This window comes from Onychostruthus taczanowskii, unplaced genomic scaffold (genome assembly GCF_017590055.1).
Source record: "Onychostruthus taczanowskii isolate IOZ18803 unplaced genomic scaffold, ASM1759005v1 scaffold269, whole genome shotgun sequence".
Classification (NCBI taxonomy): domain Eukaryota; kingdom Metazoa; phylum Chordata; class Aves; order Passeriformes; family Passeridae; genus Onychostruthus; species Onychostruthus taczanowskii.
The window spans coordinates 1-71265 of NW_024500006.1; the positions used below are offsets into that span (position 1 = coordinate 1).

General features: G+C 45.3%; 4 protein-coding genes across 4 annotated transcripts in view; all 4 read right to left on the reverse strand.

The window, feature by feature from the left end:
- Positions 1-2617: 2617 nt before the first annotated feature.
- Positions 2618-11118, reverse strand: LOC121337408 (protocadherin beta-15-like). Its single transcript, XM_041407496.1, has 2 exons — positions 8553-11118; positions 2618-4670 (listed from the first exon to the last, which is right to left on the reverse strand). Exons 1-2 carry the CDS (start codon positions 10991-10993, stop codon positions 2633-2635), a joined length of 4479 nt encoding a protein of 1492 aa, XP_041263430.1. The 5' UTR covers positions 10994-11118; the 3' UTR covers positions 2618-2632.
- A 771-nt stretch (positions 11119-11889) lies between these two features.
- LOC121337407 (protocadherin beta-16-like) lies at positions 11890-14346 on the reverse strand. Its single transcript, XM_041407494.1, has one exon. It carries the CDS (start codon positions 14344-14346, stop codon positions 11890-11892), a length of 2457 nt encoding a protein of 818 aa, XP_041263428.1.
- A 1828-nt stretch (positions 14347-16174) lies between these two features.
- On the reverse strand, positions 16175-20454 carry LOC121337406 (protocadherin beta-15-like). Its single transcript, XM_041407493.1, has 2 exons — positions 18019-20454; positions 16175-16294 (listed from the first exon to the last, which is right to left on the reverse strand). The coding sequence occupies exons 1-2, from the start codon at positions 20452-20454 to the stop codon at positions 16175-16177; spliced, it is 2556 nt and encodes an 851-aa protein (XP_041263427.1).
- Positions 20455-59852: 39398 nt separating this feature from the next.
- The window catches only part of LOC121337410 (protocadherin alpha-C2-like), a 100513-nt gene continuing 89100 nt past the window's right edge, over positions 59853-71265 (reverse strand). Inside the window, exon 8 of the mRNA XM_041407498.1 lies at positions 59853-61780. Coding sequence (XP_041263432.1) covers positions 61470-61780 — 311 coding nt within the window. The 3' untranslated portion in view covers positions 59853-61469. The remainder of the gene's footprint in view (positions 61781-71265) is intronic.

The following is a 71265-nucleotide window of genomic DNA, read 5'->3' on the forward strand; positions in this document are numbered from 1 at the left end:
ATCAATCACAAATGCTGAGTCACTCTGGTGAGCTGCTTCATTGAGTTGATAGGAAATTTCCCCATTAACTCCTGCATCCGGATCAGTTGCTAGCACAGTCAGAACCACAGAGCCTTCTGGCATGTTCTCCAGAATCTTTGCATTATAACGCTCTTGCGTGAATACTGGAGCATTGTCATTTGCATCTAGAATGATAACAGAGATCTCGATGGTCCCGCTTCTAGGCGGAGAGCCCCCATCCACAGCAATAACACTGAAACCCATCTCTGCCTGCTTCTCCCTGTCTAGTGGCTTTTCCAAAACAAGTTCAAGATATTTGTCATCGTCAGTCCGACTCCCATAGGAGACACTGAAATACTCGTTCTCAGGAGAGATGCTGTATGCCTGAACTGTGTTGCTGCCAATATCGAGGTCCCGAGCAACCTCCAAAGGGAAACGAGAGCCAGGCTCGCTCGTTTCCAAACAGCACAGAGATAGGACGATGGTTACAGCACGGCCATGCTGATGAACACTGTTCCGGATACATCTCCACGCTCAGGCACTGAACCCACACAACACTGTTTCTGTCAAGCGACACTGAGAAATAACACGCAGAATTTTGGAAAGTCTTGACAGGGCTTTCCCACAAAGAACGTCTCTTCAAAGCTTTCTGTCTCCACTAAATCAGTCAAGTGTTCTCTTTATTTCAGTCTAACACATTTTTTCAGTTTCTAATCCCAGATTTACAGGAATTTACAACATAAAAGCATATCACTTCAGAACCTCACAGCATGAGGGAGGCTTTTCGTGTACTTCATGCATCCAAGACATCATTCAAACAACCAGTTATTCCAGATGGGCTGGCAGTCCTTCTCTAGAGGAACAGGCTCAGCACAGTGCTCAGTACATTTTAGAGGAGAAAAGGTAAAAATGGGAATGCAAATGCTCTAACACAAACACAGAAAATCATGCTGGGACAGATTTCTAGTCTCATCAAGTAGTCTTGGGATTCAGGGAAAGCAATGAAAAGACCACTCTGAGCGTCGTTTTTTTTTTTTTTTAAAGTTCTTCTTAGTAAGTGCCTGAATGAGAGTTGCAGGACTCCAGGTGGTTCTTCAAAATGCAGTTTATTGTATTGAAGATGTTTCAGCAGTCCAGGTTCGTGGCCAGTGGAAGCTCTGCCTACAGCTGTTGCCTCCAGCTCCAGACAAGCCCAAAGACCCTTTAATTTTGGTTCCAATGCGTTATATACTTTTCTTTGCTGAGCATCTTAATACATAAGAATCAATCTATATCTTAACTTTTATCTACAACCTATCATAACTACTATAATTACCATATTCCTGTTACTAATATCCAACCACTAAAAGTTACAGTTTAAGCTAGAAGTTGTTCTTCAGTTTTATTGCAGTGGAAATTTCTGAGACCTTTTTTCCACTTGCAATGTCTACAAGTCTGTTTGCCTGTGCTATCTTTCTGCTTGGTAAAAACATCTTCTGTTTGAAGTGGGTTTATGCTTTGCTCTAAGCCATAAAAACCCACTTCTAACTAACATACCCTTTGCCTTTTTGTTATCCTGAAATACTGGCTCAGCAATTCTTTACTTCTATATCAAAACTTGCTTTCATTTCTACTCATTCTCCAGAGTCTACATTCCAAAACCTTTCTGCCAAGCATAAATATCTGTGAGACTTTCTTGTCAAACTTTCATCCTTCCCAACACTTCTTGACTCCACCTTCCCATAATAGTGTTTCAGTATTTGTGGATTTTTCCTTCAATGCATTCAATCACAATGAACATGTTTGTAGAGCTCAGTTCAGTTACAGTCTACCCTAACACTGCTTGTGCTGCTGTATTTCCAAGGCAATGCTGAGGTGACAGAACACCCAAGTCCTTCTTGTAAGCCAAAGGAAGGTTTTGTTGTGCATTTTCTTGCTGCTTTAAGAAAGACGAGACTGCTGTTGTCAAAGGGCCCAAATCCCTCCTTCCCTGCTGAGCTGGAGCTGCCTGTGCTCCAATGGCCGGGTGGGAGCAACTCCCTGCTTCACCAGGCAGCACTGCTGAAGCATCTGCAGATATGGAGTGTCTGAATGAACAAGTATATCTTGTCTGTCACAGCGACAGGAAAGCAAAGCACAGAGAGAGCACATCTCAGGCAGAGACATCCAGAATCCAGGGAAGAAAGGGTCTAGCGCCACGTGACATAGCATCTCAGTACTCACAACATCCTTGCTTTCCTGATGCGCAAAAAGGGCTTTTTGCCTTTTATTTGCTTTTTTGCAGTGGGGATATGATTTGTCTGGCCAATTGTGCCATTGTTTAAAGGTCAGAATAAAAACATCCTACAACTTTTCAAAGAGCAAGACAAAGAGGAACATAGCTGTGAATGCTAACAAAATACATAAAACCTGTCAGAAATGGCAGTAACAGAGCTGAAACAAATCACTAAATAAGTGAGAGAACCTTGGATCCTTTTACCCCCATCATTGTTCTTTAGAGGGGATAGCTGTGTTCATTCTGAAGAGAATATGAAAAAAGATGGATTAACAAAGTGCAACCACTGATTAATTCTGGAGGAAACATTGCCACATGTATCAGCCTAGATCCCCTCCTCCCAAGAGCCATGAAGCCTCTGACTCCACAAAACCCAGGCTAGTTAAAGGAAAGAGCGTTGAACTGTCCCGCAGAGAGAGCCCCAGCATTGCCTGGGGCCATGTCCTCAGTGCTCACAGGGACACTGGGGAAATCCTGTTCCTCATCCGGGCCCTGGCCCACGGCGCAGTGCTGAGGGGGCAGGCTGGGCAGGATGGGCTTGAGGAATTTGAACTCGCTGTTGCCCGAGCCCGTGGTCAGGCTGATCTCGTAGCAATAGGCGCGGGGCAGGGTCCCTGCAGCGGCTGCATCGGCCAGGCCGCTCTGCAAGGTGTCGGCAGCATAAAGCACAGGGCCAGCCTTCAGCTCCTTCCTCCTGCACGCCTTGCGAGCGACCAAGACTGCGGTGGAGATGAGGAAGAGCAGTGAGACAAAGACCAAGGAAATGATCAAGTAGGTGGTCAGGGAGCCGCCCTGATCCTCGGTGGCCGGGCTGCTGTGCGGCAGGCGCACGTCTGAGAAGTCCTTGAGCAGCAGAGCGCTCAGAGCTGCCGTGGCTGACAGCGGGGGCTTGCCGTTGTCTCTGACCAGGACAACGAGCTTCTGCTTCACGCTGTCTCTCTCTGTCACCGGCCTCCTCAGACGCACCTCCCCGCTTTGGAGGCCCACGGAAAACAGCCCTGGGTCGCTGGCCCTCAGCAGGTGGTACGAGAGCCAGGAGTTCTGCCCCGAGTCGGCATCGACGGCCACCACTTTGCTGATGAGGTAGCCCGCCTCGGCCGACACGGGCACCAGCTCACTGGAGGCCGGGCTGCCGTCCTGGGCTGGGTAGAGCACGAGCGGGGCGTTGTCGTTCTCGTCCAGCACGACCAGGCGCACGCTGACGTTGGCTCTCAGGGGAGGAGAGCCCGCGTCAGAGGCACTGACCGTCACCTCGGTCTGCCTCAAGTGCTCGTAGTCCAGGGGCCGCAGCACAAACACGTGTCCCTTCTCCGAGTCCACAGAGATGCAGGAGCACCAGGCCCGCCCTGCCCCTTGCTCTGGGGCCAGGGAATAGGTCACCTTGGCATTGAGCCCCACGTCAGCGTCTGCAGCGCTCACGGCTCCCACAAACACCGTGGGCACGCTGTTCTCACGCACGTACATGCTGTAGGAGGTCTGGTTGAAGACGGGCGCGTTGTCATTGACATCCGAGATGTCCACGGTGAAGGTCTGCGTGCTGGTGAGAGGAGGCGAGCCCGCATCTGCTGCCGTGACACTGAGGATGTACTGAGGCGTCTCCTCGCGGTCCAGCGCGCTCACTGTCACCAGCTCATAGTAATTCTTATAGGCTGGCCGCAGGGAGAAGGAGAGCTGATCCTCCAGGGCACAGGAGATCTTCCCGTTGGCACCAGAATCCCGGTCCCTGACCGTAAACAGGGCAACCACCGTGCCGGGCACTGTGTTCTCAGGGAGGGGACTGCTGAAGGAACTGACCACCAGCTCTGGGGCGTTGTCATTCACATCCACCACCTCCACTAACACCTTACACATTGCTGACAGGCCTCCTCCATCTGTGGCTCTCACACGGAGTTCGTGAGTGTCACCTGCCTCAAAGTCCAGAGGTTTTGTGAGTTTAATTTCACCAGCTATGGGATCAATCACAAATGCTGACTCACTGTGACCAACCACTTCAATGAGTTGATATGAGATGTCCCCATTAACTCCTGCATCCGGATCAGTTGCCAACACAGTCAGAACCACAGAGCCTTCTGGCATGTTCTCCAGAACCTTTGCAATATAACGCTCTTGTGTGAATAAGGGAGCATTGTCATTCACATCTAGAATGATAACAGAGATCTCGATGGTCCCACTTCTAGGAGGAAAGCCCCCATCCACAGCAATGACACTGAAACCCATCTCTGCCTGATCCTCTCTGTCTAGTGGCTTTTCCAAAACAAGTTCTACATATTTGTCATCCTCAGTACGACTCCCATAGGAGACACTGAAATACTCATTTTCGGGAGCAATTTTGTACTTCTGTACTGTATTGCTGCCAATATCGAGATCCTGAGCACCTTCCAAAGGGAAACGAGAGCCGGGGTCGCTTGTTTCCGGGATTCAACCCACCGAGACACCGGGGCCGGGAACGGAGCGCCGCGGTAACCAGGGCAGCATAAAGACGAGGCTCCGCCCCGATGGGCAGAGCCTCATCCCTCAGCTGGGGAAATCACAGAGGGATAGGGCGGTGGTGACAGCACGGGCATGTCAATGAACACTCTAGCGGCCGCATCTCCACACTATGGAGCTGTACCCACACAACATTGCTTTTGTCAAGGGACACAGTGCGAAAGTAACTCGGGCAGTTTTGAAAGGTCTTGACGAAGGTTTCCCAGAAAGAACGTCTCTTCAAAGAATTCTGTGTCCACTAAAGCAGTCAAGTGTTCTCTTTATTTCAGTCTAACACAATTTTTCAGTTTCTAATCCCACAGTTATACCAATTTACACTGTTGAACTGTATCAGTTCGGCACATCACAGTGCGAGGGAGGTTTTCTGAATATTTCATGCATCACTGACATCACTCGAACAACCAGTTATTCTAGATGGGGTGGCAGTCCTTCTCTAGAGGAACAGGCTCAGCACAGTGCTCAGTCCATTTCAGAGAAGAAAGAGCAAACATGGGAACGAAAATGCTCTGACACAAACAGAGAAAATCATGTGGGGACAGCTTTCCAATCCCTTCATAAACTTTGTATTCAGGATCAAAGCTGGAAAGACCACACTTAATGTCTTTTTTTTTTTTTTTTTAAGTTCCTCTTGACTCTACCTTCCAATAAATGTCTTGTAGAATTTATGGATTTTTCCTTCAATGCAGCTAAAGACAATGATCATGTTTGTACTGCTCCATTCAATTACAGTCTACCCTAACACTGTTTGTGCTGCTGCATTTCCGAGGCAATCCTGAGGTGACAGAACACCCAAACCCTTCTTATAAGCAAAAGGAAGATTTTTTTTTGAGCATTTAGTTGCTCTACTGTAAGCTAGATAAGGAAGATGAGACTGCTCTTTTGAAAGGGTCCAAATCACCTCCTTCCCTGGTGAGCTGGCACTGTCTGTGCCGCTGTGGCTGGGTGGGAGCAACTCCCAGCTCCACCAGGCAGCACTACTGAGGCATCTGCAGATATTCAATGTCTGCATGTACAAACATAGTGACAAGAAAGCAAAGCACACAGAGTTCACATCTCAGACAGAGGCATCCAGAATCCCAGGAAGAAAGGAACTAGTGCTCACATGATATTGTGACTCAGCTGTCATGGCATCCTTGCTTTCCTGAAGGGCAAAAAGTGCTTTTTCCTTATCAGTGAGTATATACTTTGTGCGGCAGCCAGGCATGGTTTTAATCCTCTGGATAAAATGTTCCTCAGTCTTTTCAGACACCAAGAGAAACAGGGGCATAGCTGAGTGAGTGAGCGCAAACCATGTAGTTAAACCTCATTAGAAATTGCAGTAACAAAATGGAAACCCATGACAAACTAAATCAGAGAACCTTGGCTTCTTTGACTTGTTTCACTGTTTTTGGAGTGGCAGATATTCATTAGAAATAGAATTAGGAGAAAATTGGTTACACTAATTGAAAATAAAAATTTTTTCTGGAGGAATCATTGCCACATGCTGCAGACTGGATCGCCTACATGCATGGGCCATGAAACCTGTGACTCGGCAGACCCCAGCTAGTTAAAGGAGAGAGCGTTGAACTGTCCTGCAGAGAGAGCCCCAGCATTGCCTGGGGCCATGTCCTCGGTGCTGACAGGGACACTGGGGAAATCCTGTTCCTCATCCGGGCCCTGGCCCAGCCCAAAGACAACGTGGAGTCCAGGAGGACAGAGCCCCATGCCTCAGCAGAAGAAACATAGCAGAGACTGGCAGATGGTTACAGCAGGGGCATGCCTATTAACACTCTCCCGGCTGCATCTCCACGTTCAGGGACTCTACCCACCCAACACTGCTTCAGACAAGGGACACAGCGCGAAAGCAACTCGCAGAATTTTGAAAAGCCTTGACGACGCTTTCCCAGAAGTAATGTCTCTACAAAAATTCTGTCTCCACTAAAGCAGTCAAGTGTTCTCTTTATTTCAGTCTAACACAATTTTTCAGTTTCTAATCCCACAGTTATACCGATATACAATGTTAAACTGTATCACTTCAGCACATCACAGTGCAGGGAGGCTTTCTGATTATTTCATGCATCACAGATATCATTCAAACAACCAGTTATTCTAGATGGGGTGGCAGTCCTTCTCTAGAGGGACAGGCTCAGCACAGTACTCAGTCCATTGCAGTGGAGAAAGAGCAAACATGGGAATTCAAATGCTTTGACACAAACACAGAAAATCATGCAGGGACAGCTTTCTAGTCCCATTAAGAAGCCTTGGGATTCAGGAGCAACAATGAAAAGACCAATCTCATTGATTATTTTCAAGTTCTAATGTCTCTAAAAAAATTCTGTCTCCACTAAAGAAGTCAAGTGTTCTATTTATTTCAGTCTAAGACAATTTTTCAGTTTCTAATCCCACAGTTATACCGATATACAATGTTAAACTGTATCACTTCAGCACGTCACAGTGCAGGGAGTCTTTCTGATTATTTCATGCATCACAGATATCATTCAAACAACCAGTTATTCTAGATGGGGTGGCAGTCCTTCTCTAGAGGGACAGGCTCAGCACAGTACTCAGTCCATTGCAGTGGAGAAAGAGCAAACATGGGAATTCAAATGCTTTGACACAAACACAGAAAATCATGCAGGGACAGCTTTCTAGTCCCATTAAGAAGCCTTGGGATTCAGGAGCAACAATGAAAAGACCAATCTCATTGATTATTTTCAAGTTCTTCTTTACTCTTCCTCTCAATAATTAGCTTTTAGTATTTATGGAGTTTTCCTTCAATGCATTCAACAACAATTAACATGTTTCTACAACTCTGTTCAGGTGCAGTCTACCCTAACACTGTGTGTTGAGTAGGATGATGAGACTGCTGTTGCCAAAAGATCCAAACACCTCCTTCCCTGCTGAGCTGGCATGGCCTGTGCTGCAATGGCTGGGTGGGAGCAGCCCCCTGCTTCACCAGGCCATAATTCTGAAGCATCTGCAGATATTCACTGTCTGCACACAGAGCTCACATCTCTAAAAGGGACATCCAGATCCCAGGGAAGTAAAGCCCCAGTGCACACATAATACAGTGACTCAATAGCCACAACTTCCTTACTTTCCTGAAGCTCAAAAAGGGCCTTTTCGCATTTCAGTGAGGATATTATTTGTATGGCCAACAGTGACATTGTTCTAAACCTCAGAATAAAAAGATCCTCTGTCTTGACAGATAGCAGGAGAAAGCAGAAAATAGCGGAGACTGCAAAATGGCCATAGCAGAGCAGAAACCCATAACAAACTTAGTGAGATAACCTTGGCATCTTTTATTTCCCTAATAGCTTTAGGAGTGGTAGATGTTAATTCTGAATAGAATATGCAGGAAATGGGTAAAACAAATCACACATGCAGATATACTCTGGATGAATCACTACCACAAGTATCAGCCTGGATCCCCTCCTTCCATGTCTATTGAAACCTCTGACTCCACAAAACCCAGGCTAGTTAAAGGAAAGAGCGTTGAACTGTCCCGCAGAGAGAGCCCCAGCATTGCCTGGGGCCATGTCCTCAGTGCTCACAGGGACACTGGGGAAATCCTGTTCCTCATCCGGGCCCTGGCCCACGGCGCAGTGCTGAGGGGGCAGGCTGGGCAGGATGGGCTTTGAGACAACCTTGGCATCTTTTATTTCTCTAATAGATTTAGGAGTGGTAGATGTTAATTCTGAATAGAATATGCAGGAAATGGGTTAAACCAATCACACATACAGATATACTCTGGATGAATCACTATCACAAGTATCAGCCTGGATCCCCTCCTTCCATGAGTATTGAAACCTCTGTCTGTGCAGACCCCAGCTAGTTAAAGGAAAGAGCGTTGAACTGTCCCGCAGAGAGAGCCCCAGCATTGCCTGGGGCCATGTCCTCGGTGCTGACAGGGACACTGGGGAAATCCTGTTCCTCATCCGGGCCCTGGCCCACGGCGCAGTGCTGAGGGGGCAGGCTGGGCAGGATGGGCTTGAGGAATTTGAACTCGCTGTTGCCCGAGCCCGTGGTCAGGCTGATCTCGTAGCAATAGGCGCGGGGCAGGGTCCCTGCAGCGGCTGCATCGGCCAGGCCGCTCTGCAAGGTGTCGGCAGCATAAAGCACAGGGCCAGCCTTCAGCTCCTTCCTCCTGCACGCCTTGCGAGCGACCAAGACTGCGGTGGAGATGAGGAAGAGCAGTGAGACAAAGACCAGGGAAATGATCAAGTAGGTGGTCAGGGAGCCGCCCTGATCCTCGGTGGCCGGGCTGCTGTGCGGCAGGCGCACGTCTGAGAAGTCCTTGAGCAGCAGAGCGCTCAGAGCTGCCGTGGCTGACAGCGGGGGCTTGCCGTTGTCTCTGACCAGGACAACGAGCTTCTGCTTCACGCTGTCTCTCTCTGTCACCGGCCTCCTCAGACGCACCTCCCCGCTTTGGAGGCCCACGGAAAACAGCCCTGGGTCGCTGGCCCTCAGCAGGTGGTACGAGAGCCAGGAGTTCTGCCCCGAGTCGGCATCGACGGCCACCACTTTGCTGATGAGGTAGCCCGCCTCGGCCGACACGGGCACCAGCTCACTGGAGGCCGGGCTGCCGTCCTGGGCTGGGTAGAGCACGAGCGGGGCGTTGTCGTTCTCGTCCAGCACGACCAGGCGCACGCTGACGTTGGCTCTCAGGGGAGGAGAGCCCGCGTCAGAGGCACTGACCGTCACCTCGGTCTGCCTCAAGTGCTCGTAGTCCAGGGGCCGCAGCACAAACACGTGTCCCTTCTCCGAGTCCACAGAGATGCAGGAGCACCAGGCCCGCCCTGCCCCTTGCTCTGGGGCCAGGGAATAGGTCACCTTGGCATTGAGCCCCACGTCAGCGTCTGCAGCGCTCACGGCTCCCACAAACACCGTGGGCACGCTGTTCTCACGCACGTACATGCTGTAGGAGGTCTGGTTGAAGACGGGCGCGTTGTCATTGACATCCGAGATGTCCACGGTGAAGGTCTGCGTGCTGGTGAGAGGAGGCGAGCCCGCATCTGCTGCCGTGACACTGAGGATGTACTGAGGCGTCTCCTCGCGGTCCAGCGCGCTCACTGTCACCAGCTCATAGTAATTCTTATAGGCTGGCCGCAGGGAGAAGGAGAGCTGATCCTCCAGGGCACAGGAGATCTTCCCGTTGGCACCAGAATCCCGGTCCCTGACCGTAAACAGGGCAACCACCGTGCCGGGCACTGTGTTCTCCGGGAGGGGACTGCTGAAGGAACTGACCACCAGCTCTGGGGCGTTGTCATTCACATCCACCACCTCCACCAACACTTTGCAGATTGCTGACAGGCCCCCTCCATCTGTGGCCCTCACCAGGAGTTCATGATGCTCTGCTGCCTCGAAGTCCAGAGGCTTTGTGAGTTTAATTTCACCCGTTTTGGGATCAATCACAAACGCTGAGTCACTCTGACCTAGTGCTTGGATGAGTTGATAGGAAATGTCCCCATTAACTCCTGCATCCTTATCACTTGCTAGCACAGTCAGTACCACAGAGCCTTCTGGCATGTTCTCCAGAATCTGTCCTTTGTACTCTTCCTGTGTGAATATAGGGGCATTGTCATTTACATCTAGAATGACAACATGGATTTCGGTGGCCCCACTCCTGGGAGGAGAGCCTCCATCTACAGCAATGAGAGTTAAATCCATCTCTGCCTGCTTCTCCCTGTCTAGTGGCTTTTCTAAAACAGATTCAAGATACTTCTTGCCAGTAATCCCAGTCCCATAGGAGACACTAAAGTACTCGTTCTCGGGAGAGATGCTGTACGCCTGAACTGTGTTGCTGCCAATATCGAGATCCTGAGCCTCCTCCAACGGGAAATGTGATCCCGATTCGCTTGTTTCAGGGATCTTAAAAGTGAGTCGATCCTCGGGGAAGACGGGAGAATGGTCATTGATGTCCTCGAGAGCCACCTCGACCCGAAAGAACTGCAGGGGGCTGGAGAGCAGCAGCTCGAAGGGGAGCATGCAGGTGGCGGACTGGCCGCACAGCTCCTCCCGGTCCAGCCTCCCCGCCACGACGAGGCGGCCGGAGGCGCGCTCGAAGCGAAAATGCTGCCGGCCGTCCTCCGAGACCAGGCGGGCGCGGCGAGCCGAGAGCTGCGCCGGCGTCAGCCCCGCATCCTCCGCCAGCTTGCCCACCAGGGAGCCGCTTTCCGCCTCCTCGGCTACGGAGTAGCGGATGGGCTCGGCGCGAGCGAGCGGCAGCGACAGGAAAGCAGAGAGACAAAGCACTTGCCTTGCGAGCGCCATGGCGCGGCGGCGGCGGCCGGTGTGGGTCTGCCGGCGGGTGTCCCGGGCGATTCCCCGCCGAAAGCGGCGAAGTGCGGGGCGGGCGCCTTCCCTCGCTCGCTCTCTGCGATTGCGGCCGGCGCTCCGTAACGCAGCCGGGGTGTCCCGGCAGCGGGTGACACGGGGCAGCGCTCGCTGCCGCAGCCGCTGCCACCTCCGCCCGGCTGCGCTGGGCTGCTCTAAGCTGAAAGGACCTGAGCTGGGCTGAGCTGAGCTGGGCTGGGCTGGGCTGGGCTGGGCTGGGCCGGGCCGGGCCGGGCCGAGCTCGCTCGGGCTCTGCCGCTCCGGGCTCGGCCGCCTCCGCTGCCGCAGCCGCTCGGCGCCGCCTTGGCCGAGGGCACCACCCAGCGGTGCGCGCTGGCACTGCAGCCGCCGCCGCCCGCAGCCCGCGCTGCCGCTCGCCCCGGCCCGCGGAGCCGCGCTCACGAGCTGGGCCTCCTGCGGTAGGACACATCCTCTGGGAAGGGAAATGCTAGGGACTCGTTTTGGGGGAGTCTTGGTACCAGAGCATCACCGGCAGTTCCTCCGCGTCCGTCCTCGCCCCTTGCTGTCCCGAGCCTGCGGCTTGGTGCGCGGTCGTCTAGCGACAGGCGAGTATGCACCCTCCGAGAAACGCCGTGGCAAGAGCGGCACAAGGATTTTCTAGGGAAGCATGAATCGGATGCTGAACTCGGAGGGACTGAGCTGCCTTCCACGGCAGGAGAAACTGGCCTGGAGTCTAAGCAGGGAGAGTACGCCTATAACAGCAGCGAACGGCACTACAACTAGTGGGGAATCTCAGGATGAAGTTGGGGAAGGGAATCGCATTCCAGCACGGCTCAGGCAGGGACGCGCACGCCTACTGGCCAGCCTTGCGGCTAAAACGGAGGAGTGGCTGTTCTCCCCGCCTGGGCTTCCCGGTCGCAGGCAGGCTGCGAGTGTCGTAGCGGCTCCTCGTCCTTGTCCAGCCCCGCCTCAGCATTGCTATGAAGGCTGGGCAGGATGGGTCTTAGGAACCGGAATTCGCTCCTCCCCGAGCCGCTGGTCATACACATTTCGTAGCGGTAAGCCGGCGACAGAGTGCCCGTGCTGCCCACGCCCAAGCCGTCGCTGGCGAAATCTCCGTCCGCGTAGCATCTGGGAGAGGGAGGAGGAAGCTCTGCCCGGACGCGAGCTTTGCAGAGGGTGTTCGCCGTTAAGACGAGGACGGACAAGAGGAAAAGGGATGAAACGCAGCACAAGGAGGCAATGAGGTAAGTGGTGAGCATTTCCTCCTCGGCCATCTGCGGCTGCTGTCCGCTCGCAGGATCGTGGCCAAGCTGGTGGAAGGCATCGGAGAAATCGTCCACCAGTGCCACGGCAAGGGTGGCAGTGGCAGAGCGCGGCGGCCGCCCGCGGTCCCGCACCAGCACGATGAGCCTCTGCCGGGCCGCGTCCCTCTCTGTCACGGCCCGCGCCGTGCGCACCTCGCCGCTGTGCAGCCCCACGCGGAACAGCCCCGGCTCCGTGGCCTTGGCCAGCTCGTAGGACAGCCACGCGTTCTGCCCCGCGTCCGCGTCCACCGCCACCACCTTGGCCACCAGGTAGCCGGAGGGTGCCCAGCGCGGCACCAGCTCTCCGGCCGCGCTGCTGTCGGGGGCCGGGTGCAGCAGCACGGGCGCGTTATCGTTCTCGTCCCGCACGACGATGCGCAGCACGGCCTGGGCGCTGAGCGGCGGGGAGCCGCCGTCGGCTGCGCGCACTGTCACCTCCAAGGCAGGGACCTTCTCGTAGTCCAGTGGGCGCAAACTCCGGACAGTTCCACTCTCCGCGTCCACTGACACGAATGATGCCGCGGTGAGGGTGCCTGTCAGTGGCGGCACTAGCGAGTATCTGACACGGGCGTTCTCTCCCGCGTCAGGGTCCGTGGCACTGAGGCGGCCCAGGCTCCTCCCCGCGGGCTCATTTTCGCTCATCACCATGGTGTAAATGGCCTGTGTGAAGGTGGGTGCGTTGTCGTTCACATCAAAGAGCCGCACGAGCAGGTTCTTGGATGCCGAGAGGACGGGGGAGCCCTCGTCTCGAGCTCGCACTGTCACGTTGTATTCCTCCACCTGCTCCCGGTCCAGCATCTCTGATGTCACCAGCGCGTACGCGTCGGCTGCCAGCAGAGTGATCCTGAAGGGCTGCTCTCCCATCAGCTCGCAGGTCGTCCTGCCATTGTCCCCCGAGTCCCGGTCCCTGACGTTGAAGAGGGCCACCACGGTATCCGGCGGGGCGGCTTCTGAGAGGGTGCTGGTGAGCGAGGTGACGATCACCTCGGGGGCATTGTCGTTCACATCCTTCACCTGCACCTCCACCTTGCAATGCGTGGACAGGCCCCCTCCATCTAAGGCCTGAACGTCTATCTCGTAGGTTTTTGTTTCTTCATAATCCAAAGCCTTTTTAAGTCGAATCTGACCTGTCTTTGGGTTTATTTTAAATGTCTCGAAATTTTCCTCTGAATTTTGAACGATGGAATACACTATTTCCCCATTCGTTCCTGCGTCTGAATCGCTAGCAGACACTACGGCCACTATGGTGTCCTGTGAGCTATTTTCCATTACGGAGACTTTATACAGACTTCGAGTAAATACTGGGCTGTTGTCGTTTATATCCAGGACTATTATGAGGATTAAAGCTGTGCCAGACCGCGGTGGAGTCCCACCATCCACACCCGTGATGCTGAAAGCAACTTCTGCCTGCCGCTCCCGATCCAGAGCTCGATCCAACACCAGCTCTGCGTACTTCCTGCCGTCACTCCGCCGCCGGGTGTAGACAAAGAAATACTCGTTCGAGCTGATACTATAATGCTGAAGACTATTGTTCCCTACGTCTGGATCATGAGCGCTTTCCAACAAAAAACGAGTCCCCGGCACTGTCGACTCCGAGATCTTTAAAACAATCTCTTTGTTTAAGAACACAGGAGCATGATCATTTATATCGGTGAGTCTTACCTCAGCTCGGAAGGACTGCAGTGGGCTCTCCAGCAGCACCTGAAAGCGCACCAAGCAGGGCTCGCTCTGTCCACACAGCTCTTCCCGGTCCATTTGCTCTCTCACCACCAAATCCCCGGTGTGCTGGTTCAGCTGTAAATACTGCTTTTCTCCTTCAGGAACGACTCGAGCCTGACGAGCCAATAATTCCTCACCGGTTAGTCCCAAATCCTTAGCGATATTCGCCACAAAAGAGCCTCTCTCCGCCTCTTCGGGCACAGAGTACCGAGCGGTTTCTGCTCCCATCCCCGAGAGGCAGAGGACAAGGATCAGAGCGCCTGCTCGCCCCGGGAGCGGTTCCACGCTCTTCCTCGGTTTCATTCCCTTCCAGAGACCCGATCTCCTCTCCTGTAAGCTGGATGGAGCTGCCGATACAGCCTGCCGACCCCCGAGCGGAGCAGCCCGAAATGGTGCAGTCCCCCCCGCCCGCCCGCCCGAATCGCGGGTTCGGCGGAACTGGGAGCTGCGCGGAGCTCCCGCGGTCAGCAGCGGCACCAGGCGGCCGATCTGCAGAAGGATTCCAAGATTTCCCACCACAAAGCCTGGAAAGCAGAGATTAACGGCTCGTTTTCTCTCTTCCTAGGTCAAAGCATAGATATTTAAATGTCCATACAACCGTATTTGAAGTATGGCCACTGCTTGAATGATCAAAGCCTCTGTTTGCCTTCTACTTCAAAATTAAGTTTATTTAGAGCTGGGTTGTTCCTTTTGTTTTGGTTCCCCATCCCTTGCCCCCAGTGTGAACGCTTTGAATAAATTACTCTCCGGTTGTTCAGCTAGAACATGTATTGCTACAGGGGTCCTGCCACCAGGTGAGGTGGTCTTTTAACCACAGCAGGAATCGCCAAAGTCGTTCTCGGAATGGACAGAGATTGTTCCCGCAGTTTATGACTTCTCCTGCTGGGAGCCTTTGGGAATGGGCTGAAGGCAGCATCTCAGACCTCAGCTCCGCTCAGAAAAAAACTCCTCTACCTTGCTCCGACTTCTGAGACCATCCTATTTCTCAGGTCGTTCTGATTTCCCTTGCATAAATTCCACTCCAGATACACGGATTTATTCCCGAAATCTTGCTATTGAGTTGGCTTTTTCGTTGGCGATGACGGTGGCAAGTGATCTCGAGAAAGCACACTCACCCGAGGGAGTTCCAAGTAGATTTTATTGTTTTCTGTCATCACTCATTTGACTCTTTAAAATGGTTCAACTAGAGGAATTACCACGTTACTTCACAGTTTAATACCGACTGAGGAAAGAAATCCGGAAAACCAGAATGCTCCTTGACACCCTATAGTGTCGTAAGCTAATTGTAAATGGATTCGTCTATTTTACTGAAAAACTACAAACAAAGCTACAAACTACTTTTAATTATCTTGGTTTTTAAAAAACGTGAAATGGTCTTTTCAACTTTGTGGAAAAAAAGAAAGGAAGAAAGAATACACTGCTCAAAGCCCACTCTTTACCATTATGAGAGCCTGTAAGCTCCTGGTCAAATATGCCAGGTGTGCCAATGCCAGCAGTTCAAAATGTAAACAGCTTCTGCTTATTTTGTAAGAAATTCCTTTGCAACCACCACTTAATTTTGTATAATATCTGTTTTGTCTGGTGTTGAATACACGGCAGAAAATTAAGATATTATTACAAAGCTCTCTCCATAAAAAAAAAACAAAAAACAAAAAAACAAAAAAAAAACACAAAAAAAAACCCAAAAAAAAACCCCAAAAAAAACAAAACAAAAAAAAAAAACCCAAAAAACCCCACCAAACAAACAAAAAAAAAACCAAAAAAAAACAAAAACAAAATAAACCCCACAAAAAGAAAAAAAAAAAAAAAAAAAAAAGACCCCCCCCCCCCCCCCCCCGAGAAGGCGGTGTAACAAGAAGTTAAACACCTACTGACAGTTTTCAGTATTTCTCAAAGTATGTAGAAGCAGTAGCACTCTCACAATCATACATTATTATGTAATCAACATGCAGCACGGTTCTCCTCCTCCATCGACAGCACAATTACAAAATACCTACATGAATAAAGTACTGCTCAAGGGGAAAGTACTCTCACAGAGAAGGTTTAATCTCCCTGGTACTTTTTACAGATGTGTTTGGCCTCTTTGTTCCCTTTTCCCTGGGAGGACAGACAAACTTGTCTTTCTCTTCACTTATTGATGGGCGAGCCAAGGGTTTTGCTCAGAACTGACATTTAGCTCCAGCTCCCTGTTTGCAGGGCAAACTGCACCTGCAGCTCTGGGCCCCGTATCTTCAGAGACGGGAGCACTGCCCTGCAAAGAACAGAGAGAGCAGCTGTCATTTGGAGTTGAAGGAAAGCAAGCTTAGTCACCGAGAAGCTTAGAGGATGTGCCTTACACCACTGCCTGTGCCACACCTCTCCTCCCTACCGAGAGCCAAAGAGAAAGCAAGACTTGGTGGATCTCCTGAATGGAGAACACCTGAAGTCAGAAACCATCCTCCAAAAAGGTACTATTACAAAACCTTAATGAGTTTCTATACAACTTTTATGAGTTTTGAGTAATTCGAAATGGTGAGAGCCCCAAACAGAAACCACTTTCTCACAAACAGTAAATGTGGTTTAATGTTGATATATCAAGAAGAATCCTCATCTTCCCTGAAGCTACTGTGATTGCCACACCCTGCAGTAAAGTGAGTCCAAGTCACCAGTAGTTATGAAATGCAAAAATATTAACTGACTCTGATGGTGTTTGTGTTCCTCCAACCTCATATATGTTTATCATCCTGTCTACTGTGAAATGCTAGATGGATCCTTGGGAACTCTCCATGGAGAGTCCCCACAGAATCCCATACTAAGAGGTGACTGACTTTGATAACCACACTTTTCTGGCCAATACTATCCATGCAAGTCACAAAAACATAAGGGAATTTAATGGCAGAGGTTCCCACCTCCACAGCCTCCAGCAGTTTGGAAGACAGCTTGAGTTCAGCACTACCACCACCCTGGTGAGTGGCACATGGGAGCACCAAGTGCTAGCTCCCAACAGCAGTGCAGAGAACATTGCTGGTGACATCCCTTTGCACAGCTGTCCCCACAGTCCCATCTGACGCTGGACAGGCCACTACTGCCATTCCTGTTACTGCCACTCCCAGGGACATATCCCTGGGAATGGTGCCATTACTGCTCTAGGTCCTACAGGCTCTACACAGTGGGTGGGCAGGACCCACATGTTTGTAGGCGCACGGTGTGTGGTAATTGGGAGTGGGGCTGTGGCCCAGCCTCATCCCTAATGGGCTACAGGTGACCAGTACTGAGGGTAATGAGACCTGGCGTGCCCAGGTGCACTGACCAAGCACAAAAAGGTAGAGAGGGCACACAGGTGCAATGCATGAACAATGAAGGGTATAAAAGGTTGGGCTAAAGAACAAGAAGGGCACACGTTTGGAGTCTTCTGGAGTGGTATGGTGTTATTGTGTATGGGCTGATGCTTGAAGCCTTCTGAAATTGTATAGTGATACTCTTTGTATTGTGGCTATCTCAGCTATAACACATCTCTACCTGTAATTTCACTTTCTCATGGCTCAACTCCTCCCCTTTGAAGTGACATCAAAGACTTGATCTATCAGAAATGCTTAGCATAGACATGGGCCCAGCTGCCCAGAGAGGTGGGGGGTGCCCCACCCCTGGAAATAGCCAAGGTTAGGTTGGCTGGAGCTCTGAGCAACCTGATCTAGTTTAAGGTATTTGTGCTCATGGCATAAGGGTTTGGATTGAATGGCTTTTAAAAGTCCATTCTAACTCAAAATATTCTATCCTTCTCTGATGTAGAGAGGCGTGGTTAGTCAGCATTTAGGGAGCAGCTGAACCCTACTGGATCCTTCTGGGAGGCCTCTCCAGCAGTTCTGAGACGCCTTCTATCATCTCCTCCCACCCCAGGCACTCCTCCACTAGCAATTCTGCAGCTTCAGTAGTCCTTACTCCCAGGGCTTGCCACACCTCCCTCCCGCCTGCCCGATGTCCCTGTCAGTCCCTCACCTGCGCAGTCCAGTCGCCCTCGCCGCCGAGGTTGGCCGCATCCTGCGAGCACACCGAGCTCCGCTGCTCGCCCGGGCCGGGGGGCAGCCCGGCGGGGAAGCAGGGGAAGAGCGGCCTGAGGAAACGGAACTCGCTGTTGACGGTCCCGGCGGCGAAGCAGACGTCGTACACGTAGCTGCGGGGCAGGGAGCCCGCGCTGCTCTCCGTGGCAGTCGTCGGGAACGTGGGCAAAGTCTCCGTCTCGCTCCGCCTGGCCCGCCGCACCTTCACTACCACGGCGGTCACTGCGGTGGCGAGGAACAGCGCCGACACGCAGACCAGCGAGGCGATGAGGTAAAGGGTAAGCGGCTCGTCGGGCTCGGCGGCCGGTGCCTCCTCGCTCACCCGTAAATGGGCTTCGGAGAAGCCATCCACCAGTGCCACGGCAAGGGTGGCAGTGGCAGAGCGCGGCGGCCGCCCGCGGTCCCGCACCAGCACGATGAGCCTCTGCCGGGCCGCGTCCCTCTCTGTCACGGCCCGCGCCGTGCGCACCTCGCCGCTGTGCAGCCCCACGCGGAACAGCCCCGGCTCCGTGGCCTTGGCCAGCTCGTAGGACAGCCACGCGTTCTGCCCCGCGTCCGCGGCCACCGCCACCACCTTGGCCACCAGGTAGCCGGAGGGTGCCCAGCGCGGCACCAGCTCTCCGGCCGCGCTGCTGTCGGGGGCCGGGTGCAGCAGCACGGGCGCGTTATCGTTCTCGTCCCGCACGACGATGCGCAGCACGGCCTGGGCGCTGAGCGGCGGGGAGCCGCCGTCGGCTGCGCGCACTGTCACCTCCAAGGCAGGGACCTTCTCGTAGTCCAGCGGGCGGAGGATATAAACATCCCCGTCTTCAGCGCTGACTGACACTTCGGGCTGCTCTTTGCCCTCCTGCCGCACCAGTGCGTAGTTCACACGGGCATTTATTCCTGCGTCGGCGTCCGTGGCCTTCATGCTGCCGATCCGGAGCATGGGGCTGTTGTTCTCCGTGACATACATGGTGTAAATCTCCTGGGTGAACTCTGGGGGGTTGTCGTTCACATCGGATATCTGCACGAAGATGCTTTCCTGAGAGCTCAGCCGCTTCCTGCCCCAGTCCGTGGCTGTGATGGTGATGTTATACTCCGCAGTCCTCTCCCTATCCAGAGCAGCGTTTGTTCTCAGTTCGTAATAATTATCAAAAGTGGGGGTGAGACTGAATGGCAAGTCCCCGTCGATGGAACACTCCGTCCTGCCGTTGTCCCCGGAGTCCCGGTCCCGCACACTGAACAGAGCCACCACGGTGCGTGGCGGGGCGTCCTCGGGAATGGAGGCGCTGAGGGAGGTGAGCGCTATCTCCGGGGCGTTGTCATTCACGTCCAGGACCTCCACCTGCACTTTGCAATGTGCAGACAGCCCTCCGCCGTCCGTGGCTTTCACCACCATCTTGTGGGATTTTGCTTCCTCAAAATCCAGCTTGCCCGCGACTCGTATTTCACCGGTGGTCGGGTTCAGCTGGAAGAGCTGCCGGGATCGCTCCGATGTCTGGGTAAAGGCATAACGCACGTCCCCGTTGGACCCTTCGTCGGGATCCTCGGCAGAGACTCTGACCACCAGCTGCTCCAGGGGGCTGTTCTCAGCCAGGCGCACCTCGTAGGTCTCCCTTTCGAAGACAGGAATGTTATCATTGGCATCCAGCACCACGATCCGGATCTGAGCCGTGCCGGACCTGGGTGGTGACCCCCCGTCGGTGGCGGTCAGAAGTAAATTCAGCTCTCCCTGCTCTTCACGATCGAGCTGATGCTGTAGGACGAGCTCCACGTATTTTACTCCATTTTTTCCTGTTCCCAGAGCGAGGGAGAAATGAGGGTTGGGCCCGAGGCTGTAGTTCTGCAAACCGTTAATGCCCACGTCCATGTCCTGGGCGCTTTCCAGGGGGAAACGGGAGCCAGGAGATGATGTTTCTATAATTTTTAAAACCATCTCCTTCTCCGGAAACACGGGCGAGTTGTCGTTTACGTCACGAACTTCCACCTCCCCTCGGATAAGCTGCAACGGATTTTCAAAGAATATCTTAAAGACTAGCGTGCAGGTATCGCTCTGAGGACAGATCTCCTCTCGGTCCAGCGATTCCTCTGCCGTCAGGACTCCGGTGTTTTGATTGAGTCGGAAAAACTGCTCGTCGCCCTCGGACACAACGCGGGCTTTGCGAGCCGCAAGCTGGCTCAGAGGAACCCCCAGGTCCTTGGCGATATTGGCGACAAAGGAGTCCCTCTCCATTTCCTCCGGCAGCGAGTAGCGGAGAGTTTCAGCCCCGCTCTGACACACGCAAACACACAGAATAAACAAGATCACTCGCCTCTCTCTGTCTCCGCTCCGTCTCCCACACGCCATCACTCCCCAAAAAAGCCATCCACCGTCCTGGGCGGCTCCCAGCATTTTTAGTAGCGTCCGAAAAACAGCGGTGTGGGCCAGCAATCCTGGGGTGAAGGAATCTGGAAGCCCCGGCGTGCTGACTCCTTTGCGAGCAGCTCAGCTCACACGGGTTTTTTTTTGTCTCCCTGTGTCTGCAAACCCGGGGCGGACGGAGGAACGCTCCGGTCCGCGGCCAACATCCCCACCCAGCGTCCGAAGTGGGAATATTTCCTCTCAATCGGGGCAGCGCTGCTGGCTCGGGGTTTGCTGCTTGAACCCGCACTCTTTGTGCCAGAGGAGAAAAAAGGTGCGGTGTAAAAGCTATCCTCTCTCGGAAGTGGGATCCCTGCCCACACGCAAAGCGCTGCTCTGGGCATCACATCCCAGCTCGCAGCCACGAACTCTTCAGGCACAGCTTTTGGTTTGCGTTGTATAGACACGGCAAGTTCCACTGCCACAGAAGAGATTTTCCTTCTCATCTCCACTTGTTAATCAGCACAGGGCTATTAGCAAGTGGAGCGAGTCAGAGAAGTTATTGAAAATGAGAGCTGACAAGGAATTGTCCTAAGTAAAAGTTTCATTATCACCACAGCTCGCCATCTCAGCAGGATGATAAAGCTGTCCTAGGACACATCATCCTAATGCTTGTTCTTTTCTTACTGGGTATTACACCTCCCGGCTTTTAGACTTTTCTATGTGAAAAAGATGCTAAACTTGAAGTCCTGTATCTGCCTAGGGATGTATGGCCAACAGCCGGTTAATACGACAGGCAAGAAAACAAACAGGGAGCCCCTAAATAAAGCTCCGCGATACACAAATGCTAACGAGGAGATAAGGGAGACAATAGCAAAGATAAGGCTCTCATCGCACTAACTGACCGGCCATTAAAAGAATAATTGAACCTCAGACCTCAGAGGTTCAACAAAAAACTCTGTAAAAGTTAAAAGAAAATAGTTCTAAAGATTCTCACGGATTATCAGAAAAAGTGTCATGGAAGAGAACGAATAGATTACGAGGTGTTTGAGGGGGACTCCAGAAATTTGCAAGGCTTATTATGAGATGATTAGAGGAAGAATCAAACTCGCTAAGAGGGAGATGTCTGCAGCAGACCTGATAGGAACAACCGTGGGAAAAGGGAGGTGGAGGGGATATCGAGGGGTTCTGAGCACAGTCGGGTACTGTGAGGCAGAATTTGTGCCGGAAACCAGACAAAAACCTCAGGCTCAGGCAGGCACGGCTGGCCCCGAAGAATGTTTTACCTCTGCGACGAATGCACTGAGGATGTGCACAGCCGCCTGCGAGCCCAGCCCAACCTTTCTATTACAGAATTTAAAAAAGAAGGAGAAAACAAGATAGGATTTGCATTATTTACCTGTGTCTCGAGCATTTTTAGTTCGGATTTTACTATAAAATAAACTACTTATTAAAAATTATTATTATAAAATATCATAATCCTCTTGGATTTGATAACTTTTCTTTAATTTCCTAGACGTTTCCCCCTTATTTTTGTTTGCTAAAAAGGAGTGACGCTGTCAAACAATACTCAAGAGGTCAAGTCCTAGAAATTCTCTGATGTCTTCATTTGTTTTACAGTAAAAATTTCGTGCCTCTATCAGTAGGAGAAAATAACAATTGGGGTTGTTTCAGGATTCCCGGCACGTTTAGCTACTAAAGATCTTGCACGAACGAAGTAATTTTCGGTGACTTCCTCTTATCACCCATTGACTTGGACGCGTGGTAAGATCTAAACCACTGACATACATCAAAGGGCAGCTCCTCCTTTCTTCCCTTCCAGGCACACGTCCATCTCTCGAGCTGCGATCATCACCAACAGAGAAGTCAAACCGTAGGCCAAGCACAGCAGCAGATGTGTTGGGAAAGTGGCTTTCTTTTTCTTTTTCTTTTTCTTTTTCTTTTTCTTTTTCTTTTTCTTTTTCTTTTTCTTTTTCTTTTTCTTTTTCTTTTTCTTTTTCTTTTTCTTTCCACGCAAAAACAACTCTGACACCTGTAATACACTTGCTTTGTGCCCTTTTTTTCACTTCCGAGGGGGAAATGTGTATTTCCTTCTCCTTATCCTAATCTTTAGCATCACTGCGCAGCAGGTGGAAAGACACAGGCCTAGAAGAGCTTCCACAGATATTTCCTACCCCTGAGTGCAGGAGCCCAATTATTGTTGCTGCCATCATTTCAGAAAGGAAATTGTGTCCTTACCCTTCAGATGTAGAAGGGTGTAAGACGACCAGTGATCCTCAACGGAGCTCTTGGCTGTAGCAACATCTTCGTTCATCAGAAGATGATGCTTTTCCACTGACGAACCTTTATATTTTTTCAGATTTTAGAGAAATGATAAAGAGGGTCACTTACCGTGCAGCACTATAGAGCTAATGCTGGTGTTTTCCCTTGGGTCACAACAGTGAAACGGATGGGTATTAATTTTAAAAATAGAAGTTTAAATACTGCCAGATAGAGGCATACTGTATTATAGGACAAAAGAAGGAACTATACCCATAACATGAAAGATTTTCATAAACGTGCCAAAGAATTCACATATCTTCTCGGGTATACAGTGATATTGCAGGCTTTGTTTTACTGATGACATCTTTATCCTAAGAAGAACCAAAAAACTAGTTCTCTTCACTCTGTCACTTAAAACTTTATGCTCGAAAAGCATTACAGCAGCATATCCCACTCAGTTCCTGGTGTGGCTCCGTGTTTCTGAACACAGAGGTGCTAAAAGAAAATTCTGCCTGCACTTCTGAAGCCTGAGCAATTTCAATTTCCAAAATCCTTCTTGGTTTTTCACCTGGGAATTCAGAACCGCTGGATGAAATCTCAGCGGTCCCATGCCCGGTTTTGTGGTCCCCTGGGATAAAGGCTTCTTCTCCATCCCTGGAGGCACTGTCCGCTCCCCTCCAGCACGCCCTCAGGATAGGATGGCGCGGGAGGAGCACGCAGAGCAGAGGAACAGATCTTCCCAGAGTCCCGGCGTTTTCCACGCCTGAGTGCAAGGACGGACCAACACTCCCGACCTCTCCTTCCATGACAGCTCCCAGGATGGATTTCTTCTTTCGTCTCTGTAACAATCAGGCTGCACTCCGAATTCCCAGCCATCCCGCGGAATCGGGGCCGGAGCTCTCAGCTGCCTGCAAACGTGAGGAAAGCTGGGAGAACCATTCCTAACCTTCTGGCTCTCGGTTGTGCTGTAAATACCACGGGTACTTGTTCTGAGGCTCATTTTCCGGGATGTACGGCAGCCTCCTCCCTCCGTCTGCACTCAGTCCAGCGAGTGCTTTCCCCATCAGTCTGTTAAAAGCAAACATTTATTTCTTTCGGTAGTAACTCGGTGCTTAGCCGGCTCTGAGCTACCCCAGACCTCCGGTGAAATCCTCCCAGATCCCGCAGGGATGGCCCTGGGAGGCCGTCTCCGTCCTTCACACTCCCTGTTTCACCTTGTGCTCCTGGATTTTCCAGGCACGTCTCGATGCGGCGATTCCCAGCACATCCTTTGGAAAGGCTTTAAACCAGGGCGCATTCCGGAGCAGCCGGGGCGTTTCTCGGGGCTCTCAGCCGGTGCCAGCCCCGCAGCATCCCAGCGCTGCTCGCCGGTGTCCCCCGCCCCGCCCCGCAGCAGCAACGCGCGCCCAGCGCTGGCCGAGAGCGCCACTGGGCGGCCAGCGCTGGAACTGCACGGGGCGCTGCCCGAGCCTCGGCTGGAATCTCCTCTCTCGCCTCCCGGCTATTGCAAGGACAAGTTCTGAAATATATTTCCCATCTGGACTCTTTGGTACGTAAATGCGCTCCCTTAGTATTTGTTGAGACTTTTGGTTTGGCATTAATATTCCAGGCAAACGTGAAACGTCCTACACAAACCTTCCATCAAATGTGCTTAATACAGACACGAGCAAATGTAGCAAACGTTGCTCATGTGCTGTGCACTACATTTTCCAGAAGCCAGGAATAAAGGCGTTTTCAAGCACAGGCTGTTTGGAGGAGGCTGACTTTTGAATGCTTTCTATTTCAGAAGGAGATATCCAACAGTTGGATAAGCTCTCCTAAAATATTCCACAGTTAAGAACCAATTCAGTGTTAACAGCAGCACGAAGCCCTGCTGCCCCTTGGGTCAGCTGCAATAGATTTCCAAAGAATACCTTAAAGATGAGCCTGCAGGTATTGCTGTGTGGCCAGATCTCCCCTTGTTCCAGTGACTCCTTTAAAGTCAGGACTTCAGTGTTTTGATTGAAGCAGAAATGCTGCTGCTGCTCCTCAGACACAAAGGAGAACATATTTCTTCCTAGGTAGCAGCATTTCCTTTCAAATGACACCAGTTCATGAGTCCATCTGCTCTAAAACCTCCCTGTGTACCTTTCAGCTTCAGAGAATAAAGGAAAATCTCCTGCTTCAAAAGTCTAAGTTCATAGATTTCCTCGGAGACATTCTGCATTCTCCAGTTTCCAAAGACAATTCTGGACAGAAGATACCTGCCAGATTGACAGAGAGCAGGTTTAGATTAATATTAATTTAGATATCAACAAAAAATTCCTTACTGTGAGGATGGTGAGGCCTGAGGTTGGCCAGAGAAGCTGTGACTGCCCTGTCCCTGGAAGCACCCAAGGCCAGGCTGGACCTGGGATAGTGGAAGGTGTCTCTGCCCATGGCAAGAGGTTGGAACAAGATGATCTTGAAGGTCGTTTCCAATCCAAACCATTCTGTGATTCTATGTGTGTTTAGATCCTTCAAAGGCAAAAAATTCTCTCCTTCCTCTCTATCCATGAAAATCTCAGTACTTCTCATTTGGAAATTAATCCTTTCAGCTGCAACACTTTGCTGCCATAATACCTTTTGAAGGCAAGTAAGAATTTTCGTCTTTGTAAACTTTGTGCTTAGTGGGATCCACTTTTTCCACCTTTTATCTCACTCCTTGATCAAATATGCAGGAATTTTCTTCACGAATCCCTGAACCCACGTGGGCTTTTTGTGTCCTGAGGTCTCAAATGCCAACAAATACTATTTCAGTTTCTAGAAGTTGTGGGGCAAATGTCGTCTACTGAGAATTTTTTTTTCATGTTCTTCTGTTCAATTTCTTTATGACTCCTTCCACAGTTTCCTGCAGTGGCGGTTTCATTTGACTCAGAGGAGAAATTCAAATGGAAACTCACGTGTTCAACAGTCAAGCAGCACAAGGCTTTCAGGTATTTCAAGTTCACTGGGTAAATAGCCTTGGCTTTCTCTGTGCTTTTCACAAAGCAACAAAGAACAGGATGATTTTCTCGATGACATTGGGAAAGCCTTGCAAAAGACATTTCAGGGATGGAAGTGCCACACAGGCATTCATGAACAAGGGCAAGAATCATCAGGCTTTCGAAGAAATCTTTCTATGACTGGCTGCCTGAAGACAGGAATTAGAAGTGTTTGAAGTCAAACAACTGAGCATTATAGTAAGAAAGTAAGAACCAGGCAGAATATGTGCTGTCCAGGGCAGAGAAATATCACATTTTCTCTTAAAAGGACATGTCAGGAAGGAATGGATATGGGGGAAGAGGTTGGCTTTGGACAGGTTAATTTTGGAAATCTGTCTGGTCATCTCAGCAAGGCTATTGCAAGGATAAATTCTGAAATCTTTGCTTTGTGTCCATTTTTTAACTTCTGAGGGGGACATGTGCATTTATCTATATGTATATGTATATATGTATATATATCAGGGATTCGGCTGAGAAGCAAATTTGAAAGTGAAGGAGAGAAGGGGAGAGCAGAAGAAAGGGACAGCCAGCAATGATTAGAGGAGGGAAAGATGCTATGCAAAAGGGAGGACAAGCAAGAGCTGTTTGATTGACAAGGCTGACCAAGCAGGGGAAGGACAAAGAAAAGCGGGTAGGATCCATCCTGAGAACAGCTTAGGAAGGGCTGGTGATGTGACACCTGTAAGGAAGGAATCACAATAGGTGTTAAAGGGAAAGTGGGGCCCAATCAGCTGGAGTAAAAAGGGTATTGGGCATTCTGTGGAGAAGCAGGAAGGGCAGTAAATGCAGTTTGAAGTCAAAGCAGGTGCATGGAACAGATACAAGCCAAAATGGATGCAGAGAAGGAAAAAACAAATGAGTTAAGTAGGAGGAAGAAAGTGTATATATAATCCTTTAAGCTTGTGCTGGTCTTTCTCCAATTCTCAGTGTCTGGCTTAAGACTTAGATTTCCTCGCTTCCACTTTTCTTCCTCAGAATGCCTTTCTCTCTAATGGGAGAGAAAAAAATTATCAGAAGGTAGCAGCAAACCAAAGGGAACTCTTCTATCTCAGCCAGTGTAACAGGAAGTGTCCAGTACCCAGTTTTCTGTCTCCTGATGCCAGGTTTGGCCCTTCTGCAAGCCAGGTTCCAAATCCTGTACCCCTTGGATGGCACAAACACACTGAGATCAGCTCTGGGAACCAGGGCCCAGTGGTGCCTAAAGGGAAGGTCAGTGGAGAAGGGATTCAAGCACAGCTTCATGCACAGCCTGGTCACTGCCCGGAAGGAAAGCAGGAGTTCTGAACTGAGGTGTTCAAAGGAGACCTGTTAACGTGGGTTTTTTTCCTTTTCACAAATGGGATGGGACTGCTGGGATCCATTCCTTGAGCTTTATTTGTAGCATCAGCCTCATTGCATGGCTGGGACAGTAGGAAGATGGCAAAGTTCACCTACAGCCAGCAGCAGCCAAAGATTTCCTTGTTACAGAGCATTTAAAAAGCTTTTTAGCCAATAGCATATTGCTAAAGCTTACAGACAGTTGATTTAGCCAATTATTAAAAGCACACATCCACCTGCTTCACACAAAGCTTGCTTGTCTTCTTTCTATTAACAATACTCCAGTATTAAGCTTAAAGCCTTCTACTACCTTGCTAAGCACATTTTTCTGGACTCTTAAGGTCTATCTTAGTCAAACCTAAGACTCATGCTATTGTTCAATGTCCTTGTTTGTTATACCATTGTAACTTTATTTGCTTTCAGGTTTTGCAGCTGCAGCTAGCTCTAAATTTTCTGTTCTTTCTGTTTCTAAGGCCTGCTTTTCCAGCTTTTTGAAAATCTTCTTACCTTTACTAATTCCCACAAGACAGAGATCAAGGGAGTTTTGGTGTTTGCTCATGGCACAGGTGAACACAGATGCACCAACAAGAGGGGCTCGCCCCTCACTTCGTGTCTAGTGCTTCTGAAGACATGGGGACCAGTTCAGCAGTTAAATAAGTGGCCAAAGCTATTTCTAAACCAAACCCAGCCAAGTGGTAAGAGCTGTGCAACCCCTGCATAAGGGAAATATGGTTTATGTTTTACTGAAGCGCAACACGAGAGGCTCAATTCATGTCTAGTGCTTCTGAAGACACGGGGACCAGTTCAGCAGTTAAATAAGTGGCCAAAGCTATTTCTAAACCAAACCCAGCCAAGTGGTAAGAGCTCAACCCCTGCATAAGGGAAATATGGTTTATGTTTTACTGAAGCAGCAGAGATGTCCTTTTTTGGGAGGATACTTGGGAAAGCAAAGGGGTTTGGGGCCCTCTGTTTAACTTCCTTTGTCCTCAGCTGCAGTTCACTCTCTCCCACATAATTCCAGTAGCAACTGCAAACCAGGCACTGTCTGGGATCACAGGATAGCCCTTGGGCCTCTGACACAGCTAAACCATCCCCCAGAATACAGTGACCACTGAACTACCTGGGTTGTTGTTCACACAAAGCAGTGAAGTTTAGACTCTTCTTATCCCACTTGTATCTTGTTTTTTATTTTATTTTTAAATACTTTTGTATTTTGACAAAATTGAGCAGTGAAAAGCATCTTTCTTTTGGATGATGCTTTGACATGCTCAGCGGTTTTACCAACAGCATGTAGATACCCTGAAAGAAAAGAGACTTACAGAAAGAAAAAAGAGACTCACAGAAAAGAAAATATCCATTCTGTAGGCAGAAATCCAGAGTTTATTTACTGTTTAGGCAACAGACGGGTACTTGCATCTCTATCCCCTTTTCTAAAGGACGGGACACACTGGTAAAGACAAACTGTAAACCAATTTCAAGATAGATGCACAAACACTGCTCCTAGTGAAAAATTATAAAGTAAACAGATACAAACCCAAAACATTTAACAGGTACCACTGAAAGTGCATGACAGCTAATTTATTTTCCAAAGAATTTATATCTGGATAGGTGAAACACAATCCTGATGTCATGATATTCTTACTGCCAGGTTCATACATTTGGGAGGGGGGAAAAAAAAGTATTTTTATATTAAAATCCCTGGATTGCATCAATGATAAGGAGGACTAATAAAAACCAGCCGGTAGTCCCTGTATATCTGTCATATATAAAACTCTAACCGCTTTTTTTGGGCAGGCTTGACCACATGAGTCTTGGACGCTCCTTGGGATCACTTAAATGCAGTTTATTGCCCAGCAGCAAGTGGGTCCTTGCCCTGGGAGAGGCAGAGGCGGCGGAGTCGAATCCAGCTGCTGCAATTCGCACATTTTTCCACCAGATAGCAGCCGCCACAAAGGAAAAACCCAGCGGAGAATGTGCAAGTCACGGCAAGGAGCGGCGGGGCTGGACCGGAACACCGGGGCGCGGCAGCATCGCGGGGCCGGCTGCGGGAGGGACAATCCCCGCAGAGAGGCAGGTCTCTGTATTATCATCTATCTATCTATCTATCTATCTATCTCTCTATCTATCTATCTGTCTATCTTTTTATGTGTCCCATCATCTATTATGTATTTTCTTCATTTACAGATCTACCTATCAATTTATCCATCCATTCCTCCATTTATTTATCTACCCATCCATTCATCTGTTATCCACCCATCCATCAGCATCCTTGTCCACAGGATCTGGGTTCTGTTCCTGCCCTGGGGAAAGGAGCACGCACTCACATCCAGGGAAACCATTTCACAATCAGAGTCAGAGCAAGAGGCTGGGGAGAAGGGAGAGATGCGAGGTCAGGAGTGGAGCAGTGAGATTGAGAGGAGTGACCCAGAATGCCGGACTGAGCGGGGTTTGGGAGGGATGTAGGTCATGGAGCAGCCACAGGGGTTGGTTTATCCCTTGGGGTCCCCAGCACTGACTTTCTGCCCTTGCCACTGAACAGAAATGAAATTGCAGCAGTATTGAGCAGTGTGCTGGTTTCCCCCAGCACTCGGGCTGCAGGGCAAGTGAGGATAGCAGCCAGCTTAAATCCTGGGAATCTGGGATTGGTGTAGGACACACCAGCAGCTAAATAATCTCCTAACTTGCTTCCCTGTCAAGCCAGGGTCTCTAATGCAGAAAGTACTTGTACCATTTAAAACATGCTTAAAGAATTGTGTCCACGTTCATTACTAGATACTTGTCTTCTGTTTCATCTTTACAGAAGACAAATGAAAGGGTCAGAGGCACCTCTTCAGAGAGGGAGTTGTTAGGAACACATGTATATAAAATATTTCTCATCATATGCCTTACTCTAGAGTAAAATTCCCAGGTTTGTCCATTACTGATTTAGTGATTTAAAATACATTTCGAGAAGCAAGCACATCCTTCACAACTATAAATCTCTCATTTATACCATAGGGACGTAACAAAATAGTTTGTTTCCTTTTTTCTTCTTCTAAAAGTGATACCTAAAGAAGGTATCACCTCTGGATATCTGATGACAGGAACTTCAGCACAAGACTGGAGTGATTCTTAGCCTTCCACTCAAAACATGCATTACACTCACCAGCAAGTGGCAGTTAACAACTGAATAAGTGTCTCTTTTCTTTCTCCTTTTTTACTTTCATCTACTTCATTCTATTTCTTAATGTATTAATCAAGGTAGCTAAAGAAAAAAATACTCAAAAAAAAAAAAAAAAAAAAAAAAAGAGCCCCCAAATCCAGAAAAAATCATATGTGATTCTGAGAGAGGTTAAGAATTACTATGGGCTGCCTGGGTGAATAAATATCCTAAATTGAACTTTTTAATCCCAAACTCAAGTGAGTATTCTTTGAAATGTATGGGGAAAAAAGCTCTGTGCTCAATACACAAATATCTGCCATTCTGAGAGGAAAACTAGGGTACTGAATACAGTGTCAGGAACAGACAAATGCTCTCTACAGTGTTGCTCACTAGATGGAGTACGAGTTATTTACATTAAAATGCTAAACCAAGTGACTCCCACTTCCTACTAAATACACATAAAAAAGCATCACAGAATATATTTGGCAAAACCTTTAAGATGAACAGAATAAACCTGTATTCTTGCCTTGTACATAATCTTTACTTATGCCTGTGGTTCAAAAGTAAAACATCAGAAAAATCAAGACAGATGTTGAGTGCACAGGTAGTTGAGGTCCAGCATCACCAGACACAGCAAACATTTTCTTAGAAGCAGTCTTGCCTAAAGGTGAACTACAACAGCAACAAACAAAAGCATATATGATAATACTCACAGACACAGCAAACGTTTTCTTAGAAGCAGTCTTGCCTAACTAAAGGTGAACTACAACAGCAACAAAAGCATATATGATAATACTCTTTTAGTTTATGTAGCATTCAGAATGATGGCTCAGATGCTCAGCAGGTTTGGAGCAGTGAGACACAGCTGGCTGGAAACAGCTTCCACAAGGAAATATCCAAACTGGTCAAGGGTGTTGCAAGGGAGAAAAGCAGTGAGGCCTGGTGCCAGCAGTAAGAGGTGGATTAAAGCAACAGCTCTAATGTGATAAGACTGAGAATCTTATTTAATTTCAAACCACCACCACCAACAACAAAAAAAAATAGTCTTGTTTGTAGTTGATGAGAGAAGAAATTCTGAGAGATAATCACACAAACCTGGTAATACTGACAGCCTTTGTTCAACAGCTTCTGATTTACACTGCCTTTAAGGATAGATAAATATTTTAGGAAAGAGATACCATCTTCTGAAACACACTCTTGCTTTCTGCTCTTACATAGAAGCCACCCATCTGTTGTCAGCTCAGTAATTTCAAATCTAGTTTAACATTACCACAATGCACTTGCTGTGTATGGCACATTGGGGCAGCCACCTTGATGCTGGGTGTAAATTTTTGTCAGAGATCCATGACCCCATCCCAAAGGTCAATAGCAGTAAGCACAATCCACTTAAAGAATTCCTGGATGGAAGATGCATCATGTAATGCAGCCTCCTGCATATGTTGCAGGGTATTTATAAAGATTGTAAAGCTTTGTAGATAGCTTTGTTTTGTACTAAGATGATGATTAAGAGATGTAATAAAGTTTTGTCCAGCAGAGAGAGCACATTATCAATGCCAGGTAGATAACAGCCAGTGGGTGCTCAAGACAAATAAGAAGGAAATGCAAGTTATCATCAGAACTGTTTTTTCAAAGGTGAATCAACCAAACCCCTAAAGCTTCCCCTGGGAATAAACTCTTCTGAGCTGACAGCAAATGGTAAAATCAGAAAACCTCCCCATCACTGCCCAAGAATAGCACCTCACAAAAGCAACCCCCAAGGTGGTGTAACTACCTGTCCACCTGAATACCAAAATTAAAAACACTCACTAAGAATGGTCCAATGCATTTCTCTCAAAAGCCAAAGCACTGCTCTAACAAAAGGTATTCATGCATCATTTGAAGTTTCACATCAAATTAGAGGGAGGGAGAGATGAGAAGAAATCCTTCCTGTTGGACAGACATTTGCACTTGCCTCTGAAATGAAAATGTGTGAGACCATACATAGTAAAATCTCTTGGAAAGGGATTCTCCTGTCAGTTAATGAAATGGTGAGAGACACTCATTAACTGAGGACATTTCAGAGGGCTGCAGGTGCAGGTTTCTTGGCCCATGGGAACAAATTCTTAAGTCTATTCTGAAGCTTTATTAATTAACATTGCAAATTTCCCTATGTGTACATATATACTCTAATTACATATTTTCAAATCATAGCAGAATACATACAAATAAATATGCATAAGATTTTTCTTACATACTTGTTCAGAGAAACTGGAAATGGCTGGGGGTTTTGTTTGTTTGTTTTTTGGTTTTTTTTTTACAAGGTGCAAATTTCCTAAATTCTTAAAGTCTTTTGGCTTCTTAGAACTTAATAAGAAACAAAAAGTCGATAAACTTTCTTGTTACTTGTGTTATCTGAATGAGTAGAAAAGTTAAGACAGTAATCAATTATTTAAAAATATAGAGGCATGTCAGTTTAAACATGATATTTTGGTGGTTGGGCCCAAAATGATCATCATACTTCAGAAAAATATGCATGAGAATAATAAGAAAGCTGTGTTGGCAAAGACTGCATACTTCAGAACAAAAGCACCTCTTACTGTGTGTTCTTTCCCTTTCTGCTCCATGGAATGTTTATCTATAATTTTTAATTATTCAGGAGGTGGCTGTGTCAATGCTGAGATCACCCTGACCTTGCCTCTACTGCTCCTGTCCTGCCAGTGCCTTGGAGATTTCCTGGCTCTTGTCATGGATCCCTACTCAGAGACCCACAAAAATTTACCATTGCTCAGCACCTGCCTTTCTACTTGTGCTGGAGGATTCTCTGTTCCAAGTATTATGGAATTGCATCATTAGAATCAGGTTTCTGAAGCAGATAACTTCCAGTTCAGCATAGAAAACTTCCAGTCCTCTGTGGATGTCCCAGTTACTGTTGTGTGTGGTACAGACTGTCAGCCAGCAGACAAATAATAATAATTAAAGAGATCAGGTTCATTTATCTGTTTATTTATTATTTAGCTGTTTGTTTGGTTATGACCTGGGTGCCCCATTCCTGAAAGTGTTTAAGGCCAGGCTGAACTCTGAGCAGCCTGCTCTGGGGGAGGTGTCCCTGCCCATGGCAGGGGGTGGGAACATGATGATCTTTAAGGTCCCTTCAAACCCAGGCCATTCTGTGATTCCAAAACACAACTACTGGACTTGGACACAAAGGAAAATGTCACAAGCAAGGGGAAAGAAATGCTTCAGCTATCAGGGAGCAGAGGCAAACAGGCCAACCCCCAATTCCTGCTGTGTTATATCTTATTTATTTTTTTGTTTTAGATATTCCTCTCATTGTGTGGCAACAGCTTAAACTCATCACAAGCCTAACGAGGAGAGAGCAGCTTAATGGAAAGCAGATTATGCCAAAGAGATTTGATATCTTTCTCTGACAAGATTAAAAATAGGAATCATAATGGAGACTATATTGTCGATATAATATAATCAGACTTTTTTAGACTTCTGGCTTTGTGCCTTTAACATTCAGATAAAAAACCTAAAAACAAGAGCATCATGAAAAATCAGAATGGCACATACTAAATAAAATTGAATGTGTCAAGCTGATAGTCTCACTGCAATTACTGTGAATACATCAAATAATTGCAATGAGATTTGTAATGCCCTATAAATACCGTTCTATTGTATACATATAATCTTATTTTACAATGATACAGAGACATGATGATAGTGTAAACAGATTACATAATCTGGAAAGTTTTCAGATTACATAAACATTGAGATGTGGTAACCAAGAAAGCCTGTGAGCAGATCACAGAGCTGTGAAATGTTTGGCATGGCACACCAAGGCATTTTTAATACAATAAATCCCAGTGTTATTCCTACAGGAACAAAGAATCACATGCAGAGACCTGGCTCTGGACAGGCTGGAAATTTCTGTAGGCAACCTCTTGAACACCACTGGGATGGATGACAAAATACATGATAAGAGAAGAGCACTGAGGAGAAAAAGAGCATTTCTTTGTAGCTGCTGTGACTCAGCTTCCACATGTGCCCTTCAAAACTCTGGTTCACAGAGGAGCCCTCAGAGCAACAACTGCTCTGAAGAACAGGACAGAGACCTAAGGAACTACAGCCTCCAGCTTACAGGTGGTTTGGTCAGAGTCTGATGAACAGAAATCTGTCAGATGGTTCTTTAACCCAGCAAGGGCATCTGACATACACATGTTATTATCCTGCAGTTTAAAGAAATGGAAACAGGAAATAAATCACAGTTTAAAACACCTAAAGGACATGGCCAAGGCATACGCTGTGTTACCTTTCATCTGATCCCTTGAAATAAATAGGTGGGGTCTTTCTCAAGGTGGTTCACATTCTGTCATGAGTCAGTGGTCTTGTTGCAGGGACAAGTGCATGTGAATATGCACAGAGCAGATTAGATGATCACAAAATTCATCCTGTATCTGTGAAATACAAACTTGTATTTGATCTAACGTGCTCCAGGTCAAATAAGGCTTCTGTATTTGCCTCTCCATGATTGATTCCCAAATTCCAGGTAACAGCCAGCTTTCAAAAGTCATCAAATCTGATAATTAATGCTCAAAGTGCCTAGGAAATACATTTTAAAGCAATAGAATGAATCAAATTCAGAATTCAGCTTTTACTCTGCTTTGTGCCCCTAGCAGTGATAAAGAACTGGAGATTTTCTCACATGTTACTGGAACAGCAAAGTTTAAAAAAGTTCAGATTTCATTCCTTTGGAAACACACAGAAGTCCCTTTCCTTCTGCTCAAGACATATGTGAGCATCAGATGCTGCTTCCTGGGAGTCCATTTCCCACAGGATTCTCCCAAATGACAGAATCTCTGTGTTACCACCCAGGGACTGCGCACACGAGTATTAAGCAGAATGAGCTGGTGTGGTTTTCTTTTTATTCTGTCATTTGTAAATATGACTAATCAATTCCAATTATCTTCTGAACTATAGATATAAATGTAGCTGATTCTTCAGCTGTTACTTCTGCTATTTATTTTCTCCTTTGAGATCTGCAGAGCCAGGTCTGCTCTGCCTTTCAGTATCACAAATATGAACTGAAGTGTTAATGAAGATGCATCTGCAGTGCCAGATGTTGGCCTCAGCCATGGCTGTAGCCATCTCCTTGCCTCTCTGCCATTGTACATTCTGAAATTTTGATCTTTAAGAAGACAAAAATTGATGGGGTGTGTTATATAATATCTTCCTGCACCTGCCTATCAGACAGTGCAAAGAGCCTGACTTTAACCAGGAATGGTGTTTCCTGATGAGAGAAAACTCATACACATACTCCTTGCTTATACTATGAACATGCTTGATCTGTGTTCATCCAGTAAACAAGGGATTCTTTAACCCTGCATTTACAGCCTGGAAGAACCCATCTGCCAAACTCTCTGCTGTAAAAGTTCCTCTGCTTCTGAAAAGGCAGAAGTACAACAGAGTGACTGCTTCACTGTTTCAGCACGGCCTGATAAAATCTAATAATTTAAATTAATTATATTTGTAGCTGAAATGGTCCATAAGGTGTGAAAGAGCAGGCAATGAAGGTAGAAGAGCTTTGGAAATGAATCTGGAAAAGAGAATGTCTGAGGCAGAAACCCTGTTGGAGAAATCCCCAGAGTGGTTCACAAGGAGAATGTGAGGCATCCCTTGGGAAATACTTCCTTGCATAAAGCTTTTGATGTCACATTTATTGAGCTAAAAGGCACTCTGAGATGTGATTACTCAGAATGGAGGAAATATCTCACTAAAGATAGACACACTTCAAATGTTGTTAGTTACTACTTAGAATTTCAGCTGTTTGTCCAAATTCTGTGTTTGTACCTAGTTAGGTCTGTAAGGTATGAGCTCCAGGATGTGATTTTCGGGTAAATTCTTCTACTATAACATAATTACCTCTGAAAATAATTATTGTTTTTTTCTATCCAAAGGACATGCAGATTATTAAGCCATTTCTCAGTGTAATATAAAATTCATATAATCTTTATTTTTCGTTAAGGCAACACAATTATTTATTGGTCCAGCTCTGTAAATACTGATTTTGGGAAGCATTTTTGATTATCTCTGAAATAATACACTAACATTACGTAATATAATCGTATAATATAATTATATTATCTACTCATCTCTGAAATATCCTGAAAAGCAGCATCTCCTCTGGGCTGTCAGCATGGTTTTAGCTGGTGTAATCTAAGGTAAAAGGCAATATACTCTTGTGCACTTTGGCAATTTTTTACATCACTGTTTGCTGCTTTGTTTAGGTATTTCTTTAAGCCACCTACTCTAAATTAACAATACAAGGAGTTCAAATACTCCTGCATCTCTGTACTCTGGTACAATGATGTTCCAGAAAGCTTCCTATTTTCTAAACAGCAGTCATGAAGCTTTTGTTATACTTTTAATTAACTCCAGCTCCCAGGTCCTTGTGTAATTCCAGCTGATTTGTATTCTCTCTGTTTCTCTAATATCCGGATGGCCACATCACACAGGAGAGCTCAAACGCAACATGTTCATAAACTAAGCCAGACCAAAGAAATATTATCAACTGATGAAAGTCTTGAAGGAAATTAAATGTGAGGCAAGAGAGTTTAAAATGTTTAGCCTAGGGAGAAAGAGATGAGAAAGTGAGATAGAAGTCTACAAAAATCAAAAGTGTGCCAAGACTGAAGCAAGAAGCAGCAGAGGCACAGGGGCACAGAACTAAGCATGTGCACAGACTTAGAGGAAAATGTAAACTGAATGTTAAGGAGCTGTTGGGGTTTATTTACATACAGATCCCTGCAAGTCCAAACACAATCTTCATATAAAAGCACATTCTAAAATCGATTATATTTTTTTTTTGGTGAATATTTTGGAGTGAAATAGAGACCATGAAAGAAAACAATCAATCTTCTTGATCTACTTGATCATTTGCCTTCTACTACCTTTTCTCCAGCTACATGTTATATTTGAAAAAATTAAAATTTACAGGGAAGCACCTAAAATTTAAGAGGAATTGCTGCAATTACTGAAACAAATAAGCATACTTAATACAAAAATTCTAGGCTTAAATTTATCCAGCTATACAAAGAGAAGGAACAGCATGAATAAAAATTATGAAATTTTATCTCTTCCTTATAGTTGTGCCTTGTGTATGTGTCTCTAGTGAAATGATCATCAGAATGCACAGGAAGTTTATGTGCTCACCTTGTTTTTATCACCAGCAAGCCCATAATAGTTCTGAGCAAGTTTGTTTTTGACCAGGCTGCATAAGGTCTGGACAAAGAGCACATGGCCTGTGACTGCTCAGAAGTAATCAAGATATCAGCAAAACTGGCAACAGCATTTCAGCCACGTGAGAAACAAGAACACCCATGGGAATTACTGAAGAAATGGAGTCATTAAAACAAGCCACTTTTCCCAGGAGCAGCTGTTATTATTTTAGAAAACAAAACTTGCTGAAGGGAACTGGAATCTTGCCAGATCTGGTACTTAAAAAGAAAAGCAAAAAGATAATAAAAGAAAAAATTAGAGCATTTGAAGATTAGCAGCTGTGCAAAACGAGAAAACCTCCTTTGCAGCATCCTGAGGCAAGTACCAAAAAATGGGCCAATATTAGCATATGTATTCAGCACACTTCTGGAAGCAAGGACGTGTTTAGAAAGATTCATGTGCAATACCTGTCTTTTGTACTAAGGAAAATACAAGATTAAAAACAAGCAGAAAGGGTAACAGAGGACACCATTAAGGCGAGATGGAACAGGCCAGCTGGACTGTTATGATTTAATTAAGGAGAGTTTGACTCAGTGGGATTCACACATGGGAGATTATTCCTATCAAATCTGACAGAGTTTTTCACAGTGGTAACATATCACAGAGGGAAGCTGTGGACATAAAACCAATTTGACACTGTACTGCACACTGTTAAATTAGAAAGTTAATGATTAGGTATATACAGCATGAAAAGCTTGCAAAAGGAAAGAGCTGACTTTGAAATCAAACACATGAACTAAAAAGATACAGTGTAAACCACATTTTAATTCATTCAGCTTCATCAAATTACATGTATCAGCCTACTCCTAATATCTTTTGGTCAACTAACCATAGAGGCATAATACACCACTTCCAGCAAAACATGAATTCCCATCTTCTGCCCAAAAATGCATAAACTGCATATTATCTAAATGTGATGAATTCTTTCTTGCATTCCAGTCTTGTCTTTTTGTCCCAGCAGCTCACTGTACAACATGTTTATTAAGAACTGTTCTTCCTATAAATGACAGAGCCAAAGAATTACTGAGGTAAGAATGGACCCTGTGGACACTGTCACCACAACACACCCACTCCCTCCACCCCCCAAATCCTGGGTAAGTTAGAGCAGATTGCTTAGGTTCTCAACCAATTCAATTTGGAATACATCCAGGAATGGAGACCCATGGTCCACTACCATCAAAGCAGGAAAGCTTTTTCCTTAATTTACCTGAATTTAGTATATTTCCATTCCTGCCTACTGTCCTGTTGGACAACCTGTCTGTATGCTTTACTCCATCTTTACTACCCTCCCAGCTATTTGACTGATTTTTAATTCCCCCCTGATTCTCCTCTCCTCTCTTCTCCTCTCCTCTCCTCTCCTCTCCTCTCCTCTCCTCTCCTCTCCTCTCCNNNCTCTTCTCTTCTCTTCTCTTCTCTTCTCTTCTCTTCTCTTCTCTTCTCTCCTCTCCTCTCCTCTCCTCTCCTCTCCTCTCCTCTCCTTTTCCTGGCTCTCAGTTCACTTCACACCCACTTATCCAGGCTGTGATCCATCCATTTTTCTGTAGGAGTGTTTCAGGAGCAAGCACTGAAAGCCTGGGTCAGGGTAAACAAATTCCACCTTTGCTCCCTCATCCAGTGATCTAGTCATGGCTGTGGAAAGACCTCAGGTTGATCAAACATGATTTTCCCTTCACAGAATCATGGGTACTACTCACAGGAACTTTCTTGTCCTTCATGTGGTTCAAAAGGGCTTGCAGGGTTATTTGCTCTGCATCCTCCCACGGACTGAGGTGAATCTAATGAGCTCTGGTTCTGTAGATCCTCCTTCTTGCCACCTTGCTCTTTGTCACCACCTCCCTCAGGTCATTCAGCACGGGGCCCTCAGTTTATTCATCTTCATCTTGCTGACAGCACACATTGCTTTTCCCACCCTCCATTACATTCAACTCCATTGAGCTTTGGCTTCCTTATCCTACACTTGCCTGAATATTGAACAGCTTCCCTGTATTCCTGTGGGGTCACTTGTCCCTTCTTTCACCCTTTGTATACTTATTTTTTATATTAGAGTTGAGGCAAGAGCTCTCTGATCATCCATGCAGGCTTTCTGCCAGTCTCATCTGATTTTCTGGACATCCTGGAGCTTGGAGAAGATAAAACTTTAACGTCTCCAGAACCATCTTCTACACGGTTCTTATTTCAGCAGTTCCTGGACAGGCCAAAGCCCGCTCTGCTGAAACCTGGGAGGCCTCTTTGGGGTTCAGAGGCTGCTTTCTGCCCAGTTCCCTCCTCCCAAATTCCTTCCCTCCATTACATGATCCCTAAACCCAAGGCTGACCCAGCATTCACACTCCCAACCAGTTTCTCTTGTTTCTCTATAAGCATCAGGTCCAGCAAAGAACTTCTTCTCCTTGATTCCTCAATCCTCCTCTCAGGGAGTTACCATTGGGGCACTCCAGAAACCTCCTGGCTTGCTTGTGTCCCCTCTGTTGCTTTTTCAGCAAAAATCACAGAATGGTTTGGTTTGGGAGGGACCATGGGATGCCTTCCACTAGACCAGGTTACTCAGAGTCACATTCAATCTGGTCTTGAACATCCCAGGGATGAGGAGCCCACAGCCTCTCCTGACACAGAAAGTAATTTTAGAGAAACTCCAAGACATTGCTTGTTGAAAAAACTTTAGAGAATTCTCCTAAGCTCCCTGCTTGGCTAAGAATGAAAAGTTTGGTGATTTTGGCCCTGAAATTGTACTTAGCTATGGATAAGTACACAATGTTTCTGGATAAAAGTTTAGGGTTGAAGGCAGTCACTCTAGATATTATCATAAAAGAATAATAAAGAATGGTAAAGTTAAAGAATGACTCATTTATTTTACTCAGTAATGTTTACAGCAATGTAATCTGTTACAAAGATCACTTTAAAATAGCCTAATATTTGGAAGGAAATGAAAAGCAGGCTTTGGCAGTTATCTGTTCTGAAGATCAGAACTGGGGCCACACATATTGATTCTCTGTAATAACATTCAGACTCTCAGAACTCTCAGCTTGGTATCAAGAAAGCAACATGTTTATCACTGTCAGCCTGATATTGTGGTTATTTCATAGACAAAAAAAAAAAAAAAAAGAAAAAAAAGAAAAGATAGTAAGCTTCTTAGCAATAAAATGTAATAACACATCTAAGTTGAGTAATGTTTGGAAAGTTGAGTCCCGTGTTTTCATACGCATTGTAACACATTCTATAACCCACACTCTGGTGTGGCATTTAGGGGCAGATCTCACGCGCGTGTGAAAGCTGCATCACACCCCTGCATCGTGGAATGGCTGAGCTGGAAGGGGCACACTGGGATCACTGAAGTCCAGCCCCTGCCTCTGTGCCTGACAGCATTGTCCAAATGATGCTGGAGCTCTGGCAGCCCTGGGGCCGTGCCCATTCCTGGGGAGTCTGTTCAGTGCCTGACCACTCTGTGGGGAAAGAATCTTCTCCTGATACCCAGTCTAACCCTGCCCTGACACAGCTCCAGCCATTCCCTTGGCTCCTGCCCTGGTCTTGAAGAGCAGAGATGGGAGCTGCCCCTCATGAGAACGCTGCAGACCCTGGTGAGGTCTGACCCCAGCCTCCTCTCCTCCAGCTGAACCAGCCAAGTGTCCTTTGCTTCCCCTTCAGCCCCTTCACCAGCTTTCTACCCCACCTAACAGTTTTAGAGGTCTCTAATAACTTTAGATCTCTCCACTACTCTGGGACCCAAAACTGCCCCCAGGACTCGAGGTATAACCTGCACAAAGAGGAAGTGAAGCCCTGAAACCCTGTGTCAGTATTATTCCCCAGGAAAGAAGATGTATAAATTATCTTTTTTGGAGTGATTTGCAAATGGAGGGAGAAAGTCAGAGGAGGAATTCTTGCACGCCACCATGTTGTGAGACACTTCTATACCACAAATAGAAGGGGATAGTTTGCATATAGGCTGTGAGTCTAGATTTTAATTTTTTTTTTAGGCTTAATCTCTAAGAATTCCTTTATCTTGTATGTGGATATTTTAGTACCTCTCTGTTCTGCTGGTACTTCACCATCTATGACCACTGTGAAAACAATACAAATCTGCTCCTCACAGTATCTCACTGCAGCATTTATTGTTCTTACAACTTTCTGGAGCATGGACTCTGGAGTAGTTTTGTCAAGCCAGGCCAACTTCAGGCTTGTTTTAGGAATGCCAAGAATCAGCATTGCCCCATCCCAAAGCTGTGCCACTCATTCTCTACTCAGAATTACACAGCTCCTTCAAACCTTGCTGTTTCTGGGTCCTCCCCATTACTGCTCTTCACAGCATCTGCATTGTGACAAAAATCTGCATTTTGGACTCTGGCCACACCATCTCTCCTTGATTAACCCCTCTTTTTCTCAAACCTCATTTACTCAAAACCCCTATAGTTGTCTCTATCATAGCCAGTGCCCAGAATAATATCAGGGCAAACTTTCCAGTTGTCCAAAATGTCTTGATGTCTCAGTTGGCCCCTTGTAACATTTATGTAACCCCTTCCTTATTTCCCTCTGCTTACAGAAGCTTGTGTGCCTTTGTGTGTGTGTCTGAAGAGCACCTACCTTTCTTACAGCTACTTATTTATGCACAGAGACCAAGTTTGTGCTGGCTGGTGCCCCAGAAAGCAGACAAGGACAACCTAAAGGTAGGCTTCAGTGAGTTAAAATTCAGATTCCAGCCTTTCAGCTCTTAAACACAACTGAACTACAGCAAAGCATCAAAAGGAAGGAGGATGTAGATTTCTTTAAGTAAGAACAAAAAGCCCTTGAGCAAGAAAGGGATGCAGAGTGAAGGAAGCATGAGCAGAACAGAATGATTCACACATGAGAGAGGCTGGGAGCTGTGCAGCAAAAGGTGCTTCTTGTTCACAGGAGCACCCAATTACACAGGCACCAGTGGGCTTGGCTCACCCCACTGTGCTGTCAGCCTGGCTTACACAGAATTTAAGTGACAGGAAATGTATAGGGAAATCCCAGGCTGCTGTGGCACAGGGAGATGGCACACAAAGGAGGGGCTTGCATCATGGGAAGCAGTTACCCAGCGAGGTTTTGATTCTTTACATACAACTTTAAATACCTCCACTGGCAGTGACACTGACTGGGTTTTCACAAAGAAGTAAATCAAATACAGCTTCTTCAAGGATTAAACTCCTTAAAATCTCCATGGTTTAGCAAGACAGCTTTGAAAAACCCTATGTGAGTTAAGCTTGCACTGTGCATAATCCATCTCAATTCCCATGTTTGCTATAGTGAGCAACATCTATTTTTGGAGAAGATAAACAAGTATCTATTATCTCTTACTGCTCTTTCCCTTCATCTGGTTGTTTACCTGCTATCCACATTTTCAATCTCTTCTTAGAAGCCCCTCCTGCCCCACCATTGAGGTCACTGCCCTGTTTTCTCTGCTCTCCTTCCATCCAAAAGTGAGTTTCCACAAGCAAGACTTGGGGTCTACATCCCAAACACCTTTCTGCTCCAGCTCATGATGTTTTCATTCTGCAATTCTGCAAGAATTTGTCTTTTGGTGACATTATGTATCTGCTTTCCAAATTAATTTTGTTATTCAAATTGGTCCACTCCTGACTGAGGCAAACTGTGTCTCTCTTCACATTTTCTTCTCAACCTCCAGTGTGTCTGTTAACTTCTGCTAATATTCCTCTGTTCCTCTTCTTCCAGAAGACCTTTGTGAATCCTTGTGCTTGGCCTCATCTTCCTTTTCTCCAGTACACCTTCTTTTCTTCTCTTTTGTTGATCATGTAGGTCAACAGTCCTTTTCACGACCTTTTCCTCCAACTCTTGACTTCTTCCTTCTCCTCTCCTCAAACTGAAACTTAAATTTTATGTACTTGAATTTGCAGATGGATTTCAAGAAGCAACGTGGTTATAGCCTAGAAATGGTGTGGATTAAATCACCACAATGCTGATAAACAATTGGCTCTGAAAAAAAAACCAAAAAACCAAATCCGCTGTTTATACTATGGTTTCCGTCAATATGGGATGACCTTTCAAGCATAGTCCTGCAGGGATCTGTCATGCATCCAACTCCACAAAATTATTTTACTAGCACCTTATATGCTACTGCCATGCACACAAAATTGGCTGATGCCAAACTAGGACTGGAAACAGGGAAACTTTCTGGAATTCAAAAGAACCTTGTCAATTTGGGAGGGAGAGTTTGAAATAAGACAAAATTTCCTAGTGACACATTCAAAAAGGTACAGTCAAAAAGGCAGAACAAATAGAGCAAAATGAGGAATTAAATGAGTGAGCAGTACTGCAGAAAATATCTGGGGTTACAGCGGTTCACAGGCCATAAGATGACACTTCCAAAAAACCAGAAAATCTCATTCTGGAGTATATTATCAGAAGTGCTGTGTGTAAGACAAGGGAGGTAATTATTCTGCTCTACTTGTTACTAGTGAGAGCTTGGTTCCTGCTGTGAGTACAGCATTTAAAGAAGCAAGAACGTAAAGAATATCCAACAGAGAGCAAGAAAGATAAGGGTTTTATCCAAAATCACAGTCATGAAGATTTGTTTAGATGATAAATAAGGAGGCTGGGGAACGGTGAGAAGAGTCTTCCAGTTTATCAAAGGTTACTGCAACAAAACCAGTGATCCATTGTTCTCTGTGTCCTCTGGAGGAGGGCAAGAGGTAATCTGCTTAATTTGCAGCAAAGAGGATTTACATTACACCCCAGAAACATTTGCCTCTCCAAGGACAGATAAGCTCTGGAAGAGGCTAACTGGAGAGTTAGCAACATCCCTTAAGAACAGGTTTGACTGGTGTGTCAGGAATAGGATCTGCATGGATTTAAAGTTTCAAGTGAGGTAGAAAAACATTTGGTCATCTCTTGCATCTTCACTGTTCATTTTACACTGCATCTACACAAAGTCTGTATGTTTTGCCACTGGGCCAGGCTGTGCCTCTGACCTCCCACTGATCAGCATTTTCACTGCACAATTAGCAGGAATTCCTGTGAGAGGCCTGCTCAAGTGTTTGTTAAATTATATCAAGTTGTGTTCCCACCATCTCTGATACAATTTGTTATTTACACACATGCTGACAAGGTTCATTAGCAGCACTATTTGATGACTTTTTATTATGAACCAGAACAGAAACAAAAGTAAATTATTACAGGATGGACCTTGCTAGAGCAGTCTGTGACTGTCAGCAGGTTGCTACAGGATTTTTGACACTGGACTTCACCAATTTCTAAAATTCTTTTGTCAGGTAATACCCACAGAGTACACCATACCTGTATTTTGAAGTGCAATATTTTCCTATTTGAAAAATTCAATATATTGCTTTTAATTTATAAAGCTTGATTTGTGGTTTTTTCCTTTGAAATCCTCTTTTTCCCCATGTGACATGAAGTGAACTCCTATTTCCTGAGCTGCTTTGACACACAACAACCTTTTGAAATGGCAGAAACCCATTAGCCTGATATTTTCTTTTGGTGATCTTCATGTAGAATTCACCTGCTTCCCAGATATGACAAGACACAATGTTAGTCTCTCAATATATGATGTGGTTAGTGGGTTTAATTACACTGAGCCTAGGAGCTTTAGATTTGCAGAACAATAAGATATTTTTAAGGACAGAAAGTTTGCTGAAATTTTACATTCAACAAACTTATAAAACTGTCCAGTGGTCCAAGTTAAGTTTTTTGAGTAAATTAAATAAACAGATAAAGAATATGCTTATACTGGGCTGTGATCATGACTTAACATTTTAAAATTTTCATAACCTTTCACTTGTCTGTTTCTGGGACTTGTATTTTTTTCACGCCAGAATCAGACTTGCTAGATTTTCAAAATATATTACACGTTTTCTTTCTGAAGGATCAAAAATTGCTTGAGCTCTGTTCAAAAGCCCAGCTCTTGCTTTTGTGCATTATTTGAACAGGCAAGCAGAGATGCACACTGCAAGGTGAGAGACCTGCACCCCCAAGGAACACATGATCCAGCAAGGAAACACAAAAGCTGGGAGATAATAGGCAAGAAATGACATCCACCAATTATTATTACACTAGGATAGAGATGAAAGAAAATATTGTCAATGCAGACTTAAGACAGCTATTTATCATAAAACAGATCTATCAAGGAAAAGACCCAACAAAACCCAAATCTCAAGAATTACCAAGTGAAGTAACCTGAACCAAAGGTGCATAAAACATTCTAGAACAACAGGCTGGCCCAAACATAAGCCAGTTAAGTTGCTGCAGCAGTTAATGACTGAGGAGCTCAGAATTTTATCTGTCTCTACTGCTTTAAGCTTGTGAGATGTGCACCCCATCAGGTGCTTTCAAAGGTCTTAGATTTCCAGTAAGAACAAAGGAAATAAAAATGCTTTTTCCCTACTACTGTAAAAAAAATCAAAACAACAACAGTAAAAAGCAACAAACAACCCAACAACAACAAAAACAACAACAAAAACCCAACCACCACCAAACCACCCCCCCTAAAATAAAACAAAAAAACCCAAAACAAAACAAAGAAATAAAAACCCCAAGGAAATGCCTTTAAAAATTTTGCCCTTTCCTCTGGTCCCAGGTAGGAAAGGATTGCTTTTTAATGCTGGACTAGCCAAGTGCCAACTGCCAGTCTCTTTACAACACTGAGGGACAACCACTTTGTTCCAACACAAAGTTTTCCACTTTCACCTGGTATTTAAAACTATTAATTCAGAAAAGCCCAGCAGAATCTCAGGAATAAGAGTGGGACAGGTTGGGATGTGCTCTCTTCACTCTCACATAATAACAGAGCCAGTTCCAGTGTATTTGCATGATAAGAGCAGAAGAACACACCAAAATCAGCACAGGCCACAGTGGATCTGCCTCAGGAGTCCTGGGAAAAGCAGACTGGGACACTTTGGGATAGCTCCAGGAGCTGGAATTGCTCAGGGAATCCAAAGCCACACTGATAGCCTGGTGACTGAGAAGAAAAGAGAAGGGGGAAGAAAATGTTCTACTGCATTTTTTGCCTTTTATTGCCTGTAACCTTCGTGTCATACTTGCCATAATTTAGATTTAAAGCAAATGGAGACACCCTGAATCGTGTTCCTAATTTGTCCAACAGGTTAGGCAGATGGTGGTGGAGCAGGAGCACATGAAAAAGGGATACAACTTTTTTTTTCCCATTGAGTCAGCAACATGCAGCCAGTGTAAACCACTCGTGTTTGTTCCATGCCTTTAATCTGTCTGCAGTCTGCAGAAGAATACATCCCCAGAGTCTTTAGTAGACCTTGAATTCGAGCAGCTGTCACTTTAAATTTATTTCTTCCTCTGTCTGGGAGCTATTTTATTGCAAATGCAAGCACACATGCTCTGAGCACAGCTCCCAGGAGCAGCCACCATGACAGGTACACTCCCACATATCTGCATTATCTTCTTTCAACAGGCTTGAAGCTGGTGGCAAATATTTTTCCTTTTAGTGATTTTTTTGTCTTTTGTGTATTTTTTGGCCAGTCGTGGTGGTCCTTTTCCCCACTGCTTCCCAAATCATCTTCTGTGGCATAAAGTCTTGGGTGCAGCAGCTTTGTAGAGTTTGGGGTGGTGTTGGGTTCACAGCACCCAAAAGATCCTGGGGAAGGAGTAGCACAAGGAGCTGCTCTAGGATCAGACCTGTTCCAGGTTTTCTCCACTGCAATCCTCCATGTCTGCTTCTCTTGAGGTCCTGCCTGCTCTGTCAGCAGTTGCTTTTCAGTCATGAGAAAAGGAAATCTGGGACTCTGGAGTCACACTGCCTCATTTCTGGCTTTTTCATTGTTCCCTGAATCCCTACAGCTAATTCTCCAGCTCTGCCTCTTTCTGTGCCTATTTGTGCTACATAATGAGATAGTGACCTCTAGAAGAGCCTGGATTTCATTCCATTAGTCATCCTCTCCCTCTACCCCATATAAATTGCTTGTCATCATCCCTTGCTCCCCAAAATATTTCTAGATTTAGAATTAGGAAGCCGAAGAAACAAGGGAAGCTTTAAAGTCTAAAAATCAACCCCACTTGATTTGCCTGATGTTAACAATAACCTTTAATCTTTTCATCCACCTAGAAATCTGCATTTCTCCCACACTCAAACAATAATCTGCTGGGATCCAAACTGGGGAGCAGAGCAGGGTGTGGCAAGGGTTAGGGAGAAGGGAGGCTGGGAGCAATTTAGCCAGGGGGAAAAATCCCCACAACTCATTTAACTTATTCATTCAGGATTCATTAATGACTCATCAATAACTACTTGACTCCAAAAACCTGAACTGCTTGAAGAAGACTGGAAATAACAAAAAGTAATTTTTGCTGGGCTTTCTTGCTCTGTCTAAATCAATATTTTAGTAGCTTTGCCCTGTGATGAGACAGAAGAGGAACCTCTGGCTAGACAAGTTTCCAGGAGCAGACATCCCTCATAGCCAAAGGGTGAGATTCCCCTGTCAAAAAGGAGATGTTCGTGGTGCACACTGTCACCTTGGAGCTCATTGTCTGGGCTGTCTTGACAAAGAGACAGAAATAGGCCTCTCAGGGGTCACTCATCTCACTCAGAGATAGGACAAATGACTAGAATTTCAGAAGAATTTATTTCCCTCCAATGGATATGAAAGGAGACTTCAAGATTAGATCAGATGCAAATATCTGTGATGCAGACTTCTCAGATTGTCTCACTAGACTTTGTAAATCTTGTCTATACACTTCCCATTGCTCCTATGTAACATGCAATACATAAACACCAGATATAATATTAAACATTAGATATTTTAGTCTTTCTCTAATGAGAATAGAATTCCTTAGCAGATCCCTTACCATGCTGTGACTGAGTACAACTGTACTAATTAGGGAAAAGGAGACTGCTGCCATAGGAACATCTAGAAGCCAGATAAAAGAAGACAGCTTTAAATTCTAAAAAATCTACTCCACTTGACTGGTTAGACATTAACAATACACACAATGAAATGTTTGTTGGTGTTTACTATTAATAACCATCACCACATAGTCACACAGGTTATTTTAACAACCTCACTCCAATTTAGCTGTAAATGGCCAAAGCCATGGAGAGGGTGCCATGTAGGCAGGGCCGAGAGCTGCAGTTCTTGATGATCTTTCACTCCATGAGGTGAAGGTGATCAGTTCTGAGAAATAATTCCCCCTTTCTTTATAACCCACTAATTCAATGTTTCCTCCTTTAATAAGTGTTTCATTTTCTAGACAGTTCTAAGCCATTCATTTGTTCACTGCAGCGTGCTGGGGGTGGGACTTCCTCAGGCTACTAAACGTGTCTTGGCCTGTGACTTGTTTCATGCTTGGTGCTGGCATTTATGTGGGTTTTTCCTTTTTTAATCTCTTGATAAGCTGCTGCACTCACTGCCCCCACCACCACCTCACAGCAAGAGCAGTCCTTTCCCAGTTTTTCAGGGTGTGTTTAATCACCAGTGGCTGACCAGCAATGATCAGTTTATTGCTGGGGGCTCTGCTTCAAAATGTGCCTGTACTTTCAAGGCTTCACTGCTAGTCTGTGTTTAAATTGTGTATTTAGCTGAAGTTCACTCAAGGTTCTTGTAGGAAGGATTGCAGCCTGGCACAATTCCTATAAAGCCTGAGAGCGGTTCCTGGCAATGCCATTATTACTTGTACTGGGAGACCAGGTACAAAAATGCTTATCCACTTTTATATGAATGTATGATATGAATGTTTGACTATGCAGTTTTATCCACTGCAAAATGAATGTCCTTGTGTTGAATTCAAAACAAAGTGGTATTAATGATATCCTGCCTATGGACTTCCTACTTCCAGGGCTGCAAAAGGTTTCCAATTTGGCTACAGAATGTTTTGAAAGCTTCATCTTCTCTAGAAAGAGCTATCAGTCTCAAGTGCCTTGTCCAAAATACAAGTACTCATTTTACTAATGAAGAAACTGTAGCCTTATTTACAATTTAAAGAACTTCATTTTCCAAGCTGCTCTGTTTGAATTAGTGGCTCTTACTCCACTTACTTTTCCGTGAGACTTCTATGTTTGCTTTAAAAAGGAGCATAAAAAATTCAGTGGAGATTAAACAAGACTGTTATAGAAAAGAATAAAGAGCCTCATCTGGAAAGTCTGCTAGGTTTTCAACAGCATAATTTCATACTTGTGATTTGGAGTAAAACTATTTATGACAGTTTGCAACACTAGTGACTAAGAAAACATGGATCACATTACACATATTTGAAAACAAGGGATTTTCTTTTAGACTGAGTTTTCAAAAACAGCTAAGATTTTCTTACCTGGTACTGTTCATGAAAAAAAGAGCTTAAAAGCCAGCATTTAGATCAACATTCAGCTATGTGAGGTCCCATCTTAGAAATGCCTTCCTAAAAATTTTCACAGGGAAAGAAAACTACAGATTCCTTGAAGGAAATAACTGCATAGCAAGGATCATAACTAACACAAAATACTCCCTGATTTTTTCTGCATCTAAGAGCTGGTTCTTTATTGCTAACAATTCTCTGAGCCATTACTGGGAAAAAGTAAATTAGAATAAAAGGGCATAAAGAAGAGAAAAAGCCAGCTCTCCTAACAAGTGAGAGAGCATCTCCTCCGGTGCAACAAAGAAATTGTAAATACTTTTCCAGCTGTAAGGATATGGTTTCATCAGGCTCCACTCAGTCTTCTGGACTTCTTAAGCAGAAAACTACCAAAATCTGGCAGTTCTGGACAATTTCTCTAACAGCAGTAACACCACTTCTTGGAGGATCTGGTGTGGTCACTGCCCAGGCAGTCACACCCGAAGAACAAACACTTTTATTAACATTACTCAGGTGGAAAAGGAATAGTGCCTGTAAATGCCTTGAGCCTGCACGAGCCTTTTCTCACCCATATTCACAGTAAACCACAATAATCCGATATTAGCAGGGAAAAGAGTGGTCACAGTGACCTTGTTGGATGTGTTTGAGGAAGAAGCCCAGCTATGAGGCTTCAGCAGAAAATGTCTTGTACTGACAGAAAAAAGAAGTGTATGTAATAATCCACTTTTTCCAAAACATGCCAGCAAAGACAAACTTGCCCCCAGCTTTTATTGTGGCATGCTACTTTTCATTACTTTTAAAAACTAGAGGTTGATGAAAGACCTTGTGCCATTTGCCCACTGCATGATCAAATTCCTGGTTTATTTCTGTTATTTCCTGCTTGTCCTTGTCACACAGAAGATGAACTTGACAGGGTGTCTCCATTTTGAGGAGCTGTCCAAAGTTGCCAGTCAGCCAGAGAAATGTGAACTGCCACATCTCAAAGAGCTGAAAATGGTGAAGCGAAACATTCATAGTTCAAAAATCAATGCCTATAACTCTTTCATTTTTAGAGAAAAGATCCTTTATCTACAACTGTCTCCCACATTTTTTCATGTGCTAAAAGCTCCAATTCTTTTATAATAATTTTTGACACTTTCTCTGAGACTGTTTTCTGAGAATAGGACAATCAGGGCTCTGGAGAAAAAAAAAAAAAGAGAAAGTGTGTCATGTATGCAATTTCATATTAAAGGAAACAGTTCAGAAGAACTGTACTGATTATGTGAGCAATTGAAAAAGAAACCACTGCAAAATTTCTAATCTTTTGCACCAGGGAACTGTGGAATGAGCTGCTTGAAAGTAGGATTTAGGACTCTGTTTGCTGCAGCATGTACATGGCCTTGACAATTAGATTTGTGATATTTCCCTCTCCTACACTAAACTGCAGTTGGCAGTGGCATTATTTTGATTATTACACTTCACTGTGGCCCAAGTAAAAGATTTCATCAAGTCCAAGTTCCAGTACACCCCACTGTTAATAAAAGGGTGACTTTTATGAGATAAGAAACAGGCCCTGAGCAGCTGTGAGAACATTGAAGGGAATGAGAAATTGCTAGATAAGTATCTGTCAAAAATGACAGCAAGAAATGAGAACATTTCTGGACAGGTTTCTTACGTGCCTTGCATGGATTTTCAGTAGTGATTGTTATTTTTCCAAAGCATTGGCCTAGGCTTCATCTAAGTTGGTTGTTCTTCTTTGTTAAGTATCAAATAGACCTTTGGTGTGATGATAGGCTGAGAAAGTTGGGGCTCTTCAGCCTGGAGAAGGATGCATGGAAACCTTAGAGCAGCTCTCCAGTGTCAGAAGGGGCCTACAAAGAATCCAGAGAGGGATTTTCATCAGGACCTGACAAGGACCAGTGGGTTCAAAGTGAAAGTGGGGAAATTTAGGTTAGATATATGGAAGAAATTCCCCCCTGTGAGGGTGGGCAGGCCCTGGCACAGGGTGCCCAGAGCAGCTGTGGCTGCCCCTGGATCCCTGGCAGTGCCCAAGGCCAGGCTGGACACTGGGGCTTGGGGCACCCTGGGACAGGGGAAGGTGTCCCTGCCATGGCAGGGATTTGGAACTAAATGGCTTTAAGGTCCCTTCCAACCCAAACCATTCTGTGATTCTGTCCTATTCTTTATCTTCATTCAAGTACAATACAAGAATTGGCTCAGGCACCTTCAGTGACACAGTATTTTTAACACCTCTTGGAACTCTGGAGAGAGACCTGTGAAAGAGACTGAGCCACTTTGCTAAATTAGTGGGCAAAGACCCTGAAATTTGTGTCAGGGAAAAAGAAAAAAGAAAAGACTGGAATGGTAAGTAAACAGTAAAAAGCCAAACCATGGTTTTATGAAAAATTAATCTTGTCAAATAAGTGCAATACAATTTTTAATTACTCATTGGCCTGATTTATATAGAAAAGTGTGTTAACAAAAAACCCAACCAATTTCTGTGCCTTAGTTTTCCACAACAGTGATGATATATAACAAAGCTGTAATTGAGCATCCTGAGATGGATGGTACCCACAAGGGCCATTGAAAGATTCTGGCTACAAAATACCTTACAACAGATAGAACGTGACCAGTGTGAATTTTTGGGATCTTCTGTACATCCTCAGGGGATTTCTTTTTCACCAAAGGCTGTATGTATGTATGAGAAGACACAAAATTATTTAAGGAAAAACGTGCAGATGGCACAAACTATCAGGAATGAGACACTTAGGTCAATCACACAGACTAAGCTCAACGTGGTTTGGAAGGTGGAGAGCAACAGAGACACATCTACTTTATGACATCCAAAGGCATTATTTTACATGATCAAGAATGTAGGTCATGTGTCTGACTGGAGGAATCATATCCATAACAGCCACGGCCTGAAAAGGGCTTTGGAGCAGTCTCTGAATGAACCCAGGGGATCTTGTGCTGAGCATGTCAGCTGGGACTGTCCTGGATGTGCAGGTGTTGCCAGGGAAGGACTGGGATGCTGCTTAGTGGAGTCTGGGGATGTTTGACTTTGTGTCAGCCACTGGCCACTCAAATTTACAAATGGCTAAAAATCCATGAGCCATCTGTAGCCAGGAAGGAGGAACATGGCATTTCAAAGCATTTTTATGAGTTTTCTGGAACAGAACTTGGGGTAGGTGGGTGGGTGGGTAGGAGAGCAGAAGAAAACGTGACATGATGGGCTTAGACAGGAAGTGTTTGGACAGTTTTTTCATTTTAAATGTGTGTCTGGACATGGGCAGAAATCCAGTCTTGATGAACAGGCCCAGTTCTGCCCTTCAGGGGAGCTGGAGCAGGGGAGAAGAAGGAAGCACATAGAAAATACAGCAAGATGTGGTTTCCTCCATGCATTTAAAAAAGGCCACAGGACTCATGGTTGAGTTAACTTACCAGAGCAGAGGAATGACCTCATCCAGCTGCACAGGCAGAAAGAAACTTGGGATCTTTCAGGATGGGATGAACCAAATCATTATTTGCCCTGTGGGTGAGTAAGCATCAGATCATCTATCCCATTTGCCACCATAATGCCATCATTGATTAGCTGCATGTATGGATTTTGGGGCCAGCCCTACGCCTCCACACAGAGCAGGTACCAGCAGCCCAAAGCCCACTGGCACCTGCAGCCAACAATACAAACTCTCCTGGTGCAGTGTACCCGTCCTCGCTCACTGAGGTCAGGGAGCATGGCCAAATGCTCCTGGGGTTTAAGAGATTTAGTATAAACATCTGTGCAGGGGAAAGACAAGACTTTGCACAACATAAATGACCCTCTGGGGACTGCAGCTCTCCTGTGAGGGCTCACTGCCCACATCTGGGCTGCACACACACCTGCAGTCTGCCTGTGACCTGTTTCTCATCTCCCGCAGCTGCACGGCTCTGGCAGCCACGGGGGCAGCAGAGCTTCACCACAGAGCTCATTCACTAGAGGGAAGTTAATCAATGCAGAACTAACTGCACCATCAATATCGACCAGGCTGTGAAGGCTTTGGCATCACAGCCCTGCAATATCCTGCTCCTTCCAGGCTGCTTTGCAGGAGCCTGTGTGCATATTACCGAGTGACCCCGCATGGCTGGCAGGCTCACAGAGGAACCCAGCAGGGCACAGGAAGGGCCTAGGCTAAGATGCTTCATAGGAATTCTAATTTTTTTTCTTTGATACTAAAAAAATGGAGCAATATAACCCACAGGTCAGCAGTTCCTGCCATGAGCCCAACAGCACATTTGACAGCTTTAAAGACGATATGGGCTGTGCATTTGTGAAAGCCTGCTTGACCCAGGGGGCCATTAGCAAGCTCTGTAAGCAGACCAGCCACTCCCTGGGACTGAAAATAAGTGCATTTAGTGACCTGGACTGACCTGTCACACTTTGAATCTCTGGTACTTTCTAACGTTGTGAAAGAATTCAGTCACATAACCCTTTTATCACTTTCTAGCTAATAAATATCTCTTTGCTAGTGCTGCTGCTCACAATCTGACTCAATGTGGCCAGCTGAGACCTACTCTTGTGGATTTGAAGGATATTTGAGGATAAAATAAAACTGGTTTCACCTTTTCATGTGGTTTGTTCCTTGAGAACAGAAGGAAGTATTTGGGCCTGCCATTTTCAGCGCAGTCACCCTTCAGGGTAAGATGTAGCTCATCTTCAGGATTGTATTTATATTGTGACTGCACTAAAGTAGATTATCAAGAGATTGTTACACGTGGCTTTGGAAAGATTAAGGTAGCTTTTGTGATGCTTGGTGGCTGCTTATATTTGTACAAAGAACTTTCTGAGTCTACAAGTAGCTGGTCTAACACATTTTACACGCCCTTGGGGTTTGGCAGATTCTCTTTATTGTGTAAACACCCATCAGGAGCTTTGTGGATCATTTCCTCAAATGTCAGTACCTAAGTGCTGCATAATCCTCTTTTAAGCATGTAAGAAGACAAGCAGATTTTAGGCTAGATTTTTCATTGTTTTAGGCTTGTCTCTTATCTAGCATACACCTCAGGAAACCTCTATCCTGAAGGTGAAAGGTGAGAGCAAGTTCAGCTAAGTTAAGCCCCTTATCCTGTCACCATGTGGTGCTGAATGAAACTGCTCACAGCTGGGGCTCCGAGCATCTGGGAAGAGCCAGGTTGAGAAAGCTGCTCTAGACAGGTCCTGAGCCTCTTGTGCCAGCCCATGGAGCAAGATCCTGGGTCCTCACTGAGGCTGTTTGCACCACAGGTGATGATGAGGAAGTTGGTCATCAGCCAGTAAAGCCTTGAACAGTGTAGATAATTTGATGTAGAATTTAGAATGTATGGAAGGGCTTAAATGCCAACTTACAGAGTGGATTTCATTTGCAATTGCTCAGCACATCACTCCACACCTGAAGGGATGCAGGCAGGATTCTTTAAACACCCACAGAAGGAAGTTCTTCAAGGTAGGGGGAGATTCATGACTCCCTTGATGCGGGCTAAGACACACTGGGGGCTTGCTTAGGATATTTTCAGTCTAGCTTCCCCTAGAACCACACACATTGCTCCCACTGAGTATGCACTAAATGGAATTTGAGCCACTGAAAAGCTGAAGGATTTATCTAACAGGAAAACTATTGCAGGATTAAAAGTATAGGCTGGCTGTGATTGATGTGTTTTAACAATTACTACATCTTGTCAGCCTGGTTGTGCAGCAACATTCCTGTAATTAATGGGCAAGGGCTTTCTAATTCTCCTCAGTGCAGCTCAAGTGGTGCCAAGACACTCGAGGTGTCCATAAAATATTGCCAAAGGAGCTGGAACGGGGCTGCCAGGGCCAGCTCTGTTCCCCCACCTCAGTGATGAAGCCTGGGATCACATATAACACCCACAGTGATGCAGCACCCACTGCTGAGCTCCAGGGAGCCCTTCAGGGTCTCACACTTGGCTCAGGTTTAGGCATGACTCCTGCTGGGATGGCACCATGGTCACTCTTCACCCAACGCTGTGCCCCACAGCTGTGCCCCACAGCTGTGCCCACACCCCATTTCTGTGCCTGCTGCCATGGTGGGCCTGGAGGAGAACATTCCCCACCTGGCAGCATAAATGGGATTTTTTTTCTTCAGGATTCCTGCTTCCCACAGGTCCCCTCACCACAGTGAAGCAACAAGGGAGCTGAGGAGTGGCAGTGACACGGACTTAGGCTGCTCTATTTGGTGTGAAGGCCAGCTTAGTATTTCTGACCCTCTGTCAAGGTTTTAAAATCTGGTTTTCAAGCCTAGCGTGTCTGTTTTGTAATATGCTTCAGACATCAGTTCCTAAATGTGGATGAGTCACTTGCTGTCTCTTTGCAGACAACAGTGACACAGCTCTGGGCACCACTGCCAGGCAAACATTTTTAATATTTTCAAGCTGTGTGGCATTCTGAGAGATGTTTACTTCACCACATCTCTGTCATCTTTTGATGTTAATACCTGTGTCAGAGGGATTTCATGGAGGCTGTCCTGGGATATGAAAGGGAATCCATGGTGCAGTGTAAGATATGTTCTTCTCATGTGGCAGAGATAATTCTGTGGTACTTCATGCTGAAGGATTTCATTCATTAGTTCTCTAAGCCAGTCTAAGGCACTTGGACTACAAATACTCTAGAAATAGGTGCCTAATGTCACCATATTAGAATCACTCTGAAAAATTGGATTTTCCTGATACCTAAGCAGTATTATCACTGACAGTGGGTATTGGAGTTTTCTGTACAACAACATAACCATGTCCCAGGTTTTTATATAAACAATCATAGAATGGTTTGGGTTGGAAGGGACCTTACATATGATCTAGTTCCACCCTTCTGTTATGGGCAGGGACACATTCCACTAGACCAGATTGCCATCCAGCCTGTGCCAGGGCCTCCCCACCCTCACAGGGAAAGATTTTTCTCTAACATATAATCTAAACTGACAATCTCTTAGTTTGAAGCCATTTCCCTTGTCCTGTCACTCCAGGCCCATGTAAATTGTCTCTCTCCATCTTTTTTGCCAGCTCCCTTCAGGTCCTGGAAGGCCAGAGTTAAGGTCCCTCCAAAGCTTTTCTTCTCCAGGTGAACAATCCCAGCTCTCCCAGCCTTTCCTGCCAGCAGAGCTGCTCCATCCCTCTACCCATCCTGGAGCCTCCTCTGGCCTGGCTCCAGCAGCTGCAGCTCCTCCCTGTGCTGGGCCAGGGCTGGGGCAGCTCTGCAGGTGGGCTCTCACCTGAGCACAGGGGCAGGATCCCCTCCCTCGGTGGCCACACCCAGGGATGAGCCCAGGACAGGTTTATTTTTCTCTGTAAATGCTTGGATGCACACATCCCCCACCCTGCAAAGGCAGAGCAGTGACACTGGATCCTGCAGGGATCCCTCTGGGGATCCACAGAGAGGAGAATGAACCCAGGAGAGCAGAGAGCACAGCATCCCCACATCCAGAGCTAATGGAAAATTAATGTATATGCTATCGATATTGATTCCATAGCATGCTGGTTAAAGCTGCACAAGGTCAGTCCAATGTGATAAAGCATTTATTCTGTCAGAGCTGTGCTCTGCATCCTCTGTCTGTTCAGTTCTGGTGCAGCCAAGCCAGCTGTGTGAGCCTAATTCCAATTCCAGCCACCACATGAAGCCCTTCCCATCCAGGATTTATTATTGCTGTGCTTGGAGCCCTCAGCTCTGCTTTCCAGAGCAGCTATTTGCTTCATGCAGATTCAGCTGTGTGTGACACCAAAACATTGTCAGCTGTTCACTCTTTTCTCCTTCAGAGACTTGTAAAGGAGCAAACCAAAGGACTTCAGGGTACACTCACTTACCAAAGCCAAACTTTTGATTCAAGTGATATTTCTGCATATTTACAGGAGCCTTAACAGAACACAGGGCTCTTGGAACTGCCTTAAAAAGGTGTTTTTGTAGTGGAACAGTCAGTAGTTTCTAAGCAATCATATAACAGCAAAACTGAGGACCCTGCTCTTCTTTAGGACTCAAATGAGGAAAATGGCTCAGCTCCTTCCTTAATATTTGTCTTACACAATATCCACAAAACTGCTGCTAGGGAAGAATTTGATTTGGAAGGAAAATTGTACCTGGTTTATTATACCCAGTTGTTGACACAAGCAGGTCTTGAATGAGTGAAGTAGAAGCAGAAATGAAAGAAGATGCTAAAAGCTATCAAAACTACCTGCAATCAATTTTATGACTGATCTTCATATACGAAATTTGGGAAAGGCATTTTAGGTTCTGTGTTCTTCCCCTGGTGTGAGATGGTTGGAAAAGTTTTAATCAGGTCCCCTCATGTGATGTGCAATGAACCATGGACTGAGCAGAAAGAAACTGCACAAGACCAAGTCTTAGAAGCCTAATGTAAAATGAGATATTTTTTAATGACAGGATGTAATTGATATACAACATAGCTCAGGTTTATTGTTATAAAAGCCCAGTAGTTTTCATCACTGATCTTGTATGCATAGAAACCAGACTTCCAAAGACTTCCAAAGACAATATGCTCACAGAGATTATATATGGATTCTGAAAAACATAAATTGTTCAAGTGGTAAAAAGCCCCAAAACTGTAATTTCCTTGTTAGCAAACTTGCAGTGTATTTTGTCCTGCTCATTTCATTGTCAGCAGGAGGATTAAGGAATTTTTTTTTCCTTAATTTGTGCTGTTATTGCCCACCTCTGGTTCTCAATTTCCATTGTTGTGTGGTGTTAAAAGAGTAACCCCAAAACTGTGGTGGAATGTGCAGGTTCTGCCCCCACCTACCCCTGGTTCTCCAACCATACTTCTTGCCAAGGGTTTCTCCTCCTGGACACCCAAAATCAAGGATGTCAATGGTATAATTTGTATATTAGTTAGGAAATAGCCAAATTTCACTGTAGACATCTCAGCATTCCTGTTGTCACAGAGGGTCCAAATATAGAAAAATCTTTATAAAATCTGGTGAGGTGCATGATTCAGTCTTCTGAAAACACAGTGAGAGTGTGGGATGTATATCCTCCTAGTGCAACCCAGCAAGAGTCCTCCTCTCCTCTGAGAGTTTTTTCTCTATCAGCTCTCCAGACTGGAATGATTACCATCATTGATAATCATGCTGGAATGATTATCTTCAGATTATGTTTTGTCTCCCAAGGCACTCAAGCATACAGTACCCCTGCAGTAAGCACCTGCAATAAAGGCAGCATTGGTAATTGTAATTTTGTGTTTAAACCAGCAAATTTGAGACATGCTGCAGGTCTTCATTCATTTTTATAGATGCAAGCCTTGGAAAACCAGCTGTGTATGGCCACTGATGAAAAATGAATGAGTCAGACTGGCTTGCATAGGGGAAAATGCAAGCACTCAAAAGAAAAACCAATATTCAATTAAAATCTAAAAATAATCAAGTGTAGAAGATTCCTGTAAGAATTAAATCTTTGTACTGAATTTTTGCCAGAGGCATTGAGAGAGCTATTTTATGATGAATACATAACAACAGTATTCTTCTGTGTGTTTAAGCTACCACTGTAACTACAGTTGATGAATGTTTTGGGAGCTGTTGGATTAGTCACCAAATAAAAATAAACACCTAAATGTACTTGCATAGCACATTTGCATAAAAGAACAGTTCCCTCCCCAAAGCTTAAGTTTTTTTCCTCTTGTCTAGCCTTTAAAAGTGAATCAAAGATTCTCTTTCTTAAGTAGCACCTTTTTATTGCCAGTAAAACAAAACTGGTAACAAAAGAAAACTCTAAATAGACCACATGAGGCCATTGGTGGTTCATGCTTTGAGATACGAATTCTTTTATTAGAGCTTTGCTGTGATGTTTTAAGATTTGCTGCAGGTTCTTAAAAATGAATAGGAATTGTTCTATTCTGAACTGTCAGCAGTCTGGAAACTTAAAACATCCAGGACATATCTCAAGAAATCCAGTTGTTCTCTTTGATCCTAGATTAAAGGGCTTTTGGAAATTTCGAGCTATGTAGCTTCTTACACAGTTCCAATTAACACGACACTTGAGCTTTATTCTGTGACTGTACAAGAACGTAGAAAACTCCTTGGAATTCCCTCATCAGCTATATTCTATTTAAAAATACATGTATTGGTTTTAAATCAACATCCTCAACCACATTCATCACTCCATTTATACCCTTAGGTTTAGTAATTCACAGAACTTCAGCTTCACAGATTCTTACCAATAAATCCCAAAATGCATGCATGGCTTGGTTTAAGAAAGATAGTTTACTTGTGTTTCATACACAAAAAAAACTGATAATCAACAGTGGCTTAAAAAATTAACACTACTCCACTTTTCCACAAGTGTACAAAAAAGAAATAATGAATTTACATTCAACGGTAAAGCTTAAAGTCCACTCTAATAATAGTTGCATTGACATTCACATACACAAGCACAGAATAAATATTTCAGGATTCTTATAAGAGCATACAGCATACATACAGTACTTGAATTTTACATAAGGAGTGTTAGTAGGATCAGAAGTTCATAATCTCATAGAAAAGTAAAACTAAAATCAGAAAAGGTCATGTGGGAGGTAACACCAAGGTACTGCACAGAGCTAGCAGGTTAGTAAATCCATTTGTGTGAGGAGTTTGCATCTGCTTCTTCATATTAGGACAGTTTGTTTGCAAAGGTGTATTCAAAGTGCAGAATAATGCAAAAAAACAAAAAAAAAGAAGATATTATTGTATTCATTAATACATGCAAGAGGCAGCCCCCAAGTCACCCGACAGAATAAAGCTGTTATTGGCAAGTGGCCGATATAATACAGATGTTTCAGGCAATTTTTCTAAAGCACTTTAATAGCAGCAATTGTAATTTATAATGGCTCTAGATTGACTTCTGTTTGGGTTAAAGGGCATCATATTTCTTTAACATTTACAGCTATATTTCTTTATAAATAAATATCTCAAATAACAAATAGCATAGTTAATGTTACTTTTTTCTCTCTTTTGCATAAGTGTTGTGGAAAAACTCTGACCTTTTCAGAGACATAATGTGCAAAATAATGTGGAAATAGGGACACACAGCATCACAGTTACATTCCTGGGATGTCAGCCCAGCCCTTGTTACTCTCTGAGGGCTAGCCTTACCAGGGTAATGCAGGGCTTTAAGGGAAATTTTTTCCAATGGCTTGCTTGGTAAAGAGATAGAATTTATGGTGTCTTAAAGAGCTGTAAATGTGAGGTTTCATTTGAAGCAGTGTGTACAATACGTCATGTATAGGAGTCAGTATTTCCACACAGTGACTTCTCAGGATTTGACAAGTCTGCTCATCTCCTTTCAGACATTTTCTCCCCAGCCTGAACATCTTTGCACATTTGTGTTCATTAGGTGTTTCCTCTGTTGCATATTTACCAGCTCTTCTTGCATTTTATAATCTGATCTCATATCACCTAGCTGACATCTGCACACAAATATTTCCAATCAGATAGAGGGTGCACAACATTAAAACTTTTAAACCTGTCCTGCAAGTGTCATCAAGACAGGAGCACAGGAACCACAGTGCAGAGTCCAACCTCTCACTGGCTGTACTGTGAAGATTCTCCTTTTCGGCGTAGGAGAAAGGAAACTTGTGTCTGCTTTTTAGATTCTGAAAACAAGCCAGAGTGGAGAAAAAGAGTTAACACCAGACTTAATAAAGCTTTTAAGACAAAACCTGTTAAGCAATTTAGACAGACACTGAATTTCCTGCTGATTTTCTCAAGTCTGTACATACAGGAAATTTGATAACAGTAGGAAGAAGTTGGGATTTGCTACATAGGAGAAATCTGCCATTATTACAAAAACTGGCTAAAAGGGTTTTTTCAGTATAACTCCCTCACTGGTCACTGTTCTCAGTGGTGCTGTTGCCCTTTTCTTTTTTCTCCTGAGTCTTGTTTCCCTTCTTCTTTTTCTTCTTTTTCTTGGTCTCTTCTTTCTTGCCAAAGGTAATGAAGTCACTTTTGTCAATTTGGCTGTTTGGTGGCTCCTGCCGGATGGAGATGATTGCAGGAGATCCTGGGATAATGAATTTGTCTGGCAACTCACCAGGACCACCTTGTTTGGAATTGCCCGGTCCGAATTTAAAGGTCCAGCTGTTGCTGTTCACACCAGCTCCCACTGGGGGGGACACCTCTCCTGCCTCAGGTTCTGAAAAAGTCAAAACAACAAGAAAAGCTTAAAGCATCTTTAAACACAGGCACTAAGTGAGCAGCAGCTTTCTGTCTGAAAGGCTTCAGCCCACAGCGACTCTCTGCTTGCCTGGCTGCTCACAGGGGGTTATCGAGTGGTTCTTGTCCAGTCTGCTCAGTGTTTGCATGCACTGACCCCCTCCTCGTGCTGTTGGGTGCTACAGGCTCTGGATCCCGTTTTGTTCTTTTGGATTTGAAGTGTTTGGAGTAAGAGATCACTGTGATGCAGCCCACTGTAGTGTTTTACAGCAGGAAACACAGGCACGTGCATTGCATGGCAAAAAGGTGTGTTTCAGGGTGTTGAGTCTTTTGGGACAGGGTTAGAAGAGTGGGCAGGGCAGGGGATGACAGCCTTGGCATTATGCACATCCAGATGGGTATTTTAGCAAACCATCCTGTGATGGATGTGTGCAGGAATCCTCATGCAGGGAAAGAAGGGAGAATGTCAAGAGGCTGGAATGGAGCCAGGCTCTGCTCGGTGGCGCTGAGCAGCAGGACAAGAGGGAACAGGAACGGATGCCCAGGAAGTTCCACCTGAACACAAGGAAGAACTTATTTTCTGTGCAGTGACCGAGCACTGAACAGATTGCCCAGAGAGGTTTTGGGGTTCCCCTCACTGGAGATGCTCCAGAACCATCTGGATGCAATCCTGTGCCACGTGCTCTGTTTGAACAGGGAGGCTGGAGCAGATGAGCCGCTGTGGTCCCTTCCAAGCTGACCACTGTGTGACTCTGAGCTGGTGCATTCCGAGAGGAACCTGAGGCCAAGCAGCACGTGTGTTTGTGTGTGGGTATGGATGCAAAGTGGCTGAGCAGCAGACACAGCCCCAGAGCAAAACCAGGAGATGAACTGCCTGGGCAGAGCCACTGCAGGATTGCTTCCATCAGGGGGCACAGTCTGGTCTCAGAAATATTCACGATCTTCACAGAATCACAGAATACCCTGATATTCTCTCTAGATCACAGTATTTTATAAAGGCAAATACAAAGTGAACTTCTATCCCTAGTTTTAGGCTTGCAGGATGAAGTAAGTTTTGTTTCCATTATTTTGATTTGATTGAGTTAATCAGATTGAAATGTTTGCGTATGTTGCTCTGACAAGGAGAAACTTCTAGCAAAATAAAATGCTACAGAATTAGGTTTTCCTGTGAGAGGAAGCCTTAAGACTTGGTTGTTTTCTTTCCTTTTATGCTTTGAACATTTGTTGTAATTTACATAACTGCCAATTTTGAATAGGAGCAGCATATCTATTTTAATGTATCATGGTAAGTGTTTTAACAACTGTGATCAGAGGAAAGCTCAGTGTTTATGCACTGATGCTAAAGCCCTCAAATCAGATGAAAACTTTCTTATCTACACCCTAAAAGTGCAGTAACAAAACATGGGACCCTTGTAACTCTCCTAGCCACACACAAATCCACAATACCACACAAACAATTCCAACACCACAGATCTGATCAAATCTCAGCATCATGTATCAGAGCTGTCCAGCTGAAGAGGCAAAGATGTTTGGGGTAAAGAAGGAGGTGGAACTGTGCTGGAAAACCATTTCAGAGGGATTCCATGTCCTTTGGAAGAGGAGATGAGGACACTGGATGGGTGAGAAGAAACAGAGAAGTTCAAGGTCTCCTACTGGTTAAAGAGGTCAGGAAGAGAAAACAAAGCACACATTCTAGAGGGAGAGCCCCTTTAAGACTTCACCTCCAACCTAAGGCTACCCAATTAGACAGAAGCCAAAAACGTTTTGCCAGCAAATACCTGGTACTGGCTGCTCTGTACCCCTGCAGCTGCAATGAAGAATGCTGTATTAAATTTAGCAGCTTCTGTATTTCTTAGTCTTTAATGATTCTTCATCTTCTGTTATGTTGTTTGTAAAATTTTCTATTTTATGAAATAAATGGTGTGTGGTGCATGCAGACATAAGGCTCTGCTTTTAGGTTCAAAAGCTGAAAAGACATATTTTTGCTGCCTGACAACCTTTCTCCTGCCTGGCAGCAAAACAAGGCTGGGAAACCAGATTCCTGTTTTAAACTTTTCTGTAGTGATGCAGCACGTCCATGTTACAAAGCCCAAGAAATGTGTGTACAAAACACATCAGAACCATCTCTGAACCCACCAGTGTAAGAGGTCTGGCACATGAAATCTCTGGCATCTCTGAAGCTCCATGGCACACGGACATGACACGACTGCTTTTACAATGGGATATTTAATCAAGAACTAGTAGACACTGCACACTTCTTTTCCCCCTAAGATTGTATTTAATGATGAAGAAGCTGTGACTTTATGTTCTTTCCAGGAGCTGCTGATGTTGTTTTAGTGACTTTAACCTCTCAAGTCTCAAATAGCTTTTCTGAAGTTATTATTAATGTAAAAGTTCCTCTGTTTTATCAGTGGTAGCTTTTCTGTACATTTCCTACGGTCCTAAGTATCAGCTTCAGATTTTTTACACGTTTCCTGTAAGTAACAACAATGTCCTAGAAAGTCCTTTCATAATAAATGCATTAATATGAACCAGCTTTCATTTCAGCTTAATAAATTATTTTGTTCAGGTACCTTTTATATCATTTTTGTTTCTCTGAGCTGATAAATTACAAAGGTGGAAAATGTGTGTCTTGGCCTTTTTCCAAATTATTAATCAATTGTCTTTCTGCTGCAATACAAAAATGTGAGCTTTCCTATTGCACATAATAAATTAAGCCCTATTTGACAAATAAATCCTCTCTTTCTCCCAACAAGCCCACACAATATGCATTCCAAACACTGGCCCAGACCCAATGCTCTTTTTCTGTTCCTGGCAGGAAAAAGACAGATGAAGGTGACCTCAAATCATGTTTGACCCACCCTTGCTCTAGCTGGGGAGAACCCTGTAGCAAAGAAGAATTGAAAAAATCCTTTGAAGATTATAGGGTGAGAGAGAACTCTGCAGGCTGCAGGGCCACCACAGCACAGCTGGACCCGCAGGGCATGGCTGGGCCACTTTGGTGTGAGCACAGAAACATAAAATGATAGAATGGCCTGTGTTGGAACGGACCCCAAGTTTCACCCAATTCCAACCCCCTGCCGTGGGCAGAGACATCTTCCTCTAGACCAGGTGGCTCCAATCCCCATCCAGCCTGGCTTCAAATACTTCCAGGGATGGGGCAGCCACAGCTTCTCTGGGCAGCCAGTGCCAGGCCCCCACCACACTTACCTTATATTCTTTCTAATAACTGATCTAAACCTACTCTCTGTGGTTTGAAACTATTCCCCTTCCCCCGTCACTCCAAGCCCTTCTAAATAGTCTCTCTCCATCTTGTGCATTCCTGTCAGGTGCTGGGAGAGGCAGTTAGGTCACCCTGAAGTGTAGGAATGTGCCTCCTGTTGATGGAGTGACCAAATTATCCTTTGTCTCCTTAAAAAGGAAAAAAGCCCAGATGTTTATCTCCTCAATTTGGTAAAAAGACACCTCATAAGACCTTTAAGACTTCACCTCAAACCTAAGGCTACTCAATTAGACAGAAGCCAACAAGTCCCACCTAAATAATTCACTAGAAAAAGATGAGAACAAAGGAAATAATTGCTTTTGTGGAGTGTTTTAGCAAGAGCAAGAACCTCTTACCCCTAGCTCAAGTTTTCTCTACAAGGACTTTGTTATTTTGCCCTTTAATAAAATTTTTCTGTTTCCAACACTACCTCAGAAGTCATCCTACTAATTTTATACCATTTGAAGTAGTTAGACTCTCTCAGGTATGATAGATCCTCTAAGACCTGCTCAAAGAGAAAACCCATCACTGAAGCGTCTTTTCTCCAGGCTGAGCAATCCCAGTTCTCTCAGCCTTTCCTGGACAGATGCTCCAGTCCTTGGATCAACTTATTAGGCTGAACACAGGACATGGGACAATGACAGTGACTTGATGTTATCCATTTGACCACACAAATACAGTAATGTGCAACAATCCAGGGTACACCTGAGGTAAAGAATCTCCTGTATGAAACCTCTTGCCAGACTAATGGGGTGCAGATCCACATCTGCACTACTGAACTCTAATTCAGAGCAGGAAAACGACCTTTTAATCTGGTTCTGACTTGGCAAGTCACCTCACCAGATGAAGCCAGTAGCATTTGTCACAAAAACATCTGACTTCATGCATCCAAACACACAAACCCATTCCACCTACTCTGGAAGCAGGATTCTGTCAGACTGTGGGGGTTTGCTTGCACCTATGTCTGGTTTCGTCCCAGCCCTTGAATATGGTTGTTGTCCATACAAACGAAGCATTTTAATACTCCTGAATACTTACTAAAACAAAGAAAACGAATTATCCTTACAGCTGTGTGGAGAGTTTGCATACAAAGAGACAGAGACACAGAGAATCTAATGAGTTAATAACCATCATTTCCTACAAGTGGGGCTTCTCTAGTCCTCAGGAAATGTCTCTTCTGCATGATTTACCTGAGAACATGTGTGTTTATCTGTATTGGCAGGCTGGAAGGTCACAGTTCAACTGTACTGACTAAGTCGTATATTGAGGCATTTCAGACCAAGGATAAATGTCATTTACTACCTAGTTTCCAAGGTTTCCTTAAACATCTCTTCTGTTTCTTATCAGCAGGGATTCAACAACAAAAGCTTTCTACTTATGTGTCATTTTACATTTAATGGGATTAGTTGTACTTCTCTTGCATATTTTCTGCATCTTTAATTGAATGCTTCAAATTTGTTTATTAAACTTAGAGGAAAATCTAAATAAAACAAACACCCTGGTTATATTTATAACACTTAATTTAAAACACTACACTTCTTTTCTTCCTACAGCTAGAGCAGGGGGTTGCCAGAGTTCATACATAAAAGCCCAGAGTCTGGTAATTTCCTGGGGTAATTTTTGGGATTGCTTTGGACCTTTTCTTTTATTCTCAAGGAATACTTCAGACTTCATGTTCAATGACCAAATAATTAAATTTTTAAATGCTTGCATGCAGCAGAACCCAAAATCTAGGCTGCACCTGCAGGCCCTGATGCTTCTTTGCCTGTGTGTCTGCAAACTAAAATGGGAGATGAACTTTTTACCCCTTCCCTTTCCTACTCTCACTGAAATACAAATGTCTCAGTAGACTTTAAATGGAACCCAGAGCAGCAGAGACTCTGCAGTTGAGTAGGTCACATATTTAGCTGGCATGAAAGGACTTCTAGGCTGTCTTTCAAAATACTTCTTTTTCCATCCCGTGACTGCTGTCTGAAGTGCACAGGCAAACTTACACAGGAAAAAACCTCCATGTCCTCAAATTACCTATCTGAAAGCTGGAGGGAATAGAGTATGGTGCAGAGATAAAGCTTTTACTCTTCCAGAGGCATTTAATGGTCAGGTATTGTAGCCCTCTGCCTCTCACAGAACTTGAAAAACATAAAACCCCTGGTCAACAGGCACTGCTTCAACAAGCTCTAATTGCTCTGCAACTCCTGATTTGCTACACAGTGTCAGATATAGAGGGTCATGTATGCCAGGAGAAGCTGTGGCTGTCCTGGATCCCTGGCAGTGTCCAAGGCCGGGCTGGACAGGGCTTGGAGCAGCCTGGGACAGTGGAAGGTGTCCCTGCCCATGGGAAGGGGATGGGACTGGATGAGCTTTAAGATCCTTTCCAGACCAAACTATTTCAGGATTCTCTGTGGATGTCACAGTGTCCAAAATTACAGAAAGGGAGCAAGCTGCAGGGGAGCTGTGTCCCCTCACTGATCCTCACCTGCATGCTCCAGGCAGTCCTGCTCTCAGCACACAGGTTTTTCAGAGGTACCCCTGCTCTGTGCAGGAAGCCTGGACACCACCAAGGAACCAGGTCCCTAAAATTCATCCTGTAGTAACTGTAGGTACCTACATTTCTTTTTCTTAGAGAGTTAAACACCCCTTTCCTAAATTCAGTCACCAGAAATGTAGGCATCCAATCTACCATGTCTAATTTAATTCATGCTATAGTCTGTAAACAGACAGGCACCCTCAGAAGGCAGTTCAAGCCCTCTGGTTTAAATGCTTGGTTTAAGAGGTATTGAATTGGAGACCTTATCACTCTCTTTGGAGCCTTTCTTGCTTTCTACAACTCCCTGACAGGAGGTTGTAGCCAGGTGGGGATCAGCCTCTTCTCTCTGGCAACCAGTGTCAGGACAAGAGGATGGCCTCAAGCTGCACCAGGAGAGATTCAGGTTGGACATTAGGAAGAATTTCTTGAAAGGGTTGTCAACCATTGGGAAGAGCTGCTCAGAGAGGTGGTGGAGTTACCATTCCAGGTGGTGCCCAAGAAATGACTGGACATGGCACTCAGTGTCCAGTCTGGTTGACAAGGTGATCAGTCGAAGGTCGGACATGATGATCTTGGAGGTGTTTTCCAACCTAAATGATTCTGCTAAAAAATATCAATTTTTTTTTTGTTGTTTTTTTGGGTTTTTTTGTTCCTCTCCTCTCCCTGCTGGAGACAGCTAACTTTTGGGTAGCTAGTGAAAAAGGAGCTGAATTCTACCCTCAGGAGCCAGGTAAGCAGCACCATGGCCCAGCAGGTGTTGTACTAATGACCATGCCAGAGCATTTCAGAAAAAATAAGTTGTTTGAAGCTAATCTCTTCAATGGTGGCAGCCACAAAAAAATTCCTGTGCAACTGTTTGCAACTTCCCTGGCCCTAATCTTTTCATGGGATTGTCACTTAGGTAGGCATTGGCATCTTCTGTCCAAAAAATGCCTGAGAGAGCACAGCCATGTTCTTAAGGCTGCCCCATTTCCACCCCTTCAAAGGCCACATTTTAGATATGCCAGCAATGCCAGCAGCACAGCTCAGAAGCTCTGGTGCAGAACTCTGCAGTACAGGTCTGTCACTGAGATTTAAGGTGCTGTCTTTTCAGATGTGGAATTTGCAAATTCACTCAATGGAATGGCTGGCTTTCACCAGCCTGTAAAACCATCCAAGCTGAGAGGTAATGCTGAGCGATGGGTACAAACAGTCTGAAATTGAGATGTCTCATACATTTGGGGCAAAATGTCTGCTCACAGAACATATCATCACTCAGCCCAGGAATCAATATCCCATTAGGTCTGGGCTATCCCATCAGGCCTGCAGTCTCTATCTCACTGACATTTTTCTCGCTTTTGGGGAGGCCACATGGTTTTCCCCTGACCCTGCATAGCCCCAGAGCTCCAATCTGCTGTTTACTGAGAACAGGTGGTGCTCACTTCCCATAATGCGAGCTGCCCATATATCCTGAGTGTCACCAACATCCTCCCCACCTCGTATGCCTCTGCTGCTTTCTTAAGGAACCTTTGTCAGAAGAGGGCTAACTCATGTTAGAACAGATGTGCCCCTGCTCAAGGGGGAGAAGGGAAAGCATTTCTGTGCAGCTCTGTCTCCCTGCAGAGACATCTCTGACTGTGTGACATGCTCAGCCAAGACAGCAGCTTGTTTTCACTCTGTTCCACCCCTCCCCACTTTGTCCCTGTCTTTAAAAATTTGGTAGCTCATGAAATCAGAAAATACAAAAGCTTTCAATCAAAAGATCCATTAATATTAAATTTAAAGGAAATATTTTTAAATGTTCCTTTTCTAGACAGCAGAACATGAGGGCTGAAGCCACTGTAAGACACAGAACACCCCATCATTAATCACAGCCCCTTCTGTCCGGAGGTCAAAGTAGCAAAACACATTAATTAAATGAATTTGTTTAAAACTGAGATCAGGCAATAAGCAGGAAGCAAATTGCAGGGAAAGCTCGTCATTAACCTGATTTCTCTCTTCCCTGCCTCCTCTGCTGATGCTGTACTGACTGCAGCTTCTGCCTCTGGCAGGCTTAATGAATATTCACCATGATAAAGAGTCTGAAACAGCACATCCAATGCACTGAAAAACCCTCTCTGTGTCATGTGGAGGATCTCTACGGACATTCTGGCTTCAGTGATCATCCCTAAGCCTTTTTGGGATTAAAAAGCCCATTTAATCTTTCTCTTTTTTTCTGAAAAACAAAACAAGCCAAAAACTCAAGCTCACCAAAAAAAAAAAAAAAAAAAAAAGTGCACAAAAATCCATCATCAGCATGATAAAATGACAGAAATAGACCTGAAAGACAGAAATCCTACTCAATCAGAACAAAACAGAACCAGTTTAACTAACACTTTGCCAGATTATCCCAAACCTCACTAATTACTTTGTCAAACTGGAGAATTAAACAAAAACCCAAATAATTCTCACTGTCTGCCCTCCCATCTCTTTGACCTGTTCTGCGTTAATGAATCCGGAGGAATGAACAAAATGGAAACTTCTCCCCACCAGGAGCCTGTAGCTTTAATCCAGTGCTTGGGTTTAAAGTCAGTATCATTAATCAGGGTAATTATAGCACAAATGTTGTGGGAGATTTGTAACCCCCCGCTGCTCCAATATCCGGGAAGCAGGGGGTGGGCAGGAGGTCACTTCCAGCTCACTCTCAGGTTACTGTCCATGCTGACACTGACAATTAATTTAAATTGAGATTATTTACCTCATTATAAAAACCAGTCTTACATGGCTGTGTATTAAAGGACTTGTCTCAGCTATCAAATAGCTCTGCCAGCATATTCTGAGATATGTGAAAGCATAATTTGATTTGCTGGCTACCACAGCCTGCTGTGGCCAGAGCACAGCCAGGGTAAATGGCTTCCTGCAGCTGCTGAAGGAGCAAACAGAGCATGGGGTCTGCAGCTCCTCTCACTCTTCTTTGGCTAAAAACCACTTTTCTTCCCATAAAAATATCGACTTTTTCAGGTAATATCCTTCCACTGCTGTACTTGTGCCCAGTCCTGCTCCCACAGGTAGAATTTTACCACTCTCCTCCCCAAACTGAGGGTGAATCTGCTGCATCCCTGAGATGCACACATCTGGATGCTCCATCCAATGTTGGGGACCCGGGGGGATGCAGTACTGAATGTTTGTCTTGCTTGAAGAGGGGATTAGAGAGACTTTACTCTTGCAGCATAAGAAAAAATATTTTTGGGGGGTATTTCCCTATGTCTGCAGGCTCACAGTGTCTGTTTTTAAGAGTTCATAGCTCAAAAAAAACCCCCAACAACCTCCCCCCAAAAAAAACCAAACCCAAACCAACCAACCAAAAAAAAAAAAAAAAGAAACCAACAAAAAAACCCAAATTATTTTCATCTTATAAATGTGTTTTTAACACAGTGTGGGCAGTTACAGCACCAGCCAATCTGCCTTTGTTTTAATGCACACAGTAAGGTAAAGAGCAGTGAATAGTGCAGGAAAATTGAAACTGGAGCTGGGGGTACAGCTCTGCCCTTCAGTACCTGGGAAGGGTGTGGGCAGTGGCTGAGGACAATGTGCCCCTGAAGATCTGTGGTAGATTGGTCTCAGTACCACAAAGGAAAGGCTTTTCTTTGCTTTCATGTCAAACCAGGTGCTATGCAGCCTAAATGTCCTAATTAAATATCCTCAAATGCCCTAAACT

Coding starts and splice junctions, on each gene's coding strand:
- LOC121337406 (XM_041407493.1), bottom strand. CDS start 20,454: ATGCTGGGAGCCGCCCAGGACGGTGGATGGCTTTTTTGGGGAGTGATG. Junction 16,295..18,018: donor AGGGCGACTGGACTGCGCAG/GTGAGGGACTGA, acceptor TGTTCTTTGCAG/GGCAGTGCTCCCGTCTCTGA.
- LOC121337408 (XM_041407496.1), bottom strand. CDS start 10,993: ATGGCGCTCGCAAGGCAAGTGCTTTGTCTCTCTGCTTTCCTGTCGCTG. Junction 4,671..8,552: donor AACGCTCTTTCCTTTAACTA/GCTGGGGTCTGC, acceptor GGTGGGTTGAAT/CCCGGAAACAAGCGACCCCG.
- LOC121337407 (XM_041407494.1), bottom strand. CDS start 14,346: ATGAAACCGAGGAAGAGCGTGGAACCGCTCCCGGGGCGAGCAGGCGCT.